At 42.5% G+C, this 66966-nt stretch overlaps 1 protein-coding gene across 1 annotated transcript; it reads right to left on the bottom strand.

The window, feature by feature from the left end:
• Nucleotides 1-6475: 6475 nt before the first annotated feature.
• HOMER2 (homer scaffold protein 2) lies at nt 6476-66403 on the bottom strand. Its single transcript, XM_086471572.1, has 9 exons — nt 66312-66403; nt 42518-42674; nt 24908-25039; nt 17938-18030; nt 15832-15971; nt 14110-14266; nt 11779-11889; nt 8054-8134; nt 6476-6664 (listed from the first exon to the last, which is right to left on the bottom strand). Exons 1-9 carry the CDS (start codon nt 66401-66403, stop codon nt 6476-6478), a joined length of 1152 nt encoding a protein of 383 aa, XP_086327698.1.
• Between the last annotated feature and the right edge of the window lie 563 nt (nt 66404-66966).

The raw sequence follows: 66966 nt of genomic DNA, 5'->3' as shown, positions 1-66966 counted from the left end.
AACTTTACTTGAAACAGTAAAAACAGGGTGTATGTTTATCTTTAGTACTAAAATCTCATAATAATCTAAATATTTTGGTATAGCAGACCACACTAAAACACTCTCAGAACTTTCAACTACAAGGGATATATTCATGTTAAAAACCAATGTGCTTTGTTTGTCATTCATGATGAGTTTTATAGAATATTATGTTCATGATCACTATTAGGCAATTAAATGAAAACATCTAAATGCTGCAAAATACTCTTTTATTGAGCATAGCTCCCTCTTCACATATCCAAGTTAATCCACATACTGCAAACTTAGAAGCTTAGTTCACAAATCTTACATTATCAGTCTTTTTAGCTAGTATATGGCTAAAATAATTATTGCTGACCAGTGCTAAAAAAAAAAAATCCAAAACCAACTCAAACAAAAATACAACAGTAGACAGATTTTTCTCAAGTGCCTTTTTGTATGTACCATTATTATCAGGTAACTAAATGACCAGAAAGGAAAAAGAAATCTATTTCAAAACGTGCATATAAAATTTTTGGAAGTATAGGCACCTTCATCCGAAGACTGTATGTTTAGGCTATCTGTTGTTATTGTTGTTTTTTTAAAAAAAAAAAAAATAAAAAAAAATAAAAAAAAAAAGAAGAGCTAAGACAAAAGACAGTAGAAAGTCAAACAGGTTAGACACCCAACATCCCCCAGGGCCCTCCCGGCCAGGACCAGCTCTGCCCGCAGCCTGCAGGAGAGCCTTCGTGTGGGAAGCACCTTCATCACATTTATCATTCACCTCCTGACTCTGTACGTCACTTCAAGTACCTTGTCATTTACCGAGAGAACGGTATTTAAGACATGCAAACTTCATGTAACTGTCAAGTTTATAATCTAATAATGAGCCTAAAGCACTGCCGAGCTCCTAGGGGCGCAGGAATCCAGGCGCAGCAACCCCGGCCGGGCTGTGCCAGCCACCTGGGGCTCTCCGTCTGGAGGTGTGTCTGGATTAAACATCTTGTGGCTACGTATTGCTTTGCCTGACACACAGGTGCTTGCTGAACATAATCCATGGAAAGGAAAACTATGTTAGGGAAGCTCCGCACCTTACTGTTGCTAAATCATGCCCACAACCAGACCCCGCCAGCCCAGCGTGGGAGTCCTCGCTGCCTTGCAGACCCCAGGGGCCAAACCTACCCTTCTGCCAGGTCTCTGGCCCTGCTGAACCCATGTAGGACAGAACAGCTTTTCCTATTTTTGACTGAAAGTGTCTGACCATAAATCAGTGCTGCTGTTGGAATGCTCTCAGGCTGCTCAGCTCTGTGTGTGTGTGGATATTTGCCCTCCATCCCTCACATTGCCACATTTGTGATATGCTGAGGACTTTTTGATATTTACAGGCTTGACAAGCCCAGAACTGCCTGGAGAAAGGCAGGTGAGCTGACAGATCAATGTGGCCATCCTAGACCTTTGGCACATCCACAGCTTGTGGGCAGTGCACATCTTTCACTAAAGCTTCTGCTGAAATGATGGTCAAAATTAGCTGCTGCTGCTGATTCCCCCTTTCACCCCTTCCCTTTGGATTCAGCATCAGTCACACACTAAGCCAAGTGGGGCATTTCATCCTGATAGCAGTTTATCTTTGTTAATCCATAAGCTCAGGAAGACAGTACTATACTCCTTACAAGCCATCGATGCTTTGAAGGGTTTTACAGAGATAACTATTCAGAAGAGCCTAATGATGAGCATGGTCTTGTAGCCAAGAAACTCCCACCACTACAAGGCCGTGGCAGTAACAGAGAATTTTCCTTCAGTCATTTATAAAGCTGTCAAAGGCGGCAAAAATTAGTATGGGAGAAGAGGAATGCTTGGCAAAAAGAAAAAATCAAACAGCATAGAGAAGAGTGCAGAAGCCTACAGACAATTTGTGCCCTGCTGAGAGGGGACATGGGCTCCCCGTGCCCAGTGAGCCACCGAGCAAACACGGGAGGAGCACAGGGTCAGCATCCAACTTAACGCCACAAATGCTTCTGCAGATGCCCTTCAAAAGTGATGGCAGTGGCAGGGACAGCAGGAGACACAGAAACCATTCCTGCTCTCTTTAATTCATTAAGTAACTTTAAAAAATGTTCACCCTAAATCCTCGCACAGAAATAAAATCAGGTATTTGTCTAGAAAAGAGGCATTGTCCAAATAACGTTTGTTTTCTGGGCACAGATGTGCACAGTGTAAAACTATTTTTTAAAAGCACATCTTTTAAACACTAGGATATAGAAAGTGAGAGGTGACATTGAATTTCTTACAGAAAAGACGATTTTCCTCCAGCTCGCTCTGTAAAGGAGACACCAATTAGATGTAGACAGAAGAATACTAGAAAGTACTAATTTTGTTGGAAATGCACTTTCAGGCCAAACAAAACTACTTGTAAAGTTAAGTCAAAATCAGCAAATAAAGATTTAGCCAAACAGGAAAAAAGTAAAAGATCAGCCTATTTTATTTTCAGGTGTGAAACAATGTTTCAGTTTTTCATTTTGAAATAATTTATTCCAAAGATGAGGCTAAGGTCATTTTCCAAAACATGAAATAACATTATCTAATGAAACATTCTTTCCCCTTGAAAACTATTACCTCCATGTATTTTTATGTCACTGAATATTTTTAAGTTTTGTGCTACAAAGTAGACCTGGTTATTTCTAATTTTGGCCACCAAAATACCCCAAACCCATCATTATTCAGCAGCTCTAACACCAGCTCAAAGGAGCATCTCACTGGAAAGCCCAGAAGACAGTAAGACACTTTGTAACCTGGTGTCACAAGAGGCCAGCACGGATTTTTCTTCCCAGAGCCACCAGCTAGTCAATGCCGCTAGGGCGTGTGGTGGGATGCGTGGTGGTGCGGCCGGCAGGCAACGGCACGGCAAGTGCCAAGCACAAGACCTTTATTAACGAAAGACCACATAACTGAGGTAGGATAGATCCTGCCATCAACCACTTAGGAGAAACCTGTGTCCAGAATGGGAACCCACGATTGCCCAAGGTGAGACTTAACCTCGCATAAAGACACCTCCACTCGGGCTCAGTAGAAACGGAGCGATGACCTACTTCATTGCTGCTGGCATGGGGAAACCAGGGTTTGCCCAGCACTGTATTTTAACAACAAATAAAACCAAGCTCTGAAGACCCTCTCATGGACAGGGATGAGCATCTCTTGGCCCCAGCAGCATTTGGGGCTGTCCCTAAGCAAGTGGCTGCCCACTGAGTGTGACTCCTGGCTTGGGATGCCCGTGGGGACAAGCTGAATCCCCAACACACACAAAAGGAGGAACAAATGCATCCGGAGGATGGTGCAGGCATTTTAGTGGGGGAAGGCTGGCCAGCCTGGTGCTCCCACCAACAGGGAGGAGGCATTTTGACACCAGGACGAGTCCCTGAGGAGCAGCGTGGGGCTCACAGTTTGGCACGCAGAGGTTATTGCTGGGCCATCACAGAGCGTCGAGGAATAAGCAGCGTGACACCAATGGTCCCCAATCAGCAGGCACACAGGGCTCCAGTCCTGCAGCAGGGACAAGGCCAGGCCAGAGAGGGCAGAGGCAGCTGGTGTCCAAACACTCCTGAGGGCATGCACCACCGCTTCCTAGCGCACTTTTGGCTTTTGAAGAGGAAAAATGCAATGAAGGAGAGGGAAAGGTTAAAAGAGATGGAGTTTAGGGGAGGTTTTTAAGCGATTATACATAGAAGCTCTCAACTTGTTGCTGTTGGGAAGGAAAAAAAGAGAGAAAGAAGGTAATAATAGCAAGACCTTGGATGCTTGAAGGATGGAGTTTCCCATAGCGTATAGCTGTATACAGGCATCCCTAACAACTCTACATCAGAGCAATAGCAGATAAGGAAAACGTACTTTTGAGGCAAGACTAGAAGAGTCAGGGCAGGGATTTCTCTAAGGACACCACCATCGTTCCACTGGTGGGCACGAAGCACCCAGAAATAACCGCCCATGTCAGAGCTATGCACTGGTTTAATGCACCAGCGTTAAACTCCATCTGTTAAATGGATGCTAGAAAAGTGTTTCTGTGGGATTGCAATTTACGAGTGGCTTAATACATTTCTAATGAACTGGATCTGAGATAGACCTGACCAAAGTGGAAAAAACCATGTGGATTAACCCAAATAAAATAATTTGTTCAGAGTCTTTTGCATCCCTCTACCCACAATCATGTTAAAAATGGTACTTTATATTAAAGGCAAGAAGGAAGCCCTAAGATTGCTCAACAGGAAGAAAACAGAAGATGGATCAGTTTCCTTGGTGCAAAAGCAATAAACCACTGTGACAAGGAGGACTCTTGACTACCTGTATTTTTGCAGCTGTTAGTTGTGTTATTCCCTGGTTCCCAGCTGATGCAGGGACTGGCTGCAGCTCAGGAACTCTAAAGCAGCACGGGAGGAGAGCAGAAACAGGACAAGCTGCCTGGTAAATGATGGTGTCTGTCTGCCTTGCTATCAAATAAAAAGACTAAAAACGGAGATCACTTGTGCACAACCACACAGTTTCTGACGTCATTTTCAATTTTGAGAAGTCTGATCTAACCCCACATTATGCAACTGTTGAATCTTCCATGCTGGCAAAGTCTAATTTTCACACGCCTACATGTTATGTACCTGATTTTTATTTTTATTTTTATTTTTAAATATCAACAGCCTACAGCAATTTTTTTAAAGAGACTTCAATGGTCATAATGGTTATGAAAGGTCCCAGATTCACGTCCGTTGTTTAAAAGGAGTAAAAGCAAAAATACACAAAGTCCAGTTTAAAAAACATGCAGTGATGGTTACGCAATAGTAACAGATGAAATGAAAATTCAAGGGACAACTGCAGACAGAACCTATCTCCAGCATGGGGATTATATATCCACATACAAAAAGATTTCTATGCATGTTTAGTCTATAACCCACCTGTCTTTAAAAGGTCACTTCTATAATTGAGGTGTGCCAAGAAAACAAAAGAGCCCCTAAATAAAAAAAAAAAAAAAAGGCACAGCCATTTTATATCAGTCACTGCTGGAATGCACTAACATGGTGCTTAACCAAGCTTTCACCTGAATTAAGCAAATAATAATGTCACATAAACAAAAGTTTTTTCTTAAATTAATTCAGATCCTGTGTAAAGAGACTCTCAAATCAGGTTATGGAGAAAAAAAAAAGAGAAAGAAGCTGAAGGCAGTCCTAGGGGCAAGAGCAAAACTTGGGCTGAATTCTCCTCTCTGGCCCTTTTTATATCCCTGTCTGTGATGAAGTGAACTTCCTTCATGCTGGAGCCCAGCGTATGACCTTGCATTTCTCAAAACATATTTAGAGCTGCTGAATAATCAGTTTGAGAATACAACAGCATTTCTGCCTTTTGGGTTGGGGTTTTTTTGGGACAGTCTAACTTGGTGACTAAATTCCAACCCTGCTGTCAAAGATACATGAGGTGAGAATGCAGGAATCATAGGAAAGGATTTTGATTTCATGTGGTCATGACCCTGCCAGTCTCCTGGGCAGAAATTTGCTTCTGAGCAACACCTGCAAGCAACCTTATATTGCTTTTCAGATCAACGTCTCCTTCACTACTGCTGAAGATAATCAACAGCAATCAAGTTGCACAGAGGTGCATGTGCCCTGTGTACAAACCAGCAACATACTGCTTTTTAAAATAAATATCCGGTCCCAAGACTCAGGTGGGCATTTTTCAGAGATGCACATAATGACAGTACTACATGGGTTCAAAATTGAAGGCCAAAGAGAGATGATCTTGCTGAACGAGAGAAGCTGTCCTCAGCTACTGGGCAAGATGCATGACTTGAAGAGCTGAAACTCATTTCTACATCATCGACTTTGTGCTGTATGGGTCCAGGCAGGCACATGAGACCTGTATCAGAGGTTATCTGAAATCCACTGGATTTTTTTCAGTGAATTAGGCCTGATTGACATGGTCCCTAAAGATACCGGCATCTGTGTGACTGCAGCTCATCACAGGCACATTTTACAAATTGCAGGAGCTCCAGCTAATCTCTCTGCTCCACCAAGGAATAAAAGTGGATGTTGCTAGGAGTGCTGATAGTCCAGACAAGAAAAAGACTTGTTTTCTGTTTCTATGGTTGCAACAGCCCTTAAGAAAGATATAAATTTCCCTGCAACAACTAACTGCATATTCGTTTTAAGGTAGATCTAGTTCCAGATTCCTGAGACAGAACCCTCTACCTGTTCCCAACCCCACGAAGCCAGAGCAGCAATATACAAAGTTTCTAATCTCAACAGAATTCAGTGAGCAGCACGATTGGTTTGGAAAATAAACAAAAAAGAACAACTAAAAAACCCCCACAGCAAATTTTCAGCCTCTATGTACAAAAACAATGCAAACAAGTGGAACATTCTAGTTATATTTTGTAAAACACATGTTTGGGATCAACGAAACATCAAACATCCAGACCTAGATTACAAAAAAATTCTATTGCCATCTAATTGTCAATCCCAAGTTTAGACAGTCCTTGTCGGAAATCATGTAATTCATCTATTTTCCCATCTAGTACATCTAAAAAATTCTTTAATTCAGTTTTAAGGTTGGTCTGCCTATGTTTGCTTTCTTCAACTTCTGTCCTTAGCGTTCTGACTTTCTCTTCCAGATCTTTGTTCTTTTTCTCAGCAGCCTTAAAGACAAAAGAGACAATAAGATGAATCACAGAGAAGCAGCATGAACAGCATTTAATAGGGTGAAGCAACAAATGACAGCTGGGCTGTAGAAGTTTGCTTTGACTTCGGCAAACTGATTAACACAAGCACCTCTGAAAACAAGCGACATGTGCTAGTCAGATTAAAAGGAAAGAAAGCCCACGCAGGAAAGGACACAGATTAACTGGAAAAGATGCTTTGCATCAGATTTTGTCATTTGGTTGATATCTTAAAATTCAGCTGGATTTAAATCATGCACTGTGCATACATTTCTGTCACCAATTACATACAGAATTATCTATGGTGGTTTAACCTTGAAAAACAAGCTTAGAAAATACTGCCTGAGGAATAATACTGTTTTATTCAGCACTTTTGGATTTGTTGGTATTTTTTTAAAGTTCCACTTTGTGTAAGCACTCAGGCAAGGAACAGGGCAGCCATGTAACACTTCCTTGCTGCAGTTCTATTATTTTCCCCTCTCATTAGCTCTTCTGCCTATTGTTCTCCATTTCATGTGAGTAAGCATGTGCTTATTCTCACCAAAAGACACAGACGACATACTTTACCATACCGAACCAAACAAAATTAATATATTAAAGCATTTTCAACTTCTGCACTCCTCAGCAGCCTTCTAAATGATTTTAGATCCTTTAGATTATCAGAGTGATGGCTTTTTTCATTGGTTGGATTTTATTTCATTGATGTGACTGCTTGTATTTGTTCTCCTTTCATGTAATAATTTATTGCACTTACGCAAGCCCTGACTTTAACAAGTGATGCCCAAAGCCCAGCCACTGGCTGAGGCCCAGGGAGCTCCGCTCCGAGTGAGCACCTCCCAGCAGAGGAGCTGCGTGTGCAAACCCAAGCCATAGCGAGCCAAGCAGCCATGGTTGCTGGAAAGGAATGACGCACTACATAAACGCATCCTCAGGTGAACTGTCTTCCCTGGTGGTGTGCAGCTACGCTCATCTGTTTCTTTCCAAAAAGCCTTCCCTGGTGTCACTGCGGCAATTAGCTGCAGGTCTTGGAGTGCTGCTCGACACACGTGGCTGTGGTGTGGCTCCACAGGCCCAGAGCAGCAGAAACACGGGATATAGGATAGCCTGGAATCTGCAGGAGACAGATGCAACACGATCCCAGGAAAACCAATTTCTGCAAACAGCAAGGCAGAGAAATGGAGCTATTTAATTACTCCTGCACTGGGAAGGGCATGGTGTATTCTGCATGTAATTAGCATTTTTTGTTTTTACAAACTAGAGCCCTTTTGCCTTCAAACACTGAAGTCTGAACAGAGAAAAGCATATAGTTAGGACAAAGAAAGTAAACGCATCAAGTATTTTAAAATTAATTTCATTGCTAAACTGTACCTGTAATTGTTGAGATACAGATTCACATTCTGACATTAGCTGTGGTATAATTTCACCCTGCTTTCGGAGCTCTTCCAGTTCCTTTGAAAACATAAAAGAAAAAAAATATTAGTGCAAGCTTGAATTTATAACATAATGAAAATCTGAGCATATGAAATGGCTTTGCATATTTTATTGTATTCTGCACGGTATTTGGATGTAATATAATCAAAACAGCACGTCTGCATTTCAAAACACATGCTAATTTGTTACTAGAATACATTTTTTTCACTACATTTTTTACTTTGTATTTCTAAAACAGACAATGTAACCCAATCTCTGGCATGAATGCCACTGATTATATTAATGAAATCTTAACCTAAAACACATACCTACGCAAAAGATATATTCAATAAGAGAGAAATCTGACAGGCTGTAATGCTACAAGCAATTTATAGATGGTAGCAAAGAGCAAATTAGACATGAATTTTCAGTGATATATGGCAGCAAAAAAAGGCCAATGGCATTACGAGCTGCATACATAGAGGCATCATTACAGAGCACAGCTGTAACGGGCTCTCCTCCACTGCACAGCTCTGAGAACATCCCCACCACTACCCCAAAATTTCTATTCGCTTCTGACATCACTATCCAAATTGAGAGGATGAGCTCAAAGGAGTTCATGAAAAGAGCAACGTGACTTGATAGGAGTCCATGTCTCTGATGGAAATCAAGACAACTTGAATACACTAACACAACAAATGAACACCACCAATGTGGGTAGTAGGGAAAGACTCAAAGAAAGCCTGTACTTTTTGCAGAACGATTGTCACAGCATCTGAAAACCCCATTTGCACATTCAAGAGAAACTGTGTCTCGAAGAGAGCGCAAGATCCTCCTCCAGAAACTGCCCACGTAGGTGACGACGGTCTCAAGAGTAAGCAGGGGTATAACCTCTGAGCAAAACCCGTCCTATCTGAAAGGCAGATTTCTTGGCTACGAAAGGTGATGTCTTCCCTAACAGGTGATCTTAGAGCATAATACAAGTGTGTCGTGGTTTGAGCTAAACCAGAACTAATTCTGTTCAGTGATTGTACTTTTCACTTAAGTCTCTTCTAAGCAACTGCACTTTCTGAAATCAACAGCATGTGTTCCCAGACAGCATCTGCTTCTAGTAGTGACAGCGCTTGATGTTTATAGTTAATACCAAGGAATGGGATGCAGAAAGGCTCTTGCTTATACTTGCTCCCATAGCAATCAAGGTCACTGCTGAATCTTGTACACCATGTTGGGGTCCTGGAAGTGAAAAGGGTCACAAGTACGTAAAAAGGTCACACCTGCAGGGAGAAGCGAATGGGACAGGTGACCCAAAACTGACCAGCTAAGTATTCCATCCCATCTACGATACATTCAGTATAAAGCTGAGGGATCATGAGGGTTAAGCTCTCTTCTTCAATGGCTGAAATCCAAGGAGGACTTCGTCCATGCTACTGTCTTCAATCCCAGTTCGTGCATTCCTGAATTCTGTTCCTGAATCCAGCTCCTGCACCTGGTTCCCGTCTGCTGCCGAGTCCAACCTGGGAATTCCCCAGTGCCAGCGGTGATTTATTGTCTTCAGGGGGGTGTTGGGTTCAGTACTGGTTTTGTATATATTTGTGTATATTTTATTAGTTTTCTTATTATCTTTTCCTTTATTGTTACTGTTTCATTAAAGCTGTTTTAGTTTTCTTTTCCAAACCATAAGTCTCCCTCCGTTCCCCTTCTGGGAGGGGAGAGGTTTTAATAAAGACCATCTGTCATTAGTTAGTGGCCAGCCCAGCCTCAACCCTTGACAAAGTGTAACAGAATCCGTAAGTCAGGATCTTCTACAGAACCAGGCAATAATGCTTTTCCTCCAGTCCCCCCAATTCCCTTGTTCGAAGCATATCAATACTCAGCACTTCCAGCCTCACTCAAATTTCACAAGAATCCAGTGTATCCCGGAGAGTATGTTGCTTTCTTCCAAGGTTTGCCAAAAGCACCATCAATAAGTTGGGGTTTTTTGAGAAATTCTGTAATTCCAGGACAACTCTAACTGCTTTTATTGTTTCCTCCCATTTTTCAGCATTAGTTTACATTAATATAAGACAACAAATCATATAATACTACAGATTTTTTGTGAACTGCACTGAAGAATCTAATTAATCTAAGAGTAACTATATCCAGGCCACGTCCCAGCTGCTGATATAGGGGAAAGAAAGGGTAACTTACCCTTTGTTTTGAGATATCAGCTCCCGTGCATATATATCTTTTTATATATATATATATATGTGAGCCTGGGAGCTCACATATCAAAATACAAATATATTATATTATATACATAACTACTATACTGTATACTGACTATATATAGTATAATACAGTGTGTGTGTATATATATACACACATTATATAAATATGGTATATGGCCTATGATATATATATACATATAAATATAAATATTTCACTACATAGCTCTCTCCTGTTTCCCATGTCTTTACACTTCTCTCTCCTCATGTCCTCCACGAAGAGGATATCAGCAGCTCCTCTTACATGGCAACGTCCACGAGCAGGCTTCACACTGGTTTGAATCGCAGACCATGAAAAGGTTACTTATGGGTGGTTTAGACCTAATCAAGAACCTGCTAATGTTAGTATGCAGTTTGAAAACAAGTTAGCATGTTGTCAGTGTAAATGCAAGATAGGCATGTAATATTCACAAGTCAATCGATCTTCTGGTTCTTTTGGTACTGTAAAAATGTGAATCTTGAGGAAAATGCTAGCAGAGAATAAGGGTTATTATACATGCTATTACCACAGAAAGGCTGAGAAGAAAGCATGACATTTTCCTTTGAAATATGGGGCTGAAAAACTTATTATATTTATAACAGTGCATCAAAATCCATCTCCCTAAACTATTTCCTTGTGCCATCTTAAAACTCCTTAACAGCACTGCTTTTAAGAGCACCAGCAGAGATGCTGTAATGGCACATGGCAAACATTACTGCACCTGCTGACAGCTTTTTCTCTTCAGCCAGCACAGAGCATTTGGACACTGTAACGAAAGAAAAAACCAAAGATCCCATTATTTTCCCCACTGTTCAGGGGCTCCAAGCCATCGATATAATTTTCTTTAGAAAAATGACACCCTGTATGTCAAAAATGACAAACTGGGGTACTCTAAATGCATGTGAATTTCTCACTCTTGGCATCGGTTCTTTGATCAGAGGGAGACTGTAAAACAGCAAAGCTGAAGAGTAGGAGCCATCCGGAAAAAGAAATAGGACTTGTTATACAAATGCCAAGTTACTTTGTAAATGATGTCTTTTTAATGATGGTCCTCATGTCTACGGGAATTCAGGGCATGGGGACTGGCAAACGAAACACTCAGCATACATCTGTCTGGCTTTGGGCAACAAGTTTCAACACTCCTGCTCTTCCATGAGGAGTAAAGTGTTTTGTACATGAAAGCATCATATTTGTTAACCACTGCCAAATTAAAGTGTGCTGTCACAGCGCATAACACATCAAGAAACTGAGACTGAGGAACTCTACTTAACACTGTTGCTAAGGAGCTGTACATGGAAAATCTAGAAATGCATAAGACCCTGAGACATTGGGCTGCTTCTGTTGTAGGTGAGCTAGTTCATAAATCTACAACCCAAGTGAGAGGCAGACAGACCCACTCAAACTCTAAAGCATACCATTTCTGTGTTCAGGGCACTTACCAGCTCTTTGTCCTGAAGTTCTGTTTCCAGTTCCTGAAGACGTCTACTCAACTGCGCATTTCTTTCCTTCTCTTTATTTATTTCATTGCACTGTTCCTCCAGTTCTTCAATCTTTAAGAAATGTCAGATATTAGGTGAAATGTTTCAAATTTCTGAAAATCTGAGGCAGAACACAGCTGATGTAAATGGACATTGCTCCACTGAGCAGAGGGCAGCATGGACAATTTTAATTTGTCATGGATCTGTTTCCTAAATCATAGCACTCGATTCACTGCAACCAAATTATCGCTCTCCTTAAAAAAAGAGCAAATTTACACATCCACTAGGAAGCCCTGGGACTGTGTTTGTTCCCTCTTGCACAGTATCTCATATAAGCACTCAGGAATGCACAAAACAGTAGGCTGCTAAAATAAGTAGAGCTGGGAGTAAAATCTGCACTTCTCTTCTGTGAAACCAACACAAGACTATAAGGGATGGGTTTTCTTAACACAGCAAGGAGAAGAAATCTCTCCAATGCTCCCAGCTTTGCCTCGTCAGGGGTTGCTTATTATTCTATCTGGAGTACAAGGGACACAACATCAAAACTTTGGTGGGGAGAACCAGTTCAGAGCAGCATACGCCGCTTTGTTCTGTCGCCCAGGGATGTGCTTTGCTCTCTCCATACCTCCTCCTGGCAGCTCTGGACTTAACTCCCAGGAGATTCACTTCCCACAGGCTGACAGGCCAGCTCATTAAAATATGTACTTTATTTCTCAGCTTCACGTTGCTTTGGGATTATAACTTCCCTCATTTGAAGAAGGTAGAGCAATATGCAAAAAATTCTGACCCAATTAATATAGGAGAAGGAACTTCCCAGGGTGCTGCAGTGGTGCAGTGTGAGTACCAAGCAAGGAACCTGCTTGTGGTAAAGCTCAGAAATCTCTCTGTAGATTCAAGAGACAGTGCACTATACATACAGCATTGCTGCAGTCTGGCTCGCCACTGGTACAATAACTTCGCAGCTGTAGTAAGGCAGTGTTTTGATAATTTCTTCATATCTGGGCTACAGCTACCAAGATGTGGCAAGTTTCATCAGCTAATGTTAATAAGAACAACTTTTCTCTGCAACAGCATAGAAAAGTAAAAAACTACACCACAAATTAAGTTCTTTTCTTATAACATACTGTTTCAAAAAGTGACTGGATATAGGAACCCAAATCATGTAACAATTAATATTAATTTGTTAACGTAACATCATTTAATACTGCTCTGGTTTAATCTCTGAATTACCACTGTGCGCACCTAAAATACACGCAAACAGAGAGTCTCTGCCTTGGGAAAAGGTTGCTCCATGTAGATTTTCAGTGCTGACAAACTTCCCAGGCCACCTCCAATGCTGAAATACTACTTCCAGCCTTCTGACATTCAAAGAGATGCAAAATTCCTTCCCTCTTTGAAAGCAAACACTAAACCAAAAAAAATCCTCACCAGACTGATACAATCTGATCTCTACTCCAAACATCCCAGTGATCCACCTAAGCGAGCAGGAAAAGGATCCAGCTTTTCTAAAGACATTTAATTTGAATAGAGCGAAATTATCCCTGCAAGCAGTGCTCGTGGAAACCAGGCTCCCCCGTGCCAAGCCTGTGTGGGGCTGTTACACATAGCACAGCAGTATTTGAAGGACAGTACCAATGACTACTCTAAACTGAGGCTTTAAATATTTAAACTTCTGAAATGTTCTCTGCTGTAGCACCCTTGGTTTTACTGAGCACATCATTTCTCAGTAGTGTAAGAGAGGTGAAAGGCTTTAGACGATGCCTCTTTGCACATTTCTGGATGAGATGTGCTGGAGGAGCGAGCTCACAGCCCACAGCACTGAGGACATAACTCACGTCCTCATTCCCCTGCCCATCATCAGGATTTGCTTCTAATACTGAGTGGTTCCCAGCTTGGTTTCCTGTGGGCAATCAGGCCATAACGACGCCTTCTGCTCATTCATCATCTGCCAATATTTAAGTGAGCTTTGAAAGGGATATGCAACAGTAATCCCACTTTTAAAACCTTTCTGTTTTATCACCCTGGCCAGCAACCCCTGCTGACACCAAGTCTCCCAAATCAAGAGGGAAGGAGCTTCACGTGATGCGGCAGCACCAGTCCTCCTGCTGATACCCAGCCCTTTGAACTTCCCTGCCTGCTGTGCGCAGAGGGAAGCATCTGCCTTACCCACCCTCCGTCCACCTCCCTTTCAAAGACAAAATCTGCCTCCTAATACACACAAAGATAAAGCAGCAGAAATCCAAGAGAAAGAGCAACATGAGGAGCAGCTCTCCTGTGAGTATGCTCTGCTACCTTGCTCCTGAGCTGGTCGTTTTCATCCTTGCAGGCTGAGAATTGCTTCTTCCAGTGTTCGATGCTGGCCGCGGACTCCTGCAGCGCCGTGGTCAGCCGAGCGTTGCTCTCTCGCAGCGTCTGCAGCTCTGTCTCCCACTTCTTCACATTGGATGAACTGAGAAAAACAGGGCGCCATTAATAAGTGGCTTCACCTTACAATCCTGCCTATCGATACTCTTTACCTGACTGCAAACTCATCCACCCATGCTGTGTGTTTATCAATAATTAGTTGTTATAAGATCAAGAATATTCACATGGGCGCAGCTGCCTTTAGCCATTGCCTACCTAAGGAGAACATAAGCCTTAGTTTGTGTCTGCCAAAAGAAATAGATCTATCAACTCCAGTGAGTGACTCGTGCATCTGGAATAGAAGTTCTGCTGGCAAAGCGGGCTGTAGGGCTGAGCTGACAGCTGGGATCTCCACCATTTGCAAACAGGGGGTTCACCCCGGCACTGGGCATGGTCCGTGCTCACCTCCAGAGCTGCACGGCAGCGCCTCGCTGAGCACCTGCTGCAGCACAGGCCTGGGGATGTGGTACCCATGCAACAAAGTGACTCTATACATTTGCAGATAGTACAATAATTCAGAACAGAAGATGTCAGGGGGTTGACACTATCTATATTTGATTTTTTTTTTAAATGCTCAGCCTTAAATATAAGTGTTACATAATGCTGAAGAGTTAAACTACTCATTCCCCAAAGCTTCAAGCTGCAGTGTAGAGCACAAGATTAGAGAGTGAATGGAAGGAAGCCTTTGAAACTCCCTACATGCTAGTTGCTACTTGCCTGTGGAGGTGTCTTCAGCAGGAGGAATGAGCAAATGTTACGATTTGAAACAGGTTACACTACTGAAATGCCAATATGGAGAGATGATGTACTTCAAATATAATATATGCAACCTTAGAATTGCTCACTGGTGCTGCTTATGGTGCTGCTGCCTTATTTTTTAAATAGCCTTTTAAGAGTAGCTTGATCCTCTTTAGATTTTCTTTCCATTCACAGATATATTTACATGCAAGAGGCAGACAAGGCAAGATCCCAGTAGAGAATTAGTCTATTTTCATGTCGTAACTTTGCATATTCCAACGCCTGTATTTTCACTAAGTCTGCAAATCACTCTTCTCAGCATTTTCAAATATTTTATCAAAGCAAATAGCAGAAAATGTGACTTCAAGGAGCGTTGTCCACAGCTTAGAAACATCCTCCTAAGACTACTAGGCAGCCCGATGAAATTATATTTCTCACTTCAACTTTTTACAGTTGAGTTCATTCCCTTTTATAATTTTAAATACTCGTATCTATTTTCATCAAAGTAAATGTAGCAAACATAAAGAAGAAGAGAGATTGGCTTCACATGTTATCAGTAGCAATTGCTCCCCCATGGCTTTAATGTTATTTCTGTAGCTCCGACTTCACAAACGAAGGTGGTTATAAGAGTTGGCATCAGCAGAATAAAAGAGATCTTATTTAACCACGAACTAGATCAGGAAAAAAACTAAATGGTAAAAATCTCTCAACTGGATACAGGGAAGTACTTGCTAAAATCTGCTAATCCATCCATTCTGCTGCATCATTTTAAATTAATACAATTACATTTGAATAATTTCTGTTAATATCATTAGCCATCAGATAATTACACACACTATTCCAATGCAATTTAAGTATTAAAAGGAACTTCACCTTTGGGCTAGAGCAATTTTTAATTTATCATTCTCAGATTTGAGATGTGCCTCAGCAGGACCAACATGCGATGCCTTCTCATCATCTGTCCCGTTCACACTAGATGCTCGAGTGGAAGATGGTGTTTCACGTCCAGATTCCTGCAGCACAACACACAAATGAACACTGGGTATCATCACCTGCAACACCTCAACACCAATTTCTTTGTAATCTTGATCCCACACCATCTTGCTGAGACCTAGGCTGCATATGCTCTCCTGGCAGAACTGGTAACAAACACATACCCTTTATATCCTGGCTGCAAAGCTGGTCTGTTTAAAAAGAATGAAAACATGGTAATGGTACACAAAATGGAAGTTCAACGTGTTCAAAAAAAAATGTTTAAGTGCTCTAACTGACAAGGCTTGTGTTTTCTAAAAGTTGTTTTTTTAAGATAACAAAACAATACATAGAATCATGGAATAGGTTGGGCTGGAAGGGACTTTTAAAGGCCCTCTAGTCCAACCCCCCTGCAGTGAGCAGGGACACCTTTAGCTGGATCAGGTTGCTCAGAGCACCATCCAACCTGACCTTGAATGTCTCCAGGGATGGGGCTTCTACCACCTCTCTGGGCAGCCTGGGCCAGTGTTTCAGCACCCTCACCGTAAAAAATTTCTTCTTTACATCCAGTCCAAATCTGCCCACTTTTAGTTTAAAGCCATTACTCCTTGTTCTATCACAACAGGCCCTGCTAAAAAGATCACCTCCATCTTTCTTATAGGCCCCCTTTAAGTACTGGAAGGCCACTATAAGGTCTCAGCCTTCTCTTCTCCAGGCTGAACATCCCCAACTCTCTCAGCAGGTCCTCACAGAGGAGGGTGTTCCAGTCCCCTGATCATTTTTGTGGCCTCCTCTAGACTCGCTCCAACAGGTCCATGTCTGTCTTGTGCTGACCCAAACACAGCACTACAGGTGGGGTCTCACCAGAGCAGAGCAGAGGGGCAGAATCCCCTCCCTTGACCTGCTGGCCACGCTTCACTTGATGCAGCCCAGGATGCGACTGGCTTTCTGGGCTGCGAGCGCACATCGCCGGCTCATGTCCAGCTTTTCATCCACCAGATACAACGCACCAACACAGTGCACCTGGAAGCACATGAAGTCCAAAACGAAAATAAAATAAAAAAAAAGAACATATTGCACCTCCAAAGAGATAACATTCATGCACTGCTTGGTGCTGATCACCAACAGAGAACAAAGTGAACTATAAAGGCCACGACCAAAGTCTTTAATAAATTAGTATCCAATATCGGCCTCTCTGACCCCACAAAGGGGGTTAGTTGCAAGACAAGAAGGCTGCAGCAGCTTTTTTCTAATCATGCATCTGAATTCCTCTCTGATCAGAATTTGCCTAACTTTACTCCAAACATTAGCCTAGGCCAAGAATGCCTGCTGAACAGGGCTCATTCTTACCTAATGTGTATGAACTCACAGTCAAACATACAGACAGACTGGGACAACACTCAATTTCTTCAATTTGTAAGAACCCCAGATCTCCCCGGACACAGAGGCACTTGGCTATATCAAGGTGTGCTGTCCAGAAAAGTGTATTGTACAAACAGGCAACACAAGCTTCTTCCAACCACTCACTAAGCCTCTGTTCCCACACCACAGCTTTCCATTAGTCACACCTCGGCAACGAAACACTGGGGCCACAAAGTCAGTCTGCCCGTTGCCAAACTGAACCCCTACCAAAGCAGATTAGACAGATGACAAAAAGAAGTATCTCGATGAATCTCATTTACTGTCTGCTGAAGCACTACACTGACTTACTTTCCAGCAACCCAAACTATGTGTAACAGCACAAATCAAAGGACATATAGCTTTCCCTGTTAATATATAGCAGCTAAAGAACCGCTGAAAAAAATTAGATTTAAATGAAGGCAAAGAGCATGGATGGATGAAAAATATTCCTCTGACAACGTTAATGTACAGCAGCTGACAATTACCTTCGGCAATCTTCATTTTACATACTCAAAGCTTGCTGCCAGAAGCTGGTACAGTCCATTAGAAAATTTACCTTTATTATTTATCCTGTATGCATACAGGTATTAAAGCTAAATTACAAACCTGGGAATGATTGCTTGAAGTCTCAATTTTCTCTTGAGACCTGTCTCTTGCTAGTTTGGCAGCTTCTTTTACTTCTTGGAATTTCTCTGCAAACTGGAAAAAGTATGAAAGATATTTATTAAAATGATTTATCATCTATTAAGCTGGTCAGATTACTGTCTTTATATGGTTCACAGATCTCCAAATGTGAACAACTAATTTTGATAATTTAAAATTTTTGGCAAGAAAAAACATTTTAATTCTTTGGCAGGGAGGTTCTTTCAAAAGGAATGGGGGTGTTTCTAAAAGAGGGACAACTCTGTAGCTCTGGCTGATCATAGCAAGAACCCATGGAGAAAAACAAGCTATTAGTACCTCCTGGTTTCATTCGGTTTTGTTTATTTCCTCCCCCTCCTCCGTTTTACTTGGTGTTGACAGTCTATTAAAGTTGAAAGTATAAAAGACACATTTGGATTAAAAAAGTACCATTATCTTTTATTCCTAAGAGCAAGTCAATTAAATTAAAGAATGCAAATGAGCTCATTTGCAGGATACAAGCAAGGGCTTATCAAGACATAGGAAAAATGAGATGAAGGTAGATCTGAATGTATGATGGGGCCATATGAAAACACAGCTTTTCTGGTCTAATTTTCTTATTTCTGGCAAAGATAAAGGTAGAAGACTCTAAGGAAAGGCTTGAATGCTTCCTTGTAAAAGTGTTATACCAAACTGGGGGAGGCAGGGGAAAGGAAAGATAAAGATGAAAAGTAACGATCCCAATCTGTACAAGTTGCTGCAGGACATCTGCTCCGAAGTCAGTCTGGCACTTTTGAAATAGAGGTATTATCACAGCCAGTCAGGGTTGCAGGGCTTTAACACTTTAAATAGTGTTTAAAGTTTTAAAAGGAGGATTGCAAAGATGGAAGAAAAGACATAATACACAATTTATTTTTTTCAATTAAGATGTGTTCAGTATAACAATGGGTAACTTTGTCTTTCTGTTAAAGCAGCTCAGTCCTGCTTGCCTCTGTTTTAAGAAACTTGAAATGCTAGAAAGGAAAGACATATTAAAAGTAAAAATATAAATAGATGTATTTTACTGCACAGTTTGTGAATTAAAGGATTGCCATTATATCCTTGGATAACTCAGAACACTTACGACAAAATTGTAAATAAAAGCATGAAAGAACCCCATCTGATTTTATAGTCAAGGAATGAGAAGAATAATTATGCACTTACTAATCTTATCTTCTAACTTTTAGATTTACAGCAGGTATTTAGCATGCTGTCTCTCAGTAAAATACTGGGACTACGAAGACTGATAAAACAAATCTTCAACTGGTCCAAGAGAAATCTGGCACCTGTGTTTTGTATTAACACACACAAATGGAAATTTCCAGCAAACACGTACATCATTCTTAAATCCCGTTGACATTCTCAAAGCTGAGTGAAATTTTAGGTGTAGACTATGACCTGTGATGATGCTTACGAATGAAGATCAAGCTCTCGAATCCAGCTGTTTTCTATACAACAGCTGAAACTGCATATGCAAAGTACGTGCTCTAGGATGGCAGTAGCTGCTATCTGATGGCATGTGCAGTCACTACACACACAAATGACTTGATTACCTTTGTAGCACTGTAAAGATCATTAGGAACAGCTACATGACATTTCAGCCTTAAACGATTTAACTCCAACTTTACACAAAATGTATCTCCTGCTGTGACAAAACAGCTATAACAAACTGGTTATTTCTAAAATATTGTATCAACAGTGAATTCTACACTTGGATTTCTTGCAAATAGTAATGGGCTGGTTTGAGTCTCTCTTTTACAATAAATCTTTATGGGCAAGTATGAAAAATTTATGAGGGTTCTTCATGGGCTATTTGAAAGACAAAAAGAATTGGAAGTGATCTATCCAATTTTATTTTTGCAGCTATCTTCATAAAGCAGACACGAGACTGCTGTGAAAAATTATGTGAGATGAGAAGAAAAGGACATTTTTCCACATTTCCATAATAAAAAATTGTATATGACTGAGCAAAGCTAATCTTCAGTATAAAACCAATAATGCTTATTGCACAATAGTTTTCACTCTTGTTTAGTTTACAAACACATGTTTTTAACACATTTGCTTTCAGAAATAAGTACAAATAACCGAACTTTTCACCATCTTTGTGACAGATCTTCAGCTTTAAGAGTCAAAATATTACTCTTCATTCTTATCATTGCTACAAATGTAAAGACAGCTATAACAGAAACAGTAATGAAAGACTGTCTCTGGATTTTGTTTACCCCATACACTTGGAAACAGTCAGTGCATAAAGAGTTCTGCTGCTGGTTCTTTTTCATTCTTAGCTAATTAATACCTGCTAGCTTTTACTAACAGTCTATTTTTGAAAGCTACAGAGGATCCCTTGGCTTGTTATGAAATTAAAGCCTTTCACTTGATTACTCTTCTGAGTGCAGCAACACGGTGGTGACAGCCCAAACTTGTGTACCATTACCAACGCTAATTGCTACAGCAGCAGACCAGGCGTTTCTGAAGCTACCCAGATCCCGAGGCTGTCTCTGACAGTGACAGCAAGGCCACAGTGTCTAGTCACTGGCAGAAATTAGAGATGCTTTCTCTCTAATAACTGATTAAACATAAATAATTGAAAAAGAATTGATACTACAAAATCATGTGCCACCTTTAAGATCTAAGTTGAATTTGAGTTATCAAACCATTGCAACAATAGGGACTGCTTTTTAAATGTGAAATTCCTAGTTAAAAAGTGAAATAATCTTCTGGTTAGTAAATGAAAACCTGGTAAATGTGGTCTCGAGGGGCAATGCACGTATAAATACCGAAAACCAACTAAAAAAATCATCATGCTGCTTCTCCTTCCATCTTTACTCCCTTCATCTTCCCTTTCCTCCACCCTTGTCCACAGGCAGACAAAGTTCCCCAAAATTAGCAAAAAAAGGCTGGAGTAGGAGAAATGCCAACTAAACATCACTCCAGTAGTCCATCATGGATTATATGATGTGTCTTCCCATGACCCAGGGAAGCTGTGAGACCAAGCTGCAATATGGAAAAGATTTGCTGCTACCAACATTTGGGAAGGCTTTCAGTCTAAGGCTGCTGCAGCCCACGAGCACTGGCTCATTAAGAGTCTTGGCCAGTGAAATCTAACGAGGACTCAAGGATGCTACTGTGCATTATACTAACTATTTAAAGGCTGTTCAAATCTGCAGCCAGCTTGTCACCTGGAGAAATACATACATATGTATTTAAACAGACCTTCTTAACATTTTTTACATTGAAAAGCATTATTTCATATGTGTAAATTTTAAGCTCCTGATCTGGCATTATATTTTACGTTTCCTACTGACAAATTGTGCCAGAGTCAGATGAAACAGCTGCTCCCACCCAAAAGCACTCTCATAAATATTTCATCGCCTGCTCGGTTTGCAGAAAGCTGAGTGATGTGACGATCCTGTTGGGGAGCACCACTGTGCCATGACCCACAACGCACGTGTCACTTTGCCCCATGGCTTTCTCTGGATCAGCCCTCAGTACTGGGCAGATCAACAGGAAACAAGACTATTTACTCCGGAAAGTAGCTGGTAATTTCCTCCAGCACAGCCAGTGCACTGCCAGCACGGATGCTGGTTGGACTGGGGTGGGAGGGGGGGGCTGTGCTGCATGCTGGGGGCAGGGGCAGGCTCTGCTCCGAGCCTTCTCCTCTGCAACCCAGCACCTGGCAAACACCGCACACAAAACGAGCACACATCAACAGATATAAAGTCCAGTGCTTCCCAGATGCTGGATGTATTTGCTTTATGCCATGCAAAGTCTAGGTTTACTGGGTTTCTCACCTGTACAAAGCTTTGTCCCTATGCCCTTGACTCCCTCAGCTCCTCAGAGAGCATGTCTGTGTCGAAGCATCCTGAACAGTAGCAGAAATTTTACTTAACCACTTCATGTGCAAAATACATCACTACCTTTACAGCACCAGCCCTGCCTCTTCATCACACCCAGGCACACCATTAAGTCTCTTTTGATTTCTGTTTCGATTTGGCTGTAGCCATGTTTGAATAATGTCTTGAGACCCTTTTGAGGCACAGGGTGGGAAGGAGGGAAAGGAGGGTCAGCAAGTCCTGCAAAAGATGTCCCGAGTAGGACATCAGCTTTAAGCTCTGGGATTCTCCCAATCAATATGAACAGTAATTAGGTTACTAGGTCACTGAATGCAGTTTTCATTAATGGCTCATGTTTAATTTGAACTGCTTTTCCCTGTAGGTACGCATTAATGCTTAAGCATCTCAAGAGAAGCAAGGCATTAGGAAGAGGCAATATCTTTTATTAGGTCAACCAGTATACTTAAAAATGCAGACTTTTTAGGTGTGCTAACCTCTTCTCCTGTCTCATTATTATTCATTGTTCTCAGCAGACATTTTTCAGCTTTATTTATTTATTTTAAGCCAGGGCTATTGATCCCTGGTTTAGTGGACTTATAGTGTGTCCTTCCAATTCCTGACTAAAAGCTTCAAATATTTCCAGTAAAACTGTAAAGCTTTAATTTATATTTTTATAAAGAGTATAATGATATCAACATAAAGTGAAACTTGATTTTACTATTCCCAATACACCTTTACATCTGTAATCTCCCCACCATCTCTGATCTTTCTCATTAATGGTTCAATAATTAAACCAAGGAGCATGGATGATATGGGATATCTTTGTCCCATTGCTTTGCATGGTGGTAATAAACCAGATTTTCTTACATTTTCCAGCTAGATAAAAAAAAAAAAAATCTGAAAAGTTAATTAGATCATCTTGAGTCATTTTCGGAAGTGCTCCCCTTAAGCTTCCCTTCGATATTCTGACCAGGAAAAGTTCTTCTGCTGATTTGGGAAGCTTTTCCTGCAAGTAGAAGGCTGTATTACTGACAGTGGGCCCTTCAGCAGGTCATGCAGTGCAAACACATGTGCAAACCACTCTGGAGAGAAACACAGCTGGTGCCAAGGCCCCTGTGCCCACACAACATGTTTTTCATATTGGCTGTAATCTGGCCACGTGAAACTGAAGAGCTGCTTTCTGATATGAGCACTAAATTTATTCTAAGTACATGTTTGGGCAGTTTTGGAGAATATGGTAAAATCTCTTTAATTAGGGTGCAAGGACCTCCAAACGTACCACATGCCTTATATATCTCTTGTCTCCTGAGTCAGCCTCAGCACCACCCGCTCCACGTGCCATGTGGTGCGTGTTTGACCCCAGCCAGCGCTGAGGTACCATGTGGTCACCTGTCATGTTGCAGAGGTGTGACTTCAGTAACCCAGGATTAAAAATTACTATCCAGTGGTGCTAATTCTTTTATTTGGTGTCCAAAGGTTGCATTGTATCATGCTTATCTGTTACTCAAAACAAATTATTCCCCTAGGTCCTCCCACATTACCATACTACTTATTAGCTACTATGAACACATCTTTGCCACAGGAGTGGAGAATATTCATAGGTGGAATGAGCAGTCCTCTACACTTGAGTAAGCATCATAAAACATAACCAGCACCAGCACCTCATTTTTAAAAACCAAGTTTGCATGTGATTGATTGGGTGGCCTTAGAATCCCAGAAGAGCAGATTACTGCCGTGGCACCTTTATGGGCACCCAAAGTCCAAAAGGAATTAATATGAAAAGCAAAATATGCTTCACCTTTAAGAAATACTTGCAAAAAATGCAATTCACTGGAAATTGCAAAAACTCAGTAAGACAGACTTAGTAGAATAAATTCCTATAACAATTCAGTTGATGGAAAAGCCCTTCTTCTATTGCAATGGTCTGCCTTTGCTATTTTAGACACTACAGGAAACATCTTGTTCTCCTGATTCTCTTCTTATCAAAGCACACAAGAGGACAGCAACACATGCCCAAGGACACAATGTTGAGTTAACCGACAAAACCCAGTGCCAAATAGCCATGCTTCAGGTGTCAACTATGTGTTAGATAAGTAGGGTTTTTTTTTTTACTACATGAACAAACATCTCAGCTGCTTGAGGAGCACTTGGCAAGACCACTAATCTAATGACAGAGGATGTATTTTAAACTGCCGGTTATTCATGCCAAGAGATGGCTCTAGATTTTACAAGCCTGCAGTTGTAGCCAGTGCCTGGTCTAGGGAAGTGTTACATTAATACCAAACCCACGGCCAAGTCTGCCCACTGAGAGGCAGCTCTGCCAGCAAACCTGGCGTCAGGTTTGCTCCCCGGCTACTCATCCCGCCGTCACTGCCACAACTCACTGCTACCTCCTCAGGTCTGTGATAAAGCAGCTTTGGGTCAGGGTTGCAAGTCACACCACTGAGTTGAAGTGCCAAAACCACAGTATTATTTTAACCCAGACCAGTTTACCGAGCCTCCTGAGAGCACGGCCCCACCAACAGCGGTATCTGCAAAGCACGGGCACCAGCGAGCCCTGGGGGCTGGCAACTCCTTTACCTTGGTCAGCTGCAAACAGCAGCAACTCCTCAAAAGGCACATTTCTGAGGCTGGGACAGCAACTCTCTTCCTTCAGTCACATTAGGCAGCCCTAATGCCAACAGTCCTAGCATATCAGTGGTTCCCTTTGCTTTTGGTGCCACTTTCAGCTGAAATGAGCACATAGGCCAGGGAGACGCCAAAAAATACTACAGAGTTCAGTTTGTTCCTGTAAACATCTGGAAACATAAATGCTTCCAGCCATGCTAGGCAAGATATCATCAAGATCACCTCACTACTACCATCATCAGTGGTCAGATTTAATTTACAGTTTTGACTACAAAGTTTGCAATAGAGACTGCTTCTGTATATGCAGACATCGGTAATTATAGGAGACAGGTAACTTGCATGGATGAAGAGCACTTGCAGAAGCATGCAGCTCAGAAGAGGTTGGATGGGTATATGCAATTCTTCATTAATAAGAAACAGGACAGCCTTTGCAGCAGTTCAGTGAGCCCTGTTACCTTTGTCAGCTGCTGCTCGGAGGGAAAGCCCAAACCAAAGACAGTATTTGCTCTGCTGTCCGCCCACTGGCCGAACTTCTGCGATGTTTTAGTGAAGGTCATGTTGGGTGTGATTGTGCTGTTTATAATCACCTGTTTAAAAACAGACCAAAAAAGAATTAAAAAGTAGAAACCACATTGGAAATGCACATCCTAGCAACAATATCATCCAAAGCAATTAGCAGTCTAAATTGGGAAATTGCTGTATTCAGAAGATTTTTTTCCCCAAACAAAACAGTTTCTATCTTGTCTCACTTCATGCAGGAATTTTGATGTTTTGTCTTCTTTTTCCAAAGCACTATCACAGTTCTGCAGTTAAACACTGCTTTGGGAATGTCACTGAATTCAAAGCAACAGTAGGGACAGGAGCTATAAAACTGGTAAAGATGAAAAATCCTCTTTTTTTCAGCATTACAAAGGCAAACAGCTACTCCCACCGCCCCACCAGGCACCCAGGATGGCCCGAGGCCTCCAAGCAGGGTGTCCAGCAGCAACACCTGCCCTCAGACTGGAAGAGTAAAGGTATTTCTGCATTTCTCCATCTGGCCTCAGGCCTCCACAAGTAGGATGGCAGAGACATGTCAGAAATCAAAAAAAACCCAGAACAACAAAAACCAAGATAAGGTGAAATAGCTTAACAGTGAGTTTAACTTGGGAGGGTGGTGAAGTGCATCATCAGTACCAAGCGTGGGCCTCAAGACAAACATTCTGCCACTTCACACAAGTTAACTAATACCTGCTTCACCACCAGCAATACTGAAAGCAACAGTGGTTCTTGTAATTAAAGAAATAGCCAACAAGAGGAAGGCTGTTGGGATGAGGTCTCTAAGGAACTTAGTGGAACAAGCATAAAATGTAATCTTGCAAAAAGGAATGAGATATATGTCAGTTCATTATCAAAAACCTTAACTTTATTTTCAAGATACATCATTATGTGAGTCTAGAGACTCCTTCCCCTCGAAATTAATTCATGTACAATGTTCTTTCTGCTAACAGAACAGGAGCTTTCTTTAGTAATGTGTATTTCTAATATGCAAATTATGCAGTAATTAAGCCAAATCTGTGGGACAGTTTAATTAACATGATCAGGAAGTATCCTGGCAACATAATTTACTATGTATTCCAAGCAGTTTTTTTTTTCTAAGCGATCATTTACATTTAGCAAAAAGTGTGAATTAAGTTTACCAGAGAAATATCTTTACTTGCCTCTGTCCCCTCCCTGACCTCTGAGCTCTGTGCTGATGCTTTTATTTGCTTTCTTAGAAATTGCTCAACTTCATTGGTTTCCTCTTTTTGCATCATCACTTTCAAATAAACATACGATTTTCTGCCATTTCCTACCACTGAAAGTTTCACCAAAAGGATCAAACCAGAGGAGGGCCAGGTGGCTGGTACCCCTGAGATTGTTTTTGGCACGGCAATAAACAGGGTGAGGAAGGGGGAGAGGTGACTCTGCAACCAGCACTGGCCAACACACACCATACAGACATCAGCTTTCAGAGTCAAAACATCCTTTTGAACAGCCAGTTGACAGGCAGAGGTATAAGCAAAGCTGCCCAGATGTGCTCTCTCTGGTGAAGTCACACAACAGAAACACAGCCAATATAAAAATCTAAGTGTGATTTCAGACATTCAAATTAAACCAAAGATTTTATGTAGGGTTTTGACAATGCAATGAGAGTATGATATGAGGACTGCCATGACACAAAGAGTCACAAGAACAGGAGGAAAAGCTACCACCAACCCAGAAAAATCAGGATGCTTTCCAAAAACTTTAAGGGAAGTGCTGATGTTTATTTCTTTTTTAAAAATCTTACATCAGACAGATTAACTACTTACAAATGTTTAGCTTCTCAAGTTACAGAATTTATTTTAGAAGCTATGAAATACCCAGAAATTTCAAGTCATGAAAAGTATAATTTCAGTCCTAATGTACCTATCAAATTAGACATCTGTGGGGAAAAAAATAATAAAATGACCCATTTTATTGAAAGGCAAAAACTTTACCCACTGGAAGCAGACTCTGAGAAGAGTAAAATTCTCCCATAGCTCCTACAATAATAATTGAGCAAATACAAATACTAAAAAACCCCAAAACACAACAAACGTATCTTTCAGATCAGAGGCCAGTATTATCAGAGACATGATAAAAGCAATAATGAAGCCTGCAAACTGTAAACCAAGGAACACCTTATTGAGTGACGAAATGCACTACATTAGCTTAGCACCTTAGAGGTTAGTTTTTTCTATAGCCAGCACAGAATCCAAGAAAAGGTTGTGGGGATCACACACCTTCAAGAAACTGACAGTTCATCTGTTATATTTATAATAAGCTGCAATTAGTGAAGCTGCCTGGAAGCCGGCTCTGCCTTTTTTTTTTTTTTTTTTTCCTTAAATCCTCCTCTGTCAGTCAGGCACTTCAGAAACGCTGCGTTTCCACAGAGAAATGAAAACCTAAGTAGAAGCTTAGGAGATTAAATCAGAGCTCATGGAAACAGTTCAGAGGAGCTAGATGCTGTGGGTACATCTCACTTATCCACCCAGTCGTCCTCCCCATACTCATCCCATCGCCCCGCCGCACTTGCAGAAAGATGCTGTAATGTTAAACTTTGGGAGCACCAGCCTGTACATTCAGTTCCTGTGAAAATCTGGTCACAACAGAGACACTACATTGGCCAGGGAACAATCATGTTGGTTGTGTTTAGGAGAAAGAAAGGGTGTTATGACTTCAAAGAACAATGAAAAGAGAGGCTTGCAAGCACTCTTGCCAGGTCACTCAGCCTATCCCCCCTCCCGAAGCTAGCTCACCCTCGGCTATGTGAGACCAGAAGGAAAGTACTCCCTGCCACTCCTCCACGTCCTGGGCAGAAGGTCTCCAGCCAGGGCAGAAGGCAAGGGAAGCATTTGTGGCCACCACAATAGGAAAGTTCAACCAAACTGGGAAAACTCCTTTTTTTCATAAAAGAATGTGCCAGAATTTTCAAGTTTCAAAGGAAGAACGAGCTGAGAGGAAGGACACAGAAGGAAAAGGGTACTATTTGAAAGTTGCTGCAGGCAGGATGAGCCTGCGGGTTCTTTTCCACCCCTACCTGAAATCCAGTATTATAATTCTGTAAGAAAATGCCACTCGTCAATTCAAATGTGCTCTTACAAAATAATTTTGCATTTGGCCCTCATTTGTATAATACACCCACAGCGCAATTCCAGCTGCATCAGAAAGCGGAATAAACTTGTGGACTTTCATCCAGGATAATGGATTCAAAAGACAAACTACTCTCTAATCAAATGCAATCAATCCCTGAAGTGGTTAAAGAGTTCTCCCTAAAGACAAAGCCAAAGAGGAGCATAATATAATAAGCACCTTACAGAGTAATAAACTCATTCATCATACTGAGTTGTCTACATGCAGTTAAAAAAAAAATACTGCCTTTGCTCTCATCTACATGCAAGCATATCAGATGGCAAACATTCCTGATACATCCACATAAGCCAAACAAAATCTCATATTAATTTCATTTCCTTTGGGAGAAAAACAATCCTGACAGATCTAAATTTTTATTTGACGATGACACAGAAGAACGTTCACAGTACAAGGTAGCACTACATCAACCAGAAATGACTCCAGACATTTAGAAATACAGCCGGTATATTCATCAGATAAAAGTGAATGCAAATAAGCTGGCATAGAGCAGAACATTCATAGGCTGTAACACACCCATCCCGCTGCCTTCCCATGGAGAGAAACTGCCAAATAAATTAAGGAAGGAGAGGTCACAAGACAACCCAAGTGCGTAGAAAGAAAAAAAAAAAATCTATTGGCAGCTCATGCTGTTTGTAATATATGTTCAGTGACCACGCATACAGCTGCCATCTCTTTTCGAGGACGCTTCAAGTATTTAACATGTTCCCTTCCCACACTCCCCGTACCACAATAGTGCACTAAAGCAGAAAAGCCGATGTGGCTCCTGAAAATATATTTTCCCAAGTCACTGTTTCATTAATGTAAGATGAACGTGCGTGTTGGCTGGCGGGAGTACAAAGGGAGCAGAGCTGGAGCAGCACACAGGGGTTTGCTGGCTTGGCTCACAGCATACACCCTGGTTGCATCGTCCCCAGCTTGCCAGATGCACAAGAGGGAAAAGCAGAGACGAGAGTGAGCTCAGCTCCAAGGGGAGGAGAGCAGCAATCCCGGTGGGCACTTGGCAGAGCCACTGGCACAGCCCCGAGGAGGAGGGCCAATGCACCAGCAGGAACTGGCCAGGACACTTCCTCTGATGAGCCACCCACCAAAGGGGATGATGAGCCAATTCAGCCACCCCATCACAAGCTTCTCCACCTGGCAAAAGACGGAAATAACAGCTATGAAACAGCTAATTAATATATTAGCCAATATATTTTGGAACTGCATTAAATTAAATCAGAAAAGGGCCCCTTATTTTGGGACAAGAGTGTCAGCTTAGGAACTATTCTGGAATTTCCCCTTTAAATTCACATCACCTGTTACTCTGAAGTAACCTCACCTCCAGAAAAGCCCCAAGGCTTGAGGCCATAGGATCTACTCATTAAGAAGTCACTACATTAAAACCTCCCCATTTCACTTTCACACCTCTGAATATAAGCTTTCCAGTTTGCAGCCCTTGTGAAATTTAATTTCCCCAACCCACCAGGTTGCTAATCTTCAGTAAAGATGTATCCCAGTCTAAAAACAGAATTGAAGACGGAAAGAAGCTGCTAATCCTCTGGCCACAGCTATCACAGGCTCAGCAGGTTCTTCCAGCTCATCAAGTCAACATGAATCGGAAGGGCTTGTGACACTGGATGTGAAGAAGCGGAGACAAGAACGGATTTGCAGAGAAATTCCCCCTTTGTCCTAAATGTTCAGCAGCTCCCTTGTGGAATTAACCCACACACGTTTCCATGATTTGCACTATCCTGTGCTATCTACGATCTTTCCTACGTCTGCTGAGAGCTTCTAGAGTTAGCTGTAACATCTTTTCACCAGTATGTCACTGGTAATAAACTGATCATCTCACTTCTAGTCCTACAAAGCCAGCACAGACACACATACACATTGTTAATAAAGACAGCATTATTAAAGGGGAGAGACCCTTGCTGAGGCCACATAAAGTAAAGGAGAAGCAGCCCAAAGACATGTTCACAGCAGCATAAGAACTTGGGGATGAAAGAAAGAACAGCCTTTGGCCAAATCAGCAAACCTGTTACGCAGGAGGACTAATTATAGTTGTTTTACAAATTGGGGCCAGCAGATGTGATCAAATCTTTCTCCCCACCCTTCCCGCTAAGACTTTGTAGAAGGTCCTCAAATGAGAAAAAAAAAAAAAAAAAAAAAGCCTGGGAAAACTGAAAGTAGTAGTGGCACTTGTTCTAGCTTTGCTTTATCTGCTGCACCTGACACGTACATGGTGCTTTACCTGGGACAGGCTGAGGGTATGGATTAGTTAGACTGGGAGCACTGTAAACATATGGTAAGAGCAGCATTGGTTTTCTCCATTTTGCTGTTCCTCCTGCTCTGCTCCGTTGTTTGTGCATGACAGGCAGGGCAGAGCACAAGGCAGGCAACAGTTGGCAGGGCTGCTACTACCAGACTCCCGCTCTGGTTACCCACCATTTTATCCCTACAGTGCTAGTAAGCCTGGCCAGCCACTGCTTTTCAAGAGTTTCTGCTCTACACAGTTAACCAGGACAGCCGCTGTTTCACTCGTCAATGGACTCCAAAAGCTTCCACAGCTACATCATGTATTTCTGCAGGAGGCAGGAGCGGAAGGGGAACCGCAGCGATTCATCCGCACTCTGCAAATAGGAAGATGCCAGGAGGCCTTGCAAGCTGCAGAGGACTTGCTGCAGTCCGAAGCATTTACTTCCCCACTTGAGCACCCTCTGAAAAGAGGAGATCCACCTTTTATGGATAAAGTATCTCACATGTTGCTGCTGCTTGCTTTATGGGGAAAAGGGCCATTTCTACAGTTGCACACAGCTTTTTTTTAATCTTGCATCACCTTGCATCCCCTGGATAATTCCATGAATGATGAGGTTCATTTTTAACCCAAAAGCCAACAAATCAAACAAAAACCATATGGTTCTTGTCCTCCTTCAGAGATGTAAAAATAGCTCTCCCCCTCCAATAAAAAGACTAATAACTGTTTTTCCCTCTGGTAAAATATTTCTGTTGTAAAGCCCTCACTGAGAACCTGTCTAAATGCAATGAAAGTGGGTTCATGATTATGTGAATTCTATTAAGTAAATCTCCTGCTACACCTACTCCATTGCACTCTTTTTCTTCCCAAGGTAATTAACATCTCTGCAGAGTTGGCTTCCCACCTCCTCCACCCAGTCTAAATCTCTAAAATCTCCTATTTTTGCTTTGACATCTGACTAGATTTTTTTTTTTTTCCTTTTAGGCACAGCACACACATCCACCCACCCACACAATTCAAAGCACCAGCAGCTGTTTCATGAAAATCTACTGCAAGGATTTCCAAACCCTCTATGCTGGAACAAATTTGAAAGGAATTTCATGCAACATTTTACAAAATATATAAACCAAGATGCTTGTGTGTTACTTTCACATGAGATATAAGATTTCAAACTTATCAGAGACAGGGAGAACAATACAGTGGAGACTCTCTATTTCTTCCTACTGACTAAAATCGGGGTGAGGGAGAAGGTTGTGTTAGCTACAGTTAGATACAATTAAAAACCACCATAGTTATATCACATTCATGCTTTGGAGGATTTAGTAAAAGCATATAGTCTTTGTGGAGAGTATAACCACACCCCTGTATGAATCATTTAAGCACTAATCATTTTCTGCATCCTTCAAGCTTTATGACAACAGCTTCACTTAAGCCTGAAGGTCCCTCTGCAGAGGTCAGAAATGGCATGGCCACATGGCATCGTTAAAGACTCCTCTACTCTTAAACAACCTACACACCCCAGGGAGCAGTCAGCAATAGGATAGCTTACCACCTCCTCTCTAAAATCTGGAAAAAACATCCCTTGGCACAAAGAACGGCCAAGAAGGGCAGGTATACTCTTTTCAGGAGGTGACAGGATCTACTTGGCATCTTCTAAAGCACCTCAAAGTGGTTACTGTTAGATGACAATCAAGGGTAACCAGGTTTAGCAACACTTAGGAGCAATACACTAACATAACTGAAGATACAAGGTATTTACGAGATAACATAAACCACCAATCCCCCTGCATCCTCAGAAATGCCTCATCCCTTACTCTGCTGTTAGAAAACAAAGCTAGGTGCAGGTTAGCTGGGGCTCATGTGATCATCTTATTCACTCCTCAGGGAGAATCAGCTTTGGACTTCAGCTAGCATTTAATGGTTGACAGTCATTTATACTACTCCTCATTTTCCATCTAACAACAACTGTGCCATTGAATGCAACTTCACAATCCAGAATCAAGAAAGAAGCAATGCTGGGGTTTTTTTGGTGTTTTTGTTGTTGTTGTTGTTTTTTTGTGGGTTTTTTTGTAAACTAGAAAAATATTGCCTTGAATTATGTTTTGTGCTCAAATTTTAAGAATACACAATGCAGTGTAGTTTATTTATAAACTCCATCTGGCATGTCTTGATTAGCAAGTCTGATACATTAACTCTCCAAATAGGGATTTCCAAGTATTAGATACCTCTAGTATTACAGCAACGGGGTGAGGAGAAGGGGAAAAATCATTTATATAGTTGTTTCAGTGGACAAGAAATCCTAGAGTTTCATAAATCAGAGCTTATAGGAATTATTCTTTACTATGTTCAGTAGCTGAACTGAAACAAAAGAGGAAGAAAAAAATCCCAGATTAGGAAACTAACAGCTAACCAATGCTGAATTCATTGCAATTCTTGGCAGAAGTCCCTCATATCCTGGGAGGAGGCTGTGGAAAGCTCGTGAGGATGGACCATGTACTCAGTTCACTTTTGGACACAGGATTCCTCAGCCCCCTCAATCTCTTTTGGAAGAAAAAGGCAGCACAATGCAAAACCTGCAACCAAGCACCACTGTGCTCCCTGGAGTTGGGCGAGTAGGTATGGACGTTTTTGCCATCTATAAATTTGCCTATTTCAGTCTCATCCCACAGGTTTTGCTTTGATCAGCTAATGAAACCAAAAAGATGAGGGAAAGCAGCTGTAAACTCTGCCACGTTGTGCCTGTGTTGATGATGTTACTAAAAACTCGGAATTTTTTTCCTCGATTTTCACCTAACTAGAGGGGACTATTTTCACCAAAAATTTGTTCAAAATTCTTCAAAAGCTTTGCTAAGTTCAAGGACCATGACCTAAACCAGGAATCCTTTACTTGATTCCAAGTTTCTTTACAATAACATCACATGGTTTAATTAATCTCTCTGGCACGTTCAGATGCTACATTCATATTTGAGTCTGCTGATCAGAACCAACCCTGTGCGAAGCAGTTATGTGCTGAAACACTTTCTTTTACAGAGCTTTTCTGAGAATTTTATGGAGAGGTTTTAAAAAGGTATAATCTACCCAGACCAAAGTTTCCCTACTTGCTGGTGAGTGGTGCAGCAGGAAATCCTCTAGAATGGATTTTTATCTTTTCCTTTTTTTTTTTTTTTCTTTTTTAAAGAGTAACAAATTGCATTTCTGAAAAGGTTTCTGCAATCTCCTGGATTCAGCTGTGTGCAGTCTTTCCAGAGCCAGTGATACACGCACAAACCATACATACAAGTAGAAAGATGAGCCAGATAGGATCAAACAGCGGCAGATGTGCTTCTGTTCTTCTGTCAAGGATGCAGCTGTTGCCAGCACTTTGTTATCTTTTCTCCTAAGCTTACTAACCGGCTTCTGAAGGATTTTCTTCCAGAAATAATCCAGACAATGAACAGAGGATTTTTCACATTTCAAAGTTACTAACTTGGAAAGAGATTAATATAGAAACATGTAAGTGATATTTCTACAGCTCTAAACATTTTTTTTTTTTTTAAACCAAAACACATCCTCAGCAGATGATCATGATTTCTGGCTGATGCAGTCTCAAGGGACCCAGCAAACTTCCTGGCATTCACTTTGCTCTATTTCTCAGCTTTTGACAAGCTCTCTTTCACTTGAAGCCCCAGGTCTTGTTTGTGCATTTTTAATTCTTCCTTCCATTCCCAGCTCATCTCCACCAGTATTAGCAATTCTGAAATTACCATTGCTGTTAAGCCCTAACAGTATTTTTTATTTATCTTCTGAACACTCAAGGACCTGTCCACAGAAGTGCACCCCATGTTACTAACTCTACCTATCTAAACCAGTCTTGGCAACTTTTGAAGATTCTCCTGCAGACACAACTCCAGGCAATGTACTATCCTCCCAATTGCTAAACCCTGCACCTCCCCTCAGCCTGATTTTCTGCATACTTGATATCACCTTAAGCAAATAAAGGATGATGCAAGTGGATAGTCTCATCCTTGGCTGACAGCTCTGCTTCTTTATGCTGTATTTCTTCATCACCAAACTCCAAACAAAATGTTCTCGAGTTATTTTGACATCTAGAGACAAATAAAAACTCAAGTAACTTTGGTCAAGCTGAGTACACCACACAGACAGACCACAAATATTTTAAGATCACCAGGGACTGTTATTTTCCTTGATTTCATTCACTCTTATTTCAAAGATGTCTTTGAAAAGATCCTGGTCTATGTAGCAGAAGGATCCAGTGCACACCTCAGTGTGCTCACCCAACATAGATACTGATCCTCATTTTAAAATTTTCTATTTGCATCTGTCCTGCTTCAGCTTCCATTAACCCAAACATTCACACTTCTCTTTCATACTCCACAGGCTGAACGATCTATGTTTCCACAGGATCCCTCTGGAGCCTAACACTTTGGGCACACCCTGCCACCCCATGCAGACATCCTCCTGCCACTACGCCCGCACCACAGCTGTGGGGCTGCTGCTGACCCGGCACCTGCACCCCAGCCTTCACCAGAGCAGCAACCTCTGCCTAAGAGGCACCAGCATCACCCACTGACAGCAAATTTTCCTTAAATTAAGAGTTCTCACGGAATCATTCAAAGTGATGCCAAAAAATCTGGAAGTTGCATCACCACAACTCTAATATCTTCAAATGAAATCAGGAAATAGCTAATAAAAATACAAATTATTTGCTGTAAGCTGTTTCACTGTCTGAGTGACAGACCGGTTCCAGCTTAGGTTAGGCTGGTGCACTACGACTCAGGGCAGGAGAGATGTTCTCCTGCTTTTTATCTGCTCATCATACAAAATGAAAGAACTCTGTGAAAGGAGCAGCTGCCTCTCAGAGCAGCCCGATTCGACTTCATGATTTACAGCAATAACAAGCGCAAAAGACTGCAAAAAGCAGCTAGAGCCTCTTCAGGTGTCTTTTACAAAGTTGTTTAGCACAATTGGTACCAGAACATGTCTCCGGCAGACGGGCATTGCTCTCCAGCATGGGCTGGGAAACCTGAACCAGGAAAAGTTCACACTGCAGCTGCCTTTCCACACAAGTGAACATTTGGTGCACTTGTGTGGACAGGTCCTTGAGTGCTCAGAAGATAAATAAAAAATACTGTTAGGGCTTAACGGCAATGGTAATTTCAGAATTGCTAATACTGGTGGAGATGAGCTGGGAATGGCAGCAAACTCACCTGATGAGAGTGATCAAATGGCATCAAATTATTTTAAAGACTCTAGTATGGATTCACAGTATATACACACTGATATTATCACAGTTCCTCTGTCTCAACAGTAAAGTACTTATCTATTATTTGATGTATATACAACGATCATAACCCCACAACTAATGTTTTTACTTAATAGTCATCTTGCTAGCATAAAAGCAATGAGATGTTTATTATAACATACACACAAACTATGCACACTGGAGGACAGGATTAGCATTAAAATTATATTTTATACCATGTTTTTGTATTTCAAAAGATGTGCTTCCTTTTATGTGGGAGGTTAATTAGTTCCATTTGCTGGAATTACTCTTTTTATGACTCCAGTATCATCTCCAGAGCTAACAATCATGTTGAAATTAGCTCCAACAGCTCATGAAATACTTAACATACTATGACAAAGAGAAGATGAAGGGCACCAAATATGTTCAAATTTCTGTATTACAGTAATCAGCCAGACCAGTACTGGAAATCTTTTCTTATGATATATGAAGGTTTCTTTTGTGGACAGGTATGGACAAGACTGCAGGAATACTGAATCAGTCAACTTAGATCTCCAGAGGTCAAAACCTGGTCACCTTTCCACCAGTTTACCCTAATGCAGCATCACCCTTAAGCTGGGATATGTCTTTTGGGCTCTTCAAACAGTAACAAGTGTCGCACAGTGCCTTTTTGATGAAAGGTCTTTTTCGTGTTGGTTCTTAATGTCAGAAGTATATGAAATATTAAGCTCATGCTCCCCCCACACCTCTGTTTTACGGCTGGCACTTTCTGGGATGACCAGAAAAGACAAGGTTTCCCACCCAGCCTGGAAGAAACAGCGTGAAGGGCAAAAAAGAGCACGGCAGAAAAAGTTGGGGAAAAAAAAAGGCAATATCCATCTCAGTTACCCTGTGGTGAAAAAAAAGCTTTGAAAAGCTGGAATAAAAAAAAATATTTTCTGCTAATTTAATCAGATTTTACCAGCAGGGGCTCTCTGGAAATCATAGTCCTGCCAGAGCTGCGGTCAGCAAAATAATCTTCAGGGTAAGGAGCGGGGCATCTCAGCATTTCAGCAGGCACAGGGTGGCCGGCTCGGACCCCAGCAGCACCATGCTCCTCTGGGATGCGCAGAGCAGTCCTGACAAGGCATGGCCTTAAATAAAACTAGGGCAGGCAAAACTGGAAATAAAAGAATCTCCATCTCTTTGACAAAACACACATGTATGCTCACCCACACCTTTCAAAACCATAGCATTCAATCCAGGATTTCTCTATACACGTTAAAAGAAAAGGCAACACACCACTTTGTAAGGTCACTCTTCATGTACATTTACATCCCTTTATCTTTGGCTATCCAAGGCTGTAAAATATCCTCTGACCATTTCACTACAAAGTGATTAAACCTGAAAATTTAGGTAGTTATATAGGTATTAAAAAAAAATTAGATATTTAAAAAATATAAAACACTGTACATCACCTAATTCATCAAGCACGGGTCAGGCAAACACACACTGATACTCTGAATGCCAAGAGGGAAGGTGATGTCGTCATTATTTCTGCTACACATTGCTGCAAATCAGATCCATGAGGTCTTAGAAGCACAGTTAAATGCTGCCACACCAACGCAGGCTCCTGGCAAGGTACACATTGCCAGAAGCCTTTTTTAATTCAGTGCCCAAAATTTTGTAATATCTAAATTACTTGATAGGTGTTTCCTGAGAAAGAGTTGCTATTGCTTCAACAGCTGAATTTACGTCAATGAAAGAAAAAAAAAAGAACATAAAGAACTAGCCAGATGAAGGAATTTCATCTGTGCTACCATACCCTGCAATTTTTTTCCTGTGAAAGGCAAGCTTCTTGAATGTAAGAGTCACCTTTTGGCAAAATACTCTAGGATATTTTTAACAAATATGTCTTAAAATAATTCCATTTCCATGGGCAAAGAAAATTATTTGTTTTGAGTCTTTGAACACAGCACTGGAAGAACTCTGAATTTCCTCTCCATGTGCTGAGGACACCTGCCTCTAGTCATGAAAACAAACAAAAAATGTGGTCATAAAGAGGTGGGCAGCCATTAAATTAGGTAGCATTTAGGACTGTTACAGGAACTGAGAAAGCCAGAAATACATCAAATATTAGCAGATTTACATATCACCCCCTCCTACCTCCCTAAGTATCTGCTAGCATGGGGCTCTGTCCCTGCCAGCTTCATTCTGCTCTGGAAATCATACTGTCCGTTCTTGCTGTGACACTCACTGATAGATCCCGTTACAAGGGCATACATGTTGCTTAATCAAACAGCTTCACCATACTACGTAAGGTACTGTATTCACTTTGGGGAAAATTATGTGAATACTGATTGGCAAAATCGGGCCCATGTTCTTATTCTCACGAATTGCAATTTACTTCAGAAGTAGACCCACTGATTCTCCTTTCCCAGCACAGCTATTTTTCTGGTTCTCTCTTCAATACTTTCACACACTTACGCCCAAGTTAGCTGCTGATCTTCAATATTCAAGGTAATTGTTAGGTAATAAACTCTTTTAAATGATCTAGCAACAGGGAATGAGTGTCAGCTGACTTTTTTTTTCTCTGAAACGAAGTCTTTGCTTCTGTATCAAGTACTCACCAAAATTACTCTTGCAATCACTCACCTTTTTAACCCTGATTTTAATTTTTTTTAGCCATCTGTTTAAGCATCTCACAGAGACAACTTAAGACTGGCATCTGAGATGACTCCTGCTGTGTCACTTTTCACTGCTGCTGCTATGTCAGAATGTCTCACTATACACTTTATTGCTGGCTATTAATTTTTACGATAGCTTTATGTTCCTTATTAACAATTTATTTCTCAAAAGATAAAAATGATGCTGTTGTAATCACAGGTTCTGTAGAAATATAACATCTGATCATTTGAAAATGAGGTCAGAAGCTTGTTTCTGAGGGATTATATTTCCTTCTCAAATTCTATACAGAAACAAGTTTCTCAACCTTTCCCTCTTGTCTGTATTGTTTGGATAATACGTATTTCAAATTTATAAAAAATAAACAAACGCACCAACCAGAGCACCACCATGCATTATTGCAGAGGATAATGGAGGACATTGGCCTGAGTAATTTTCATGCTTTCAAACTTTCTTTTTGCCTCTAACAGGCAGAATAACATAGGTCACTTAACAAGGAGCCCTGAGTGTGGCTTTCCCCCCAGACTACACAGCAACTGGGCACTTACAAGTTCATGTTCTCCCTGCATCATCACTGTATTTTGTCATTTTTCAACAGAGTTGACTTGCCCACCATGCTGGGCACCTCCATATGGTGAGGTCTCTTGGCTGCCTCATTAACACTGAATCAGTGTGTGCCCTTGCATTTTACTGTATCATTTCCTCCAGCATTCATTATTGCAGTTTAAACAGCCTCTGGCTAGAAAATTCTTAAAACATCATGATGAAATTCCTTTCTCAACAACATACAAGTCAATTATAATGTAATTAAAAGATATACTAATCTATTGCCTTGTTTGGTAATGGTATCTTGGTTAGCATCATCCAGTGCATATTTGTACGGCATCTGTGAAATCTTCTGCTATAAATTGTAAGCTACTGTCCACAGCACCTGTTTTTCTGTGAAAGATGCACGAATTACAATACCTGTTCTCTTCTAGCTTGGCAAACATGAAGAATTAAAGTGGTACAAGCTGCTTGGAATCTAGGATCTCCACTTTCAGTGCTTGACTGCCCAGGGATTTCAATGGGTTGTCATCAGGCCGGGAGGATTTGGAAGAAACCTGGCACCCGGAAAGTGTATGCTCTCACCTGGATGCCCTCCATCACATCGGACTCCTGGCTTTCAGCACAAGCCTCTTGCATACCCCTCTGTGAGGGAAGAGTTAAGTTCCCTTGACTTCACTCTGCTCCCTACCTTTACCCTACTCCCTTTCTGTCCCATTCTCCTCTGCTGCAATGCCCATCTTCGCCACTTCTGCATGTACCAGCCAAGCCCTTCTGTCCTTCCTCACAACTTGGCAAAGGGGTAAGGACCCGAAGGCCGTGTCCTACTGTGCCAGGCAGCGGAGTCAAGCAACTCCCCTGCCCGTCTGCCAGCTGTGCTCACAAAACGAGTTCCCAATATTTACGCCCTTAAACACACAGGCTCAGTGGTTCCCTTAACCCCCCTTCAGCCCACTTCTAAGTCCTCCTGCTCCCCTCTGCCCTGCAGCACCCTTCCTCATCCTCCTGCACCCCAGGCGTTTGGAGACGAGGGGTAGAGACCTGCCAGAAACAAGAAGGGGACAGGCTATGCCTGCTGGGAGAAGAGAGGATGGGGCTGAAGGATAGGGGACTGCAGAGAGTCTGGCCCTTTGGGGACAGCATCAGCAGCCTGACAAGCCACTCCTGCGAGAATTGCAGCCCATCAGGTTGGTGGTGCATCAGGAGAAAACTAAACACTCATCAGGTTGACATTATGCAGCCTGCCCCATGTTCTGCACAACAGCAGTGCCGGAGGGTTCCAGCAGCCCCATGCTACTCCGTTTCCTTGCAATTCAACACGCTGCCCAGAGCGATATGTTAAATGCTAAAAGTAAAATAAAGCTTACGCAACTGGGTAACAAACAATGTTTAAGTGAAGTGCCCTGTATTCTTGATCACTATAAAATACTTTTATTGTTACTATGTAACGTCAACATAAGATTAAAAATAGCCCAGAATTAATCCAACAGCTGCATATGAGTTGGATTTAAGTGAGATTTCACTGCAAGCCAGTGGGCATTGTACATGTTTGTCTCAAACTGTCAGAACAGCCCCTCTGCATTTCAGACAAGGATGGAGAGCTGTAAGAGATACACGTCCTTCAGCAACACCCTCCTTCTAGGGCCAAGTCCTTTAATTTACTTGAGCTTCAGCCTTTTTGTCTTTAAAAACAGAGATAACTTCTGCATGCGGTGATGCCATGATGCTAATGTATCTGGTATTTGCCAACACATGGAAGACGTTATTCTAATAAGTGAGATGTACAGAAAGCAGGACAACACCAACCAATGCTGTCTATATTCTTCCTCACAGTCCTACCCAGTTTCATTTTTGTCTAGAAAAGCAGGTCAAAATACTAAACAATAGTTGTTTGAGGGAGAAAAGCAACTTTTAACTTATTTGGGTATAAACACCCTTCTTTTTCCAAATCAGCACTCTTAAAACAGACAGGCAGGGTAACTGGGGACTCTCCAGAGGTGAGTGTGAAGGTAGCATCTCTTCTCGAGCTCTTCCTTATTCAGCAAAGGTTCAATATAAGAGGAATAATTCATGTGGCCAGCAACTGATTGTTTCTCAGGAAGCCTCAGGGGAGAATTTTAATCATGGAAAGCTCACCTTCTTCTGGGACATGCTAAAACAGGGGGGTGGTTCCTTCTGAATGTCTTTTGGGCAGATTACAAAGCAAAGCTTGGATGCCCATCTTGTTCTCAGAACACACTTTGCAGTTCTGGGCAGGACCTCTGGCTGTGGGCATATGCTGCCCCTGCAGCTTCCCCCTGCCACATACAGTAATTACTTTCTTTTCATTAATTAGTCTTAATGCATGCATACCCATCCACAAATCAAGCAACCCACTGCTGCAAGTACAGCAGTTTTGGCTTGGAAGTCACGCTCGCCTGGGTTTATAAAGCCAACAGCCCACTACCACCAGTACCAGCTTCACCCGAGCTGGAGTATCTGTGGGGTGTAAGCAAACTGGGCGGGGGGGGGGGACGCTCAGCATTCCCCAGCAAGTTGCAGGCATTGTGTGTGCCAGTCGCAAACTGAGGTAGCCAGGGTGGTTAGCTGATGTTTCTGGAAATGAACACACCGGCACAAACAGCATAATGATGGTGATATATTAATGCTGTACCCATGTCAATGAAACATTACCACCAATTTAAGCAGGCAGTATGGCTGATTTATAAGCCAATATATAACCAAATACAGCACAGGAGATGTTTGGAAAAATAAGTATGTGAAATAGGCATGACAAATAGAAAAGCTTTATTAAGGGATGATTTCTATGATCTCTCTCTCCCAGGACAGTGATATTTTAACATCCTCATCCAAACAGGAACACAGACAAACAAGTTGTAAACTTGTTTTGTTACCCTGTGGTTTGTGCTTTGGCAGAAATGACCAAAGATTTTTGTACATGAGTGAAACGTTTTAAGTTATACCTCTGACTGGGGTCTGCTAGAAGAAAGCGGTCACCTTACAAGTTACTTTGGAGGGACTAATCAGAGGGATAAGCCTAGTATGTAATAAAAACGGTTGTCGAGCAATCCATTCAATCCGACTGATTGTGATTCTTACAGGAAATGCTTCAGCACACTGCCTGGTAATGCAAAATAAAATAAGAAAAAGAGTGATGGGGGGACAGTCTTCATGCCTACTTTGTCACTTAAGGCTGATAACTCCCATGAGAAAGCTGAAGAAAATTAAGTGCTAACCTGTAAACAGTTCAACCAGGCAAAAGAGAATAGGCAGTTGGCATTTACATTAAAAGCTCTAGTCTCCACAAATCTGTCTCCTCATTCACTTTAAAAAGAACATTTTTTCATCAAAAAGGCCTCAGCCTTATCTACCTGATACTGGTGGTGGTTTTAGATACTGTGCTACAGACTCAATTGGGACACTTAAAGCTCTTGCCTCATTAAGATTCTGAAGTCAAACTAGTCAAGAGATAACATCAATTAAGTTTGGCAAAAATCACTTTTAAGGTGCCCTGGGTTTTTCCAATTATCACTACAAGTGTCCATAATGGATTATATAAAAAAAGAAAGAGTATTTATGAACTTAAGTGCTTAACGTAGCCCATCTAGGTCTGTCTTTAGCCAGGGCTGACAGTCATGATCCTCTCTGCACAGTAAACACACCAGGGTACCATCAGCTTCCTACCTTGGCTCCATCCACACTGATAATCCGATAGCTGTTTCGCGTGCTGTCATAGAAGTAGGAAACAGTTACAGCCTGCTTGCTTGCGGGAACCCAGTTCTTCTTCGTGCTGGGGTCAATTTGGAAGACATGGGCTCTGGTGGTGAAGATGGGCTGTTCTCTGGAATAGGGAGGGACAGGAGAAATGGATGCATGAGTCTACGGAAGATGAAATGTCCCAGAAGCCCAGCCTTGACCAGGCATATTGAAAGCACAAGACAGAGGGCACCTGACAATCCCCCAAGCTAAAAGGCAGACCAGTGATGCTTCCGAGCCACGATCCTGCCTTGGGTACCCCTCCTTGGCATCCCTAAGTGACACTCAGCACCCTAAAGTTACTGCTATAGCCCAGGTAGCAATTGGCTTTTTTTTCTCCCCATGTTATACTAACTCGGTACACACCTTTTCCTCAAAACATTTATTTCCAGGAAAAGACACTCACATGCATTCTTTCTTTCCCTATCCACATATTTTGCCAAAAGCAGTGACAAGCCCCCCATGGCTGGAATTCCTCCTGCCACAGATTCCTGTTGAACCGCTACCTACAGCCAGGGTTCCTCTGTGGGTGCACCAAGGACTCCAGAGACCTACAGGCACAGTATAATTACTGAAATATTAATCTCTATCCCTAGAATCCCACTGTCCTGTGGATGCGCATGAAAATTTCATCAGATGCAAAAACAGTCAATCATCCTGTGGAGCAAGGGGGAAAAGAAACACAACCAGAACCCTGTGTTGATATATATTGCCTTTCAGTTCAACTCTCAATAGACGACATACTGCCCCTGACACCCCATTCCTAAATGCCAGCCCTCGGATGCTTTTTCTCATCAAGAAAACTGTGCACACAGAGGAGGGGCTTTGTTTTACCTTCAACACATGACAAGGCAAATCACACATAAAAGCAGAGAAGACGCAGGACCAAAAGAACAAAATGTGATATACACACTAAGTCACCTAGGTTGAAGACCAGAATTAAGACTTACTTAAAGGCCATAAAATTAAATTAATTTCCAACTACACCTTTAATTCAAGTTTAGAAGTAGAAGTGAACTACAAATCAAGCTCTGCTGTGCTTTTATATACATTCTGCTTTTAGTTCTTAAAAGCTACAGTATATAACAGCCTACATTAAATGTACTGCTCAATATATTCTTATCCCATACAAAATAATATATCATGAATAGTTACACTTGACAGAATTATGACAGGATTCTAAAACAATTGTACTACAATAGAGTTACCGCCCAAAAATGTTTACCACATGGAAACTGAAAAGGCTGCCAGGCTGAGTTTTGCACAAAGCAAATGAAAAGAGGTAGGTGAAAGGCCAGAGAGATCTCTCACTCTCATGCTATTCTTTGCTATTCATATAAATAATTATCTTCTATTATTCTCGGTCCCATAGTTTTGGAATTATGTTTTTATTAACATTTCTATAATCTTCATCTCCTTTTATATCCACCTGTTCATTTTTAGAACAGAACAACTTCAAGTACTGTATGTAGGAACTGTATCAAATGTCACACATGATCTTGACCACTGCAGTTAAATTAAAATCGAGGGGAGTAAATTTACTAATACCAAACAGATGAAGCAATTTAAGTGTAGAATTAGCTCAGGAAAGACGGAGTGAGCTTGCAAAGCCTCAGGAGGGGTAAAATAAAACAATGGTTTTCTCCTTGCAAGACACATGCGAAGTTTTACATTCTTCCAGGGGCTGCCATGCAGGTTTCTGGATGGGCAGCTGTGCTGAACCCTGTAAAATACTTACATGAAATAAATCTAAATTACAATGGGACTGTCATGTTACAGCTGTGAAAGACCAGCATATGCTTCAGCTCTTCCTTATCAGTAACTCACTGAACCTGACTCATTTCACACACTAAAATCGATGCCGTCCACAGCTGGGAGGAAAGAAGGGGCAGGTCTCTGCAACATTTTTTAAATATTTCCATCATCCATTACACAGGATTAGCAGTGTAACACCCACGAAGGTCATGGAGTTTGTTTGCAATAGGAATGCAGGGAAGGGAAGTTTCCCCCAAGCTGCTTACTCTTTTAATCTAAAAATATGTACTTTCCCTGAGTGAAGAATAATTTTGCATTTATTTCACCTTTTACTTAGCTCTATATTTTTAGTGGATTCAACTAATAATTGCTTTTACTAATGGTAATATGACCTATATATTGCAGTCTAAACTTTCAGAAGTTTCCTCCACACAAACCTATTCCACAAACAACTTTAACTCTGTTAACTCATCTTAATGATACCAGAAAACACTGTCAAAACTATGCCTGGCCTCTCTGCAGCAGGAGCAGTAAGCATATAAAGTAAATCTGGAGATAATAAAAGTAGAAAGAAGGGAAAAACTATCTCCATTTTTTCAGGAGTCTTGTAAGCACTGTTCTCAACAGGAGCTGTATACACGCATCCAAGTGGATAAATTAATTGATAATGAAGCTCAGGGCTTGAGATAGCCATCTATGCATTCATGTGGGTCTTTTATCAGAAAAAAAAGGCAAAACCTGACTAGGTTTCTAAACCTTATGATTATTAAACAAAAAAAAAAGTGTATTTTGTATTCCTGGGTGCAAACAGCAGCCCTACCACTCACAGTGATAGTGTGCTAGTTGATAAATTATGAAAAAAAAAAAAAAGGAAATGTGATGTGTAAACTTAAGCATTTTAACTCATTCACAGTAAGAGAGCTGTTGACCTTTCATTGAGACTCAGATTTGGAAGGGCCAGCTGGTTGCTCTCCACGTATGCCTTTGACCTTTCCGATGTAAGTGGCTCTACAAGGCAGCAAAGCCCCAGGACTGATTTTTTGACCCCCTGGAGCAGACGAAGCAACCCCAGGACACAACCTCCTGGAGAGATTTCCCAGTGTTGGCTTGTAATAATTAAGAAAAGAAGATGCATTTCTGCGGCCGTGCCTGCCCTGCCACACTCCCTGCTGCCAAATCCACCTGCAGGTCTGCGCTCAGCCGTTAGCCCAAGGAGCCCAAACCCATCAGCAGGGAGCATGAGCCAGTGCCACCACGCTTTCCCTCACACCACGGCAGGTCAGCAAAACCAGCAGCATTGACAAACTCCAGTGGTGCAGCTTTTAACATGGGGGGGAAATACCCTCTGTCATTGTATTGCAAACTCCTTTAACCAGTGAACCACATACAAGCAACTATAAAACTGTGGCATTCGATTTTCAGATGAAACACTGAATTAGACACTTTTAAAACACTGACCACGGCCTTACAGAGCTCCAAATTGAGAAGGATTATCCTGCGTTACTCACTTGCAACTTTTGACATTCAAGAAAGCACTTTACTGACAGAGGAATGCCTTCATTTTCCAGGGTTTTTTCCCTTTTCATTTTATCAGAGATTTATCAAATTTTACGCTTAAAACAGCAAACTTGAAATTCCTGCAGCATATCCTGCTCATTTGAGCCCCTGTAACTGGTCGTTACATGAGACTGCCAGTTTGCCCCGGGGAGGCAGGAAGCAGTGGCGCTGCCAGCCAGGCTTGCAGACTCATAAATCAGAAGACAAAGAGAGTTTATGAATGTTTAAAATCTCATTAATTTTAACCAAAGTTGTTAATGATTGATTAAATACTCTTTTAAAAAAATCAGTTTAAAATTCAATTTGACAGTAACATCCACTGTTTAGAGTAAAGCTGCTTGAAAAGTAGCAAACTGAGATGTAAGTTATAGCTAATAGTTCTTTGTTTAATAATGCAGATTAAGACAGAAAATGCACTTTGATAAGCTTTTTTATTATTAAAAATGGCCAGCATGTTTTATAAATATGATTGCAATTTTTCAAGTCATGGTTTTTTCACATTTTAGTTGACTTTTAATTTCCATCCCTGCGTCATAAGAGACAAATCTCAAGTAAAAAACAATCATTCTCCATTAACTTAGAGATATGTCATAAACCTTTTCTGAAGAATTTACAAAGCAAAAATCGAGATTCTGGAGCTAACCGCACCCACAGCTGTGTGAGATACAGTATCACTTCCTGGTTAATATACAACCATGCCAAATTTTACAAGTGTGTGACCAGCTGCCAGCCATGTGTTTTATATTATTCTTCCTAATCAATGGGAATGAGCTCTCACTTAGGAAAAGTTCAAATTATTTCATTCAAAGTTCCTTGTTTATCATTTGAATCATAAGCACAACCAGTGATTTAAATCACTTCAGCTGTAAAGAGCCTTTGCTGACTGGCAGCCAGCACCATAAGGGCTCCGGGATATTGGTGACTGATGGAGACACGGCATGGTGAGCCCTGGCTGGGCAGCCAGCCAGCATCTGGGAGAGCCCCTGCCCCCAGACCCTAGCCACACACGGGGCCGCGTGGAGCCAGCTCCGAACAAGGCACTGATACACTTCCTTTTGGGAGCAATCTTTTTCAGCAGTAAATACAACTCCGTGACACATGTGGGTGCCTGTGCGATCAGCACACAAGTTTTTAAATGTGCAAAGTGTCCAGTGCACATTGGGTGGACGTGCTGACTGAGCAGTAAGTAGAACAAAACAGTCCATTTACTTGTTGTAGAATCTGGAACATCAGATGTACTTGTGACAGGAGCTCTGGTACTCCACCAGAGGCAAAATCACTATTTGCGCAACTTTCATGAACAGATCACATAAAATTTTGGGGATAATGATTCCTAGTTTACAGGACAGGATTATTTGTGCTCTCCCCACACTAAAACTAGACAGCCTTGCATTAGTTGCCTAATTTACCAATTGGAATAAGCGTATTTTTTTTAAATAACATGTCCTCATATAACTGCCATTTGGTGGAGGATGCACATGCCTGCAGACAGTGTGTCAGAATGGAGTTTTTAGAACATGGTGCTTCCTGCTACAGGCCAGCATCATGCACACGCTGAGGTTTATACTACCTGACAGCACCAGCAGATCTGCAGTGATTTGCTATAACAAGTATTAGATAATGAGGATCTTTCAAGAAAGAAGAGTAGGTACAAACCCAAAACCCTACATTGTGACACACCCACCATCACTGGTCATGATACAAAAAATGTTACTTGCTAAACACAACATAATAAACCTGGTGTCAATAGGTATTTGGATTGAGCATCGCTACTACTGCCTGACAGTGCAATAAAAAGAACTAATCCTTTATGTATATCTTCACATATAATGTAGTTCGGAGTGCCAGCTGCACACGCACTGCTCTCCCACCAGGCCACCTGGCAGCCGCCCTCAGCTCCTGTGCGAAAGCAGGACAGTAACCACGCCAGCTCCCAAAGCCACCAAGCATTACCTGTGCCTCTGATTTCTCAAAAATGCATGCACAGAAAATACATTCAAAGGCTAAGAGCACATTAGTGAGACAAACTTATGCCTTCGGTCCCAAAAAAACCTGAATAAATATATCTTGCCTCTTGAAAGCAGCAAGCTCTTCAGTCACCCCTCCAAGACCCCAGAAGCCACCAAATGTCCCCCTTCAGCCAGCAGCAGGGGGCTCCTACGCCTCAGGGTGCACAGCTGCCCTGCCAGGCTGCTGCTGCCTTGCCTTTCTAGATTTTACTGTTGCATGATGGCCCCTGAGCTCATGGGTAAAGATTTTCCCCCTATTTGAAATACTTCTCAGTGAAAGTCCAGGCAAGTAATGATGTCTAAAAATTACCTGTGAAAATAATGTTTCTACCCATAACACTACTCACTTGTTCATACATGCACATCTCAAACTTGAAAAAACAACCAACCCCTCTCCCCAAAACACCAAAACGCAACTAAAAGCAGACCTCTGATGAAGGACGTAACTGCTGTGGGGAGAAGCTACAGCTCATGGTGTCATACTTGGTAATTAGCACACCGGTTGCAGTTCAAACACAAAATCGATCTTTGCTCAAAGCAAAAGAGAGAGTCCGCTGTTCTCCAGCCTGTTACCTCTACCTATGCAAGGCTCGTGCCATCTTGGATCGAGTCTTTTCAGGAATTGGAAAACCACATGAATTAGATACTTAATGACGACCAAGGACTAAGTCAGAGGACACCTCCTCGCCTCACTGCATGCACTCCAGTCAAGACAAGTGCATCTCCCTTACGCTCGCCACAAACAAAGCAAATTCAGCTGTCTCAGCCCAATTCCCTGAGGTACTGTAACCTCAGCGTTCATCAGTGCCCAGTTCATGGCTGGGTCAGGGACCGGGAGGGCAGGCTGGGTCCAATCAGCACATGCAATATGCAGAGCTGGGGAGAGGCGAACGCTAAACCTGCACTTTTTAGAGATGTGGTAGCAGCAAACCAGCATTATGAAAGCAGGCAGCTTGCTCCCTTCCCAAATTGGCATACGCTAATTAATTCAGGTCATTCAGATCTCATCAGCTGCGACATGCAGGTTCTGGTGCTGGCTGCCAGCGTACACAACCAGCAGAAGTGAAGAGCCTGTTTCAACTTGCAAGGGTGCAAAACTCATAGCGTGAAGCAAGCAGGTGGGTAATGGCTCCATTTTACACCTGGGGAAACAGCCAGCGAGAGTGAGATGGCATCCCGGGACAACAGAGCCAGTAGCAAGCCTGGAAATAAAATTAAATCACCTCGTTTCCTCTCTGTAGCTTTGCTATTACTATCATTGCAGGGCCGTTTTATACCAGATCTTCTACCCAGGCAAGTTTTTGACTACGTGAATTTAAAAAGCTAAATCAACCGCTGAATATTCACCACTCAACAAAAGATACTATTGTAAAAATTAAGTCTTTACAGACCAGAGAGAAGCTATTGGTGATTTTAACAACTGCTCCAACACAATGTGGAGGAAGGTGCCAGCCCTGCAAACAACCTGCCTACAGCTAAGCGCTGGTGGCTGAATGCGGGTGTGCCCAGAGCTGCTTGGCTCCACAGACCTGGGCAGCTCCCGTTTGTCCTGCAACACAAACAGTCCTCCTCATGCAGGTATTTCCACAGCAAAAATTGCTTGGAAGGATGGAGAAGCCACCCTGAGCAATACACAGCAGGAAGGGAGCGTGCAGAGAGAAGACGGAGGCGTTAATATCTGCTGTACACAAGGGACAGGAGAACAGGCCCAGAGCGATAGGCTGTGTTAGCAGGAGAAAACTCTGGGTTTGCTATTCTTTTTTCTCTCCATAAAGAAAAAAATAAATATGCGGCCATCCCTGAAGCTGCATTTGTCAGTACTCTGCTAGCCAAGCCCTGCGCTCCCGGATGGTGCTCCCTGCTGCAGGGTGAAACAGCAGGTACAAAGAAGGGTACAGGGAACAACCTCTGAAAAACCCAGACTAGTAGGACAGAAATTACACCATCCTTAAAAAAAAAAAAAAAAAAAAGAGAGAGCGAAAACAAGAAAGAGAAACAGCTATTTTTAAAATACAATTTACTCAAAGTCCTTCTTTTCAGTCTTTCAGCTACAGAAACTCCTATTTTGTAGGCAGACTGATCTTCTCGCAATCAGGTGGAAAAGAAGTGCTGAATCTGGCAGCAGCGCTAATCGAGGGCAAGATTGTGCAACTCATTCAAATAACCACAGTCATGATTCTCTGGCACCCACTTTATACTAGATTTGATACCAACTCACCTGCAGAAATATATGAAATTCATGCAAAAAGATCCATCTTTTTAGCTCCCTTTTTTACAGACATTATTATTTCAACAGACAGAATGTAATTAGCAAAAGTGCTTCTTGCATTTGTAGGAAATATAATAGTTCCAGCTACTTAGAAAAAAATTAAGAAAAAAACCTAGCTAGCTAAAGAGAAATTTTCCATTAAAAGCACAGACATTAATTAAACTAATTTTTGATTTGCAGCTGAGTAAGTCCAAAAGAATAAATCTTGAGGACAAAAGCTCTCTGTATGAAAATCATTGTAACATCTGTGAGGTCTCACAATACCATTATCCCTTTATGAAGCCAATATACAAATTAAAAGGCTTAACTTGGGCAGTGAAAAAGCTCACACTTTATTTTTGGGCTATCTCCAGACGGCTATTAACTTTCAAGACACTGTGAATAAACACTTATACACAAGTGACAGGAACTGAGAGGATCCTGAACTAATCCTCCACAGGTAAGGTTATTTAGTAGAAAAAAAACCAAACAACCAAACAAGTTGAGGCATGTGTGTGTGAAACTGGTTGTGTTACTCTGATTATTTCAGAGATTTTTCCTGAGAAGACATTGAAAGAGGATCCATAAATTTGCACCCCCCAGTAATGTTTACACTGCCTCCCATTTGCATAGAGATAAATTCAAGCCCTATTAAACTGAAAAAATATTTGTAGTCTGTTTACGCCCAGCACCTCTCCTACCCTTGTTGACAAATGAGGCTGCATCAGCACATAAACAGACACCAAAGCCTTCCTGTTTCTCTGGATCAGTTAAAAACTACATCCTCTGGGCTCGCCCCAGCTCCAGTAGAGTTAATTCTTTTTCCACAGCCTCCTCTGTGGCACAATGTTTGCATTGTAATATTTCAGCAAGAGAGTGCCATTGTAAATTGAAAGTGTAAATCTTGGAGCAGAGAGCACAAGTCTGCAGGAGAGGCAGAGCAGCCTCCCGCTGCGCCTTGCCCCATGCCAGCAGTCCCCACCCAGGCACAACCCAGGGAACACTGGGTTCGCTCCAGCTCCCCAGGCTCTGGCTCACAGACCTGCATGCACACACCAAAATCTACCCCGTGCAGCTGTTGTGAGGAAGGACGAAGGACCAGTATGCACCAGCCTGGCATTTTACATGTTGGGGGCTGCTCTGGAAAGCTCTCGGTGAGACCCTCTGCCGCAGTGCAGGGAGGCTCAAGCAGGAGGGACCCCACAGGAGCTCATTATGGGGGGGGGTGTGCAGGGCTGAGCCAGCCCAGGGGTACCCCACATGCAGGAAACACTCAGCTCACCCCGACGAGACACACATCAGCCTCTGCTGCTGTCAGAGCAGCCCAACCAAACCCGACTAAAACCACAGCTCTGCAGCTCTGTGTCACCACAAATTTTCTCACATGCAGGTAAAACCATGGGAGTTGGCTGGTTTGCTTTACAAAGGAGAAATAAGGAGGCAGTGTACAGATCTGAACTGCATCAAGGTCCTTGAGCACCATCCAAAACCAAGAGTCAGTGCTCCTCAGAGCCCTCACCTGCCCCGCAAGTGCTGCCCAGGAGCCCCCAGCACCAGCCTTGCTGGGGGAGATGAGGTGCCAGCAGCCCCAGTCACTCCCAGGCCTCCTCACCCCACATGAGACACCATACACATCTAGAGTTAGCATTGGTGAGATATGATCAAAGAACATAAAGTAATGTAGACAATTTTGGAGAAAGAAAATAATGTATTTTGCATTTGTAGACCAGCAAGAAAATCCATGAGCATGCTAGTGGAGTCTTCATAATCATTATTAATCCTTTGCAGTATGTCTTCTGTGTGACAGAAGGCTGGGGACACTTTGAGGTTGCGTGCACTATTTGGTGTTTATTTAAAAATTAAGAGATTAAATGTCAGAGGATATATGATCAAAATACATTGTCCATACAAACAGAAGATGGAAGTGAAAGACCATGGTTGCGTTTGTGCATGTAAAAGCCACTGACACCACCAGGGCAGCATCTCTATGTTTAGGACCTTTTCTCCTCCCATGCTATAAGAATTTGCATGGCAGATGAGGTTATCTTCGCACAAAGAAATCTGAAAAGTTGATTTCAATCAGTAGCATAATCAAAGCCTCACTATTGCAAAATAATATGATTAAACACTCCATTATTTCAAATGCCACAGAACTAAGCGGATCCTTGGAGGGGAGTACTTTTGTGCACTAATCCATGCATGTAATTATCGATATGCTTTCCCATGCCCTATTCAAGTGCTCTCCCCTGAGGCTTTTCTTCCACTTACACTAGGGGAAAAAAAACGCCAATCAGTTCAGTTTAAAGAACAAGTTGTATAACTCTTTTTGATCTACCGCCTAAAGGATCAAATAAGGAATTCTACCAACCGTAACATCAGAAGCAAATGATAGGGCTTTGCTTGTCCCGGTGGCCACCACCACAGGCAGGCACACAGGCAGGGCACAGCGTGCCCTGTGCTGGTACATGCTGCGACTGGAGATGCTGCCAGAGCACCTGGGCTAATAAAACACTCAGGTCTGAGTGCTTTATCAGACTGCAAGAAAAAGGGTGCCAACAGACGGTTTAATACAAGGATGCATGCCTTTAATGAAACTTAAGCATGTAAAAATTAAAAGCAATTAAAGAATAAGCAATTTAGTCTGTAAGAGATTAGAAAGATGCAAACCAATGCCCGCACTGGGTTTTTGGTACACGTATCAACTTGCCTGTGCTGAGAACAGCTCCGGGCTGGCAACAGCGCTGCCATGTTTAAATAGATTTGTGGCTACCAGCCTGCCTCTAGAGCAAATCATCTAGAAGACAAGAATCACCAACTGTAATCAAGAGCAGCAAAGATGGTGTATTAAAAAGAGCAAAGGGAGGTTCCAGCGCGAGTACCTCCCCTGTGCTCACAGCCAGGAACGCCACAGCTGCAGTCAAGAAAGGGCAAGGTGCTGGGCACAAACGAGCACTGCTAAAGCCAGCATCATTCCTCACTCAGTGCAGTTTAAATTAGACTATCTGGAAAAAGGCAGATTTCCATTTTCTAGTGATTCCAATAGACTAATAGAATCAACAACATAATATTTGGGTTGCTACTAGGACACAAGCAGCACCTCTAAGGAGCCGGCGGACATGGTTCTTGAAACTAATGTATTTACTAGGAGCCAATAAGATCATGGAACGACACATTTCTTCTGCTTCAAGTTAAAAATACAAAGGAAATTTCAAACATTTAGAAGCTAATGTTATTCACTTTAATCTTTAAAAATATAACACCATCTGTTGCCATCAGATTTACAGTACAGATCTCAGATATGTACATTTATTTGTTGGTATAAAAAGCTGTCAGCAAACCCAGGCAAAAGTGAAGATCCTCTGGTAATCTCCTGAGCTTTAGGAAGAAAAACAACTAAATCTGAAAACTTAACCAACAGGTTATTCATCAGAAACACATTATCTACAAAACAAAAAAAGCCACTGCTCCCCTTGCCACAAAAAAAACCCACAAAAACAAACACCTACAACTTGCTGACATCGCAACCTGCGCATATTCACAGGTAGTATTGGGAGAAGCTTATCCCAGAAATTCCTGAACCTCAACAGTGACCTATTTCTGCTCCCCACAGTCCTGCTCCCTTGGCACTTCTGACTTCTGCATGCCAACGCTGCCAACTTTGAGGGTTATGTGAGGTAGGGGTTATACAAGGTGTGGGCTATGAGAGGATTTAATTTCAAGTATCAGCATTTTTCATGCAATGCAGGTTCCATAACTAAAGACTATAATGCAAATATGCAGAAAAAAACCCAACATTCTCATGTCAGCAGAGTCTCAAAAATTAGTGTGGGCTGGCTGAAAATTTGTAGAATGAACAAAACATAGTACACATTCTTATTATAAACTTATTATGCAAGATGAGTCTGGGTAATATGTAAAACCAAATAAAAAGTTCAAGTTATTTTCTGGATATGCATTAGCCATTACAAATTTAACCCAAGTTTTAAGGCGGCAACAGTCCTGAGCAGCCGGGCTAGGACACCCGCCAGGGGCTAGATTTGCAGGAGCGGTCCAAAGTCAGACCCCTTATAGGGTCAGATTGTTAGTGATTTTAGTATAAAAAGGCCTTGACCTTCTTTTCAAAAAATTATTCACTTTGTTTAAAAGCCCTCTTCTCGCTTTTCTGAAGTCAAACAAGAAACTCTGGAAAAATAAAATCTTACCTGTATGATGCTAATGATCACATTTCTCATGTATCTAACATTTAGCTTTTTGTGCTTTGGAAGTTAATACAACAGGAGAGGATTTAATAATATTTTTTCCCCTGTGACATACTCTGTCCTGCTGGTACTTCTTGATGGAAAGACTGCAAGTAAATCTGTCTTTGCATTATGAAATTAAGGTTTACTAGACATAAAAATCCAATTAGAGCTACAAAAATTAAGGCATAACATTTCCTTAGTCTCATTTACACCAATACAGACTTTTATTTTTTCTTTCTGTGAAGGGTGAAGGACACAGCTGAATGACAGGATTTTTTCCATCTCATTTAAATATTGATTGTAATAAGGCCAGACAGGTAGGCCTATATAAGTGTTGATTCTGTCAGCAGCCAAAGTTGCCAGGACTCTGAGTATTGTCACTTATAGATTGATAAATGGACTACACGGACTAATTGTATTTCAGCATCTCTGGACAGATGGCAAATCTTACAGCCATATGGTGATTATTTCCACTGCACTGAAAGTATATTAACACTTACCAAAATGTTTAAAGTGATGAGATGATCTAAAATAATTTTTCCATGAACTGGGATAAAAACGACAGGCTCTGACGGGCCAGCACACTGGGGCTGGTCTGTCTCCCAGGATTCCCGTTCAGCGCAGGCTCGAGGGCCTGCGGGTATCGCACAGTTATTGATGAAACCGGCTGTGTACTGGGTCCTCAGCTGGAGTACAGCGCCGGTGCGATAGCCACGGGATAACATGCCTCATTTTAGCTATTCTGCGCTGCCCTTATTTAGTTGCCACTACTCACAGCACTGACACATACACTTTCTTTACCTGGTATTTTTTTCTAAACTCTTCTCTGCTCTTTGGTTGAAAACACACTGAAGTTACTGTCCTATTTTAAAGGCAGTCACATACCCAGCCCTGGCCCATGCAAATGCAGTGGAGGACTGCCCAAACCATGGACAGTAGGCTCTCTGGAGTAGGACTATACGTGCACTATATGCATTTAGCTGTCTCCATGTCTGCTCCCAAAAGAGGAATCAACAGGGAGAGGACAGAACTATGCCCCAGCAATCCTGTGAAACAAAACAAACCTGCTGGGTGGCAACCAGAGGCTCATCCTGCTCACTGCCAACTGGATAAGCCATTGCTAAGTTCTGCGGTGCTACTTCAGCATGAAGCTGGTAGCTCATCGTATTTACCAAATGCAAACAAAGCACTTGATGGATAATACGTCAGGCTGAAACGCATCCCAGATGACACAACCTGCTTATGGCTGTGTCCTTTGCTAATACTTTTGCTGTGGGGCTTTGAACCTTTTATGAGATTTATGTAGCAGTGAATTCACCCTTCAAAACAATAGGAGAGTACATGCAGGAGACCTGATCCTCTTCTGCTTTAAGTTACTGTTTATTTATACCAAACAAATGTGAGTAAAATCAGCTCGTAAATCCTAGGCAGATTTTTATGCTAGAATAATAACCCACATTACACAAATGATTTTTTCTTCATTTTCAGAACAACATACTGAACATTTATTTGTTTTAAAATAGGATTAAAAATCATGTCTTGTATTCTGCAGTAATTTGCTTTGAGTGCACTCTCATGGTAGAAGATTCCTTGCTAGTGGTAGCAGACACCTCCCTTGCTGGGGGAGAAAAAAGTTTATGCACCAGTTTCCCCTATTCACCGTAAGTAAATTATAGCAAGTCAAGACCTAGAAACTGCACTCTTTGTAGTCCCTGTGATCTAAAATTAGTGCCTGGTGTTAGTATGCAGAATGGATCAAGTACTCACTCAGCCACCGAGGATAAGGTGCCAACTGGTGAGAAATTCTTACTATGCTTTTGCACGTTCACACTTTAGCACCTTAAGAATTAAATTGATTTGACTTGTAAGGCCTCTATTACAGATCTCCCTAAGCACAGTTTTCTTTTAGGAAGATTTACTACCCCTGAAAGGCAGCAAAAGAGCATTTCCATTGCCCATTTCTCCCTAGACAACCCAGACCAGCCCTGTGTTTTTCCATGTGCCTCCCCAGCCAGCGCTTTGACCCAGGCTCGGAGCTGCTGCCACCCCAGGCACTGGCTGGGCTGTCCTCCCTGCAGGGACCCATGGCAGCTCCAGCATCACCGCAGGGGAAGGAGGAGTGCCAAAAGGAGACGGAAAAAGAAAAGAAAGGGAGGAAAATAACTTAGATCCAAGGTGCAATATTTGGACCACCCCGTTTAACTCATGGAAATCAGCCGTTCTTTTAAGGAAAAACAGGCAGCACTGAACCATCCCAAATCGTTCTCAGCAGCCATGTGTCTATTTTCTCTCCTGGCCAATAATTCAGAGGTCATTCTGTAAAGCCGTTGACAAGCATAAACTCTTTCCAGTACAACCTCATGCCACTTCTGCTAATTTAACAGTTATTGGAAAGCGTGTTCCAAATCAATGCAATGTTACTTTGACATTTCACGGGAGAAGCCTTATAGAGTTGCACAATATTGCTCTACCTCCTAAGGACAAGGATGCCAATTGATAAGGCAGGGAAAAAAGACCAAGCAAGGAATGCAAAGTGGATTAGATATTTTGATTCTGTTCCAAAGTCTAAGCTTAAAATATAAAAAATTTGGCAACTTCTCCCCCATAGAATTTAAATGCTAATTTCTAACTCAATGGAGAAAAGTTCTTGCAAAGATCTGAACAATACATATGCAGGATTACTGCTCTGAGACTGAAAAATTCATAACAGACCTTCTCTGTAGAGGGAAAAGTAGGTAACCACAACCACAGGAGAGGTGTTTACCCCAGGCTTCATGAGGAGCTCGGTCCAGCTGAAGAAGGAAACTCTCCCCACAGCCGTCTGCAAAACCACAGGCTTTGCAGAAAAGTCTGGGGAGGCAAAGCAGGGTGAGAGAGACTGCTGGGAGCATCAGGCGACATACAGCTAAGCCCTTGAAAGCTGATGCATCTTCCATAATGTGCAATTTTGAAGGTCTTAGAAAATAGATGATCAGAACTTCCTGTCCGGGGAACATCTCTGAGGATCACACATAAACTTTAAAGATATTATTTGTCCTTCACATCTCTCAAAAGACAAAGTGGAATTTCACATTATGCACAAACACCCATTTCCCTGCCCCAAAGCACAGAGGAAGGTGGAAGAGGCACAGAGGGGACAGGAAAGCTCCCTGAGGAAGAACAGACTCGCACACACTTCTGGATCTGTCTGGGAGAAGGTGAGCAGCCTCCCCCGTCTGCCCCAAACCAACAGCTCCCTATCTGGCATGTGGGCTCAGACCCTCGCTCCACAGCTATTGTGTTTCACTGTAACAGAGATTAGAGACTCAAGCTTTTAATTGAATTTCCTTGAATTTGGGTGGGTGTAGTGAAGCGACAAATCCCTGTTCTCAGTCAAGCCAGTTTCTATTTGTCTTGAAAAGGACCATAAACCAAATTAGACTCCTTTTTATGTATTAGCATTTTTAGAAGGTACCTTAAATACAAGTTTATAAAGACCATCTCTATAAACAACAGACAACAGCAAATCAGCTATCTCCTGTAATGGACTACATAAGTGACAAGCAACTGTCAAACACGAAACAAAATAATCATGAAAAGAGAGAGCTCTCATTCACCTGTGTGCTGTAAAGTTTTAGGCAACTAAATCTCCTTTATTGTTTCATAAAAGAATAAATTTCTCCCTATCCCAGCAGGAGGAGAGCGGATTACTATGACAATCACTGGATTATACACATACATCAATAGAGTCCAAACATGCCTTTTTCTCCTGGTATACCCAAGGGCAATGGTTGTGCCCTTCAGTGTATGTTGTTCCGTGAGCACCTCAAGGCTGCCCTGCCTGGGCAGAAACCTCCTGGCAGGTCAGGGAGGAGTATTTCAGCTTTGGAGCTACCAGGGTTTGGACTACATGAAGGTATAAGAGGAGGGGACTTTACCTGGAGGGGCAGTGCATAGGTACATCCTGGCTAGAGATGGGGCGATGTCAAGGCAGAGATGGGGAGACAACTACACTGTTGCCATCTTTGCATCAGCGTCTGAACTCCCTACCAGAAAAGAGCTCCTGCCTCGTCTTTAGACATCTCCAAAAATAAACAGTAATAAGGTGTCAGGCTCTCCCTGCATTTCCCACACATCCTCCAAGCAGGCTGGAGCCCCAGCACAGCCCTGAGCGCTGGTTGGGGACATTTTGCATGTCCTGTCTTGGAGAATTTCTCCTGGTTTTTTTTTTTTTTTTTCAAACGCGCTCATTGACAGTTTTCAATATCACAAAATAGATCATATGTTCCCACTTAAGCAACTGCAGGGAGACATTTTAGATGTGTGCCACAGATTTATAGGGGGAAGCCAGAATAGAAAAGCCTGATAAAACCAGGGAATGAAACAAAGGCACAACAAAGTGTTGCTGTTACAGATTACAGAGCAACTCACCAAAAGCAAAAAACTTGAGTCAGTCACTGCAACACAATATGTGGACAGACTGTGCATCTTGAAGTACTACATTTTCAAAAGAAAAAGCCTTGCTGAATGCTCACAGCTCTCTGGCTGCACTACCTGTCTTTCTAGGGATGAAACATTAAGTAATGCATACTGAAAATAAGATGCTCACATCTCCACATAATAAAATTAACATTTTCCTCGTGCAAGATTTAATTTTTTTTCCCCTCCAAAGATACAGTGTTCCATATCTGAGGAGAATCTACTGCAATGTGTTAAGCAGAGGCAAACAAGTATTTATACAGTAAGTACTCATACACACCATTTTACAGTCTACAAGGAAGGATCCTCAGTACAACTAGAAGCAGCTTTAGGAAAAAATATTGCACAAGCTGGCTACGTATTTTTAAATATATTCCATAGAGGCCTTTGATGTCTTGCTGCACTGATGCACTAAACCTTGCCTGATAAGAATGCAGTTGCAGGATTTCTATTATTATAATGCAAATGCTAATGGGGAACAAGACCTAGCAGCTCCAGAGGGCTATCTCAGGCCCTTTGATGCACAGGCAGAAAAGTGCAACTGCTACAGAAAATTTCTTCTTGATTTGCAGCAGGGCTCAAGTTTCTAAATCCTGGAGGCTGCAGTGAAACTTCCAGACGGAAAGAAAACAGTTTGTCACTTCAGAAATTCTTACAACCTTGCATTTTGATAAGCCACGTCAAATAAATAAAATCAGACTAGCGTGTGAGGGAGGCAGGAAAGGAGGATGCGTTGCCACTGAAGTGAACAAGCTTTGCACAGTAACCAGCAGTCACTTCTGCTCACACCTCCGTCGCCAGGCCCTCTTTCCTCTGTGTCAAATCTGCTCACTCTTCTCCATGATAAAGCCACAGTTGTTTTGCAGCTAAAGCTCCCAGTCTTGCCAGCCTTCAACATGAAGCCCACAAATCCTAAAACACCTACACAGCAGAGCCTCCTGCTCCCCTATGAGTCATGAAGCAGGCTGTCCCGCTTGGTGATGTCATCCAGCACTATCAATTTTATTTTTTTTTTTAAAAAACAAATCCTAAACCGCCTCGAGCATCAATTATTTAAAATATTATCTTCATTTTAATCCTGACCCCAGTGGCAAAATTACCATTACGAAGCACTTCCAAGTGATGCAAGAGGGTCCAATCGCCTCTAACAGTTGCTACGTCAATGAGCAGTGAGCAGCCAGCTACTTGTGTCACACATGAGCTAAGCACAGAGCATCCAAGCCAGCAGCAGCACGCAGATTTCTCTCTTACAAACAGGCAGAGAGCAGCTAGGATGTGTCATCAAAAATATAATCAAAGATCAACTGCATCATCCAATCTCATCTTGTACATTTTGCATGAGTACACATTACACAACCCCTACTCACACCGTCTCTAACCTGTGCCGGGTGATGTGTGGCTGTGCCGCAGCGGTAACCTTCCCTGATACTAATGGTCTATTCCCTGCCTAATTGCTCTTGCCATTAAAAGTGCTTCTTGAATGCTCAAGCTTAAACGCTTCCTGTCTTCGTTTGAAGGCAGTGCCCTTGTCACATTCTGAGATTTAATAACAGGATTGTCAGCTATTTACAGTGTACAGCTGAATTATCAGAGAAACATAGTTGAAATGCGTTCCCCTAAGCACATTTACATCCTAAAGAGCCACAACCAAAACACAGTATAAACAAGTCACACGCTGTATTTGCAGTGCACTAGGTGCACAAACACGATGGACAGCATTCAAGGTGAAAGCAGGCAGAGATTTGACCATGTAGGCTCAGGACCAAGGACGTTCCCACTCTGCACACACCCTGTCACAAAGTCAACAGGAAAACCAACAGCTGATTCAAACTGCGTATGCATCCTTAAATATATGTTCATGGAAAAGGCTATTTATTGTAGGCACTGCATTAATGGAGTCAAATGAATGAATAAAACAAATACACAGCACTGCAGAAAATCTAGATGCAAAACCAGGCTGATGCCCTTGCTCTGGGGTTCTCAGCAAACTCATTGCTTCTCTCTGCCCGTTTCAGTCATGCTGGGAATAAGCTTGAACAGTTTAAGATACTTTGTCAGATCTTGAATCAGTTAAAACTACTTTCAGTTTAAAGGAACTGAACATCAAATGATTCTTTTTAACATTTCAAATGATGCCTTTGTTATCAGGAGACCTACTCACCATCCTCTTTTCAAATAGAAAGGAGGACTTGAGGGACATTCCAACTTTGTGGAGGATATTTTATTTATAAGTTTTTTCTCAAGTGATAATCAGATTAACAGTGGTAATTAATTAAGTTAGTATCTGAAAGCAACTTGACTATGATCACTCTTAGCATTAAGTTTTCTTTCTATTCACTCCTTTAGGCTGTCTATGTGAGCAAGTTTTGGTGAAATTTGCACCAGGGCACTCAAACTGGTTGTGGTACTGGCAGATTTTTCCTATTGTAATTTGCTGAATTTCTCTCTAGCAGACCCTAGGATTTTTTTCTTAACCCACTATGTCTTTCATGCCAATCATTCCTTCGTCATTTCTTTCCGCTACTCTATTATTAGCTTGCTTCATAATTTCTCTCAATCCCATGTTTTCCTTGGAGCTTATTCACACAGGATATTTTTGCCCAAATTCAGTTACATGCATCTATCTGCAGTTATGAACTCCCTGCATAATTGTGTGACAGGCAACAAGGTCTTCCACTTGATGGCAGACTCAGATGAAACAGTCCAACATTATAGGTTTCTCCCTCTCTTGAATGCAACCACACCAAAACCCTAAGCATACACAAATCTTTATGATGTTCTAAATATTTGCTTTTTTTTTTCTTTCCCCCCACCCCAAAGCTCCCTGCTTCTCTGACCTTATTTAAATTATGTTAAATATAAAAAAGGAACTACATATAACAGATTTTATACATACTGTTGAGGTCAACAGAGTTTTCCCATCCATTTCAGTGAACATACTGCTCCAGAACTAAGTTTTCTGGACCTGACTTTTCCACTGGATTTTGTGCAGACATCTGTATCTGTACACAAAGAAACTAAATACTCCAAGTCAGAATAGCAGCTGTTTATATCCACTCTGCAAAATGCGAATAGCTACGTAAGGAACCAAGGCTGTGAAGAATCAAACATCCCCACCCAGCTGCTTCAAAGATCATGAGATTAACAGCCTCAGGATCTAGCAAATCTCTGTTCCCTTTCCTTGAACACCAACACCATCACAAACTGGATGATGCCAGACATAAACTGCTCCCCTGAGCTATGCTAGGAATCAAACTGAAGCTGACAACCTTAAAATCTCAACAAAAAAAAAAAAGTGTCCCTGAGCTCAGAGTACCAACTCAACTGCGTTTGGGCATACACTCGTCCCAGCCCTGCTTTGAGGGCCAGTGGCTTGGCAGTGAAAGCCAAGTGCTGTTATCTGCCCGCCACTCCCAAGGTCCCAGGATACCCCCTCCCCTCGTCGGCAGATGGCTTGGCCAAACTCTGGAGGGAGCCAGCGCAAGATTCCCATAGATTTCAGTGGGAGGTGGATGACGGCCAAGGTGCATTTCCTCTGCAACGCGCTGTTGCCCACTACGGAGCTTCTTAGGCGAAGCTTATCACCATGGTATCTAAAGTACTGCTGGTACCGGGAAAGACCAGCTTGAACACCATCCAAAATTAATGTCTTCCTGTAACACTAGCTTCATTGCATCTTCTGCTGCCTTCACCTTCTTTCCTTGTCCCCTCATTCGGGTGCCTTTTAATCCCCAATAAAGCCGTATGTTGGCCGATGGACATTTCTATTGTTAACAGCAGAAGGGAAGAGTGCAAGGCAGACTTTCCTGACACTTTTAAATGTCACTGCATAATAAAAACATTACATATGACTGCTCTCAGAAATAAAGGCCCCCAACTGCACCTTTTCATGAAAATATTACAGGAGGGGCAGAGTTTTGTTCGTGAGTCCAGTCTCCTTAAGGTGAGGTTACTTCATTGCTTGATCCAGGCTTGGAAACTCACCTTTTCACACCTTCCTGGGGGAAGGCGTGGGCTCAAAGCCCACCTAGGGGAGGTACAGATGGATCCCAGCCAGACGGGACTAATTTACCACATTAGCCCCTGTTGAAGCAGCACAGAGAAGCCATCTCGTATCACCAAAAGAAATGTGTGCTATGAGCTAGTTCATCATTAACCTGTATAGCGCACGCTTCTACGTTGTTGTACAGCTTTCTGCAATAATTTCTAACACTCAGAGGCCTGATTTTCATTTTGATATGATTTATACAACAGATTTAAAATCCAATTTTATTGCTAGAGGGTATTTAAATTAGTTGAGTTTTAATCCAACAGATAATACAAATAGCAGCTTCAGCAGCAGTGAAGTGATTTACAGGTCTAATCCAAACTGGATACTTGTCACACGCCGTATAACAAGAAATATTTTGTAATGGACATAGAAGGAAATACAAAGATACTAAAGAAATGAAAATAGTAAAAGAATGTAAGCACAGATGTGGCAGCTATCCAATAGCTCATTAAATCATCTAATAACTAAACCTTCAGCATCTTTATACCTGGAAAGTTAGCTTAGACTGCTTAAATGGAGGTCAAATTGAATCAGATCACGGCTATTAGATGAGTAGGTACAGCTCACTAAAAACAGAGCCATAGACAAAGTGAGCCACTTACTTGGTCGTGTTAGCCCTTGGCTTGCAACATCAAGAGACAAATCAGGTACTATTTTCAGACCAGAATTTCTATATCTGGAAATGTGTTACATTGTGGTTTTCAAATAGCTAAAGTTTAAGCTCAGAGACTATTGAGGTAATAGCACTTATCAGATACACTGGGTAGAAGAAAGGGGTGATTTAGGAAAAGATTTGTTCCCTTTAAAGTAAGCATTTGTCCAGTGAGATCTTTAACAGCAGCTTGACCCAAAGACAATGGTTTTCAGCCAGCAGGAAACTTCACATTGACTTTAACGGGCACTGAAACAGATTTTATTTTTTTTTGTTGCAAATTCCCTGAATTATACGCATTAGGTTTTTTTAAACATGTAAATTACTTTTGTAAAACTTGATACTACCTTGCTGCCTATTAAGCTGAACTAAAACAACAGTTTAAATAGCTCAGCTCACAACTAATAAGCAATTTAAATAGCTTTGCTGGGCTCGAGTAGCTATATCAGGTTTCATAGCTCCATCAGTCACTGCTAAATCCATAGCCAGCATTTAAATGAATCATTAGCAATGCCCACCCCCAGGAAAAAAAAAAAAAAGGGGGGAAAAAAAATATTTTAAGAGCTAAGAGTCAAGTCATTGTCACAATTTCTGTGAGAACATGCCCCATATGTGACACCAAAATGTGCCCAGGAAGTGAATTCCATGGGAATGCCTGGGACAAAATATACTCTTTCAGGTAAGAAAGACTGAGCTCTGTGCTCTGATCGCAACACGCCTCACAAGGACAGATCAGTACAGTGGTGCCCATTTCACAGAAGGAAAAGCTGGAGCACATAGAGGTGAAGGATTTGCCAGCAGAGATGGAACAGGGAGGAACTAGGGGGGGTTGCTCCTGTGTCATGTGTGCTAAGCCACAGCTGCAACAGCACCGTGACAAACGTACTTCCAAGTTCTCTGTATCAAAAAGCTGAATGGCAAGATAATGACATGAGACACTGGCAAAACGTATATCCAAAAAACACCTTGTGGTGTGGGTTGTACACACTCTGTACAGAGCGTACGAGTGTGTACAACCCACGTCAAAACCCTGGGAATGAATGATGCTGGGAGCTTGATCTCACGTGCACCGGCGTGAGACGATTCTATGATTCTAAGACTGAAATAGCTTACTTGAAGCAAAACACATTAAATCAGGATACTTAACTAGACTGGTGAACATGCCTCATACCTGCACAAGTCTGCACGACCCCACGCAGCGTATGTAGCAGCGCAGACGTCAGCACAACCATGACACTCAACAGCCTTCAAGTCCTTCACAGCTTGAACAGCTCTGGAGGCAGAGCAGGACCATGCCAAGCCGAGCTATGACTGACTTAGAGAGAAGTGTGCGGGGAACCACTGCGACCTTCCTCTCAATTCCCTCCAAGCCACAGCTAAACTTTTCAGCTAAACTGAGCTACCAGTACAGAAATGGTTAAAAATGATGACAACAAAAATATTTGCCTTTAGAGACACCCAGGTAAAGTGACAGACAAAAGTTTCCCTTGGATGGATGTTTCTGACCATCCTGGACTCAACAAGGCAGCTGAGATTTTGATGCTTCTTTCTCCAACCCCAAGGATGGTTTCTGGTTTATTTTCTGGTAGAACTTTACATAATTAAGAAGTGGACGAGCCCCTTGTAATCCTGAAGTGAAACACTCAGCTCTTATTTCTCCCTCTGACCCTGTACTTCAGTTCTCCTGGGTATCAAATTCGGACACATGCATGGCATTTCAATTCATTATTTCTCCATATTGTCCCGAATTGCATCACTCTGACAATAATAAACAAATTATAATGGGAGTTTGCATAGTTGGAAGCGGCATGAGGAAGCTCAGAAACTGGAGACGATTCCCCACCACAGGGGGGTGAGAAGAGGCAAGGAAGAGAAAAGGTGTAAAAGAACATAATAGGATAAAAATAAAGCAAATTAAATGTGTGGGTTTGGAATCCCCCAAGACATTCTGGTCGCGAGGATCTCAAACCTATATATAGTTCAAGCCAAAAGGACAACGTTAACCTCTGTTTCCTGGTACTTAGTTCACAAACTGCTCTAATGCCAGCATTTGGCTTTCGTCCTCTCGTTGAAGTTCGAGGATAGGAAAAACGCAGGACTGATCTTTGGAAAGATCAAGATGAATTGTCCAAGAGGTCATCACATGTGATCAGAGACTTCAGGCATGTTAAAAAAAAAAACCAACACCAACAACGGAGGGTAACATTTACACGAATTAGCGATCACCTGGCACAGTTCAGGCAAGTTTATCGTGTGCCTCCAGCAGCCGAGAGCTCTCGCTGAACCGGAGCACGAAACATCTGACAATGAACTCGCTGCCCAGCCCGGCGCGGACACCCCACAGCTTCCCAGCGAGGGACCGGATCCCCGACCCCGCACCAGCCGCCCCCGGGCCGCGACACCCCCAGCTCCACCACGCTTATCCCAGCGTGGATTTTGCCACCGGTAACGTGCCGGGGGGGTTTTGCTCCGCTGCGTGCCCGCTCCGCCGGTGGCTCGGGCGGGAGCTTCCCCGCCGCCGCCCCGGGCGGGCGGTCAATGATTAATTACGTTATAAAACGCCGGTTTTGGGGAGCGCTCGCAGGGCAGCCGGGCGCACCTGCGGCGGGGCCGGGGCGGGAGGCGGCGCCCACGCGTGGGTCGGAGCGCGGGGCCGGGGCGGCGGAGGCGGCGCCCACGCGGGGCCGGGGCGGGACGCGGCGCCGACGCGGGGGTCGGTGCCCGCGCGTGGCCGGGGCCCGACGGACTCACCCCATGTCTCGACACCTTTCGGCGGCGGCGGCACCCCCGGGCGGCTCCCCGCGCTCGGCGGCCAGCGGCGGCCGCGTCCCCACTTCGCACATGCGGCCGCCCCGGCACCGGCCCCGGCTGGCTGCGGCTGCACGGCGGCGGCGGCGAGGCGTCCTGCTCCTCCTCCCACCGCCTCCCTCCCCCCTTACATAACCTCCCTCCCGGGCGGCGGCGGCACCGAGCAGCCTCCCGCGGCACCCGCCGCCCTGCGAGGCGGGGGCGGAGCGGGGCGGGGCGGCGGGGCGCGCCCCCGGGGCCCCTCTGCTCCCCGCCCCGGGCACGGGCAGGCGGCGGCGGTCGCGGTCGCCCTGCGGGGGTTTGTGCTCCGGGTGGGGAGCGAGAAGCACCGGCAGAAGGCTTCGGCATCTCGTCGCCCCGGTGCCCGCGCCGCGGGGGTGCGACCTGCCGGAGGGGGACGGGGCGGCGAGAAAACTTCGGGTGAAGTTGTGCGGGTGCCCCCCGAGAGGCCCCGCCCGCGGCCGTGAACCTCCGACGGTGGGGCCGGGGGGGCAGCCCGGACGGGACCGGCGGTGCCGTACATACTTCTCCCGGGACCGGATTCCCCGGGAGACCTGCTGCTTTCCGACCAGCTGTCCCGGGGCGGGCTGTCCCCGGA

This window comes from Leptosomus discolor, chromosome 11 (genome assembly GCF_034619465.1).
Source record: "Leptosomus discolor isolate bLepDis1 chromosome 11, bLepDis1.hap2, whole genome shotgun sequence".
Classification (NCBI taxonomy): Eukaryota; Metazoa; Chordata; class Aves; order Leptosomiformes; family Leptosomidae; genus Leptosomus; species Leptosomus discolor.
Note: the sequence above shows the minus strand (reverse complement) of the source record. Positions and strands in the feature narration are given on the sequence as shown.

What these genes read in the sequence shown, in the direction of transcription:
- HOMER2 (XM_086471572.1), bottom strand. Translation starts at nt 66,403, where the DNA reads ATGTGCGAAGTGGGGACGCGGCCGCCGCTGGCCGCCGAGCGCGGGGAG. An exon ending in TCAGTGTGGATGGAGCCAAG is followed by an intron (nt 25,040 to 42,517) that starts GTAGGAAGCTGA and finishes GTTTTTAAACAG; the next exon opens with GTGATTATAAACAGCACAAT. An exon ending in CTGTATCTCAACAATTACAG is followed by an intron (nt 6,665 to 8,053) that starts GTACAGTTTAGC and finishes TTTGTCTTTAAG; the next exon opens with GCTGCTGAGAAAAAGAACAA.